Source organism: Tauraco erythrolophus, chromosome 9 (assembly GCF_009769465.1).
Source record: "Tauraco erythrolophus isolate bTauEry1 chromosome 9, bTauEry1.pri, whole genome shotgun sequence".
Classification (NCBI taxonomy): domain Eukaryota; kingdom Metazoa; phylum Chordata; class Aves; order Musophagiformes; family Musophagidae; genus Tauraco; species Tauraco erythrolophus.
In genome coordinates, this window is record NC_141473.1 from 2,775,817 (window position 1) to 2,847,905 (window position 72,089).

At 43.1% G+C, this 72,089-nt stretch overlaps 1 protein-coding gene across 2 annotated transcripts; it reads right to left on the bottom strand.

Annotated features, from left to right (window-relative positions):
* Positions 1-7,654: 7,654 nt before the first annotated feature.
* On the bottom strand, positions 7,655-48,235 carry PTPRE (protein tyrosine phosphatase receptor type E). 2 transcript variants are annotated; one of them, XM_086617037.1, is made up of 19 exons: positions 48,109-48,235; positions 39,637-39,739; positions 39,296-39,369; positions 37,447-37,583; positions 31,909-31,999; positions 30,645-30,721; positions 30,489-30,525; positions 29,772-29,869; positions 28,216-28,335; positions 26,470-26,630; positions 23,456-23,591; positions 22,893-23,042; positions 20,635-20,728; positions 19,709-19,785; positions 18,623-18,757; positions 17,787-17,912; positions 15,577-15,737; positions 9,171-9,306; positions 7,655-7,729 (listed from the first exon to the last, which is right to left on the bottom strand). In XM_086617037.1, the coding sequence occupies exons 1-19, from the start codon at positions 48,209-48,211 to the stop codon at positions 7,655-7,657; spliced, it is 2,091 nt and encodes a 696-aa protein (XP_086473163.1). In that variant the 5' UTR covers positions 48,212-48,235. The 2 variants fall into 2 exon arrangements, with proteins under 2 accessions (XP_086473163.1, XP_086473162.1); XM_086617036.1 differs by lacking the exons at positions 39,296-39,369; positions 39,637-39,739; positions 48,109-48,235 and having other exon boundaries at positions 15,577-15,728; positions 37,447-37,494.
* Positions 48,236-72,089: the final 23,854 nt, after the last annotated feature.

A 72,089-nucleotide genomic window follows, 5' to 3' on the forward strand; every position in this document is an offset into this window, starting at 1 on the left:
TTCTTTTTTGAATTCTCTCACATCTCCGGGGTTTAATGGCATAGATACGAACCCCACAGCAGGCTGGGCTCCCCCCATTGCTATTTCCCTTAAAGGAAACAGAAGTGCATCTGCTGTTTCCCTTTTAGCTTGACTCCTAGTGATCCTCCTCATTTCCTGAGGGGAATCTGGGGGTGAAGGAGTTGGAGAAGAATCTGGGTGTGGAGCAGTGGGTGCAGGGGCAGGAGGAGGGGGAACATAGGGAGGGGGAGATAAAAGGACCTCTTCATTCCTCCTATCTCTTTTTCTATTATTCTTTTCCTTCAGAGTAAAAATATGTGTACGGGTATCTGATCTAATCCATAAACTAACATATTCACTCTCCTCCTGACTGAAAGGCTCTTTACTGTTTACATAAAGATTCAGAGCCTGGCATATCCAGTCTTCGGAGGATCCAAAAACAGGCCAGTACAAATGGTCTCCTCTTATCTGTTGTCCACCCCAAACTTTCATACAATAATGTACCATTTTCTCTCTACTTTTCCCCTGCAGAGATGGCCAGTTGTCCCAATGAGCTATCATTAGGCCCAAAGGGCTATTTGGGGGAATATCTGGTAATCTAGCATTATAATTCTCAAAGGGGCTGGCAGCCTTAGTCTTTTTTTGTCCCATATTCCAAAGGTGCCTTCTTGCACACAATAACCTTTTGCTTCCCTCCGTTCGTGGCCCAGTCCCTCGCGGGCGATGGGAACCGCACTACTAGGAGGTCCACACTCGCTTCGTCCGGTGGACTTCTAAGTCCGGTGAACGTCTCAGACACACACACTCATTCGCACCTTGGTTCCGAATAAATCCGAGCAGAAACGCATTTACTTACCCTATTCCGTTTTTTTTTTTTCTTTTTTCGGTCCTGTGATTCGTTACCCGAAGTCGCCTTTCCTCACTTACTGAAAACCCTTTCCCTGATGATTCCTCGCAATCGTCCCGCGTCCAGTCGGTGTCAGGCCCTCTGCCTGGAGCTTCGGAGTTTCTTCCTAAACTCCTAATATCCAATGGTACTCCAACCAAATATTTTATCCGTATTCTCTTCCTGGAATACTGACGATTTATCGCAATCGTCCAGCGGCCAATCGGTATCAGACCCTCTGCCTGGAGCCTCGGAGTTTCTGCCTGAACTCCTAATACCGAATGGTACCCCAACCGAATATTTTACCAGTATTCTCTTCCTGGAATACCTGTATTCTCTTCCTGGAATACTCAATATCCGGTCTTTGTGCACAAATATTACGGGGTATATTGCCGGCTTTTCTCCTTTGCTTGCTTACCCTATATCGAGTTCGAATGTACAGGATTTGGCATTGAGGGACCCCACCCTGGGCCGTCTAGAGACGGGGGCGCCCTCCCAGAGAGGGGATCTCAAACCAAATTAACCTGCATCCGAGTCACGGCACCAAATTGTTATAGATTAGTTTCAATAGTTTGGCGAGAAAATGATTCTCAACAGCCAATAACTGTAAAATTAATAGTTAGAATTTATTTAGGGCAAGCAAGCAAACAGCGCTGGGTGCGCCGGGAGTCTCCGCTCCACCAAGACGCACACCTGCCGTGGCAGTTTTTCTTGTATTTATACAAACACACTCATAGCCCCCCCAAAAAGGTCAGTCTCTCCCAGGAAATCATTTCCATAGTCCCCGCCTCAGGATCCGCCTCAGGCTCCTCCTCCTGGTGGTCATGGGCAGGGGTCTTCAGGATGAAGGCTGGAGGTCTTCCTCACGTGGGCAGGGGTCTTCAGGATGAAGGCCGGAGGTCTTCCTCACTGTGCACTTTTCACCTCTTCCCTAAAATCCCTGATTTGGCTGAGCTTGCAGAGCCAAACTGGTTCCAGCCTGGTTTGTCCTTGAGTGGGCATCTGATCGCATTACCTGTCACTATCTGAAGACAAATGTTAGTTTTTTGTTAGTCCTTGTCTTTCCTTCATGGGCGAGTTTCTGTGCATCCCTTCCTCCCTGCAGAGGTGTGAGACGTGAGTCACAGCCTTGCCGGAGTCCGTCTTATCTGTCTTTTCTCACCATCCTCCTCCTGGGCAGCTTGTATTTTACAGCAGGGACTAGCACTTTACAACTTCTAACATTCTACAGCAATAATCCATACAACAGTTAATGTGACGGTTAGTATTTAAACAATAATTGGTTAGTATTTAATATTTCTATATCTTAGAAACTATACTGAGAGATGGTGGTTTCTATTTGATTGGCAAATTCTAATATATTACTTATTACAAAAGGGTGTTTTTTCCAAGCTGAGTTTCTAAAAACGTAACCGTCTTCTGCATCACAAGACGTAGAACGCAAGAACTCGATAAAGCAGCACAAGGTCTTTATGGTATTTCTTTGTAATGTTTAGAGGTAGGAAAAAAAACCATGCACGTTTCTCGTCAGATGAGCCATGAAAATTAATCGCTGGAGAAGCCCAAAATGATAAAATTTAGTTCTTAATCTGGATATAAACCCAAGATTGTTAAAGATACAGGTTTCATTCTTCCTGTAGAGTTGTAGGACTTCTGTATTCGAGCGAAGTCTTGGGATTCTTCCGTTTGTTACAGATTTGTCATTAAAATGGGATGTGGTAGAGAGCAGAGAACAACTGTTGTGAGAAAAACACTTCCACTTCTTGGATCTTAATGATACTGTCACCTTCTCACCGGAATCTCTTTTTTACAGGATGCCAGAAGCAAATATGAAAACTTTATTATCAATATAGTATCTAAACCAACCCAAATATAGCATCTAAACAGCCACATGTTAGCTGCTTTAAGGCGGTGAGGCTCGAGTGATCCCAAGTCCTTTCCACAACTTTAGATTTGTTTAACAAAACCCACTATGATTGGCTGGCTGTTAGCAAAGATGCTTTTTATTGTTGATCCTTAACACAGAAACAGACCCGCAGAAGCTCACCAAGATGAACACAGAGTCTTTCTTCATCTTGTAGCTTGAAATTCCCATTATTTAGCTTGAATCATCTGAAAATGGTGATATTGCTATACTTGTTACACTAGAAATTGTGTAGATCCGTAGTAATCACTATTTATGATTATCAATAATTATTCAAATTAAGCAATGATTAATTAGTAACTGATAACACTTGAGATGCTTCTGTTTTCTGAAACCACACAAAGGCATCTGTCTGTTCTCCCACAAAGTCAACCTTCAGTGGGCCCACCAGCTGTGCATCTTGATATCTGCTAAAAGTATACGATCCACTCACACAAAATATTTTATCGGATCATCTGGAGTTATTAAAAAAAATTAATAGCTTTTACATGGAGTGAAAAAGATTACTCTTAACTTGGTGCTATTTAGTATCGCAGTAGGAAACGGCAATATTTTCCCCAACACTAATTTCCTAAAGGCTCTTGTGTTTCCGTGCAGTGTACCCCTGTATTTCGAACTCAGCAGGCGAATCCTCGATTGTTAAATCTCCCTTTTCCATGAAGCAAAGACATCTCTTCAGGATGCACATGCTTCCTGCCTCCAGAAAGCAACACTGAAGCAAAGTTACTCCCGGCAAACACATTGCTGCAGTTATTCCTGGCTGGTTCAATTTGTGTGGAAAGCAGCGTGATTACCAAGTGCAAGTATTTAGATTTTAGAACGAGGCATCTGATAAACATCCGAAAATGAAGTGCTGTGACACGTTAACATACAGCACACGAGAAGTACATGCAAACTAAAAGTTCTTCCACACAAGTTTGGAAAAAGGAATCAGAAACCACCTACACTGGAAAAGGTTGTGCCGGGTGTTCCCATGAAACAGGGCTAAGGGGGTCAAACACACAAACATTGCTTCGGGAAATCACACGTGACAAATAACATTCATTCATAGATTCATTCATAGATTTCTAGGTTGGAAAAGACCTTAGAGATCATCGAGTCCAACCATTCCTAATCCCCATTAAACCATATCCTCAAGTAGATCATCCACCCTATTCTTAAACACATCCAGGGATGGGGACTCAACCACCTCCCTGGGCAGCCTTCAATCTTTCCAAATCCCAGTGACATCAGCTCGACATTAGGATTGTAAACTTTCAGCAGTTACTCCTGGTTGACCTAAACCTCCCCTGACGCTCCTTACAACAGGGGGCCATCAGGACTACTTTTGGCACGTGAGGTCCAATAAAAGCCTGTTGAAATTAAGGAAGAAATTGCTGTTAACAAGAGTGGGCTTTCAGTTAATGGTGGGTGACACAGTTGAAAGTTAAGCTCCTATTTTTATCTGTAGCATACCACTACTAAAACTGCCAGAGAAAACAACAGAAAAGCTTTGGCGTGCTGTGAGCGAGCTCTCTCCCCCCTCACCAACCTTCCCATTCCATGAAATCCCGTCTCCCTCCGAGACAGAAACCCGCTCCCACGTCCCGGGGATGCTACAACGCGAATCTGACTATCGCTTCCAAATAGCTGCAGATAAGCACTGAAAAATTATTTATCTAGATAGATAATGGCTTTCAACTCCTTTAGAATACTTCATTTAAATGAACGCACAGTACAGGAATGAAATTCAAAGATTTAAAGAAAGTAATGCAGTTTGAGAATAAAAACGAAGCTTTGTTCTTGCATCAGAATGTATTAGATCTTGCAATTTGCATATACAAATAATTCAGCAACGTTCACAGGCATTAAAAACACAGCAAGATCAAATTATAAATGTAATAAAAGAAAATAATGATAGCTGAAACCGTATAATACATACATATATTATAAAGATTTGACAAATTAAATACAATTTGGTTATACAGAAAAGTTTCCATAACTTTACATTAAAAATGGGAGGAGGGAAATGAGAACATTTCGAAATGCTGAACACAGGCGGTCAGGCTCATTTGAAAAGTTTAGAAAACTGAGAGGTAAAAATACCCTAGAAAACACCGGTAATTACAGTCTGCATTCTTCATTAAGGCCCAATTCAGCAAAGCACTTAAGGGATTGCTTCAGGAACAAAGAACCTGTGGTACTTGAATGTTTTGTGGAACAGGGATGTCGTTAAAGCCAATGCTTAAATGCTTGGGTGAACTGGAACCCATTTTAACACATGAAAACAGTCCAGTCACATAGTGACCAAAACCACAGACAGATCAGAATGTACGACTTCTAATCGACTATTTGGCTTTTTAAAGTAATTCCATGCAACAGAGGAAAATGTAACCAGAAAATTCAGATATATCTATACCAAACAGAGCTCCCCAGTTACTAGGCTGCTGCGACCAGCAGTCTGTGGACCAAACACAAGAACTGGAAAGCAAGCTTTGTAAATGATTTAAAAAAAAAAGTCATTATGTAGCTATATTTATGACTTCTGAAATATAGGTGTTTCTGTTTCCTCCTAGATATCTTAATAGAGTTAGCAACTAAAATCTGAGTACCCACTTAGGATTTGATTAACTCCACCTACTACTTGGAAGAGCTGCCTGTCCCCTGCAGAACGATCCGTGTAGTAAACCCCGCAGGCAGGTGGAGTTGTGCTTCACGAGGCAACTCTCCATCCAAGCTCTTCCTGAAGGGACCCAAAAGGCTGTCCCAACAGACAAATTATTTTTCAAATGTAGGCTAAATGTTTGGAAAGATCCTGACGTTGGGATCAAACGGGACCAAAAAAAACCATGCTGCTTTGGGAAACGGTGGGAATTTCTTGGCATTGTTTTCTATCATCGTTTAACCTCTCTGAGTCTCCTTGTGCTACGAATGATCATACTGAAAACCCCACTGTACAGCTTTCCACAGCGAATTTATTTGATGGCTTTTCAAAACTGGATCAAATTTTAGCATGCAGTAATAGTGTAAACTTCACTTGGCATTTGTTTTCGTTACTCAGTGCTTTCCGCGGCTTGAGTGTGTCTTCTCAGATCAACTCACAACACAGGTTCAGTCTTCAAACAATCTTTTTTAAGTGCATAATTTACTGTACAAATAAATACAGAAGTGCATCCATGGGAAGACAAGAAGCAGTAAATGGCAGTGTTCAGAACAGTGTGCTTAGGAATCTCTAAACTGCGCCTTTTCCATGCCGTAGGAGCCGAGAGGAGAGGTAGGGACACCTTCCCGTTTCCTTGCGTTGTCACAAAGTGGGATGCTGTTGGTTATCGGGAACGAAACACAGTCGTGGGAGAAAATAGTGCAAGAACGATCGTGAAATGATGAGTGGAAGTTGCGTGTTTTAAATAAGGCTTTTGTGTTTGCATTGAAGGAACCCAACCATCTGGACAAGACAGAGCTATTGCATATTAGTTACATAATTAAAGTACGTATTTGCATACTTTGTGCTCATTAATTCATATATGCCTTTTAGAGAGTGGAAAAGATATACTTTTTAATTATTCAACATTCCGATGCCCTGTGATTTTTGCATTTTCCAACCCCCAAGCGTATCCTGTACAGGGCTACGATAGAGACTTTTAAACTTTATTTCACCAATTATATTACCAGTAGTACTTTCATGAAAAATATATCTATCTACACAATCATATACCCCTTTTAGATAAAGGAATCATTCCTTTTTTGATAATATATATGGGAGGGGAAGAAGGTAGAGAAGCTTTTTGCTACAATGCTTAATGTTGCTAGCATCACACTGTTAGTAAAACATTTTTTTTGAAATTTTAGCAACTACTGTTAAGTATTCTGTTGAGTTGAATCAAGGAATGAGTTCATCTTCATCTCTTCCACCTGGCCTCGAAGAAGTGGGAAATTATGCACATGTATACAGAGAAGCTTTATATCAATTTCTGACAATGGTTATAAAGCCTCTACAAGTAGACAAATTCAGGTGCTGCAAAATATACTCTTCTGATATGCAAAATAGTCTCAAAATAGTGGTAAACTCACATTATTGTCTTTCTAAATTGATTTAAGCTGGTGTAACATTTAGGAAAGAACAAAATAAATGGACTTTGAAAGCTATATTAAATCAAAAATCAAAATCTGTATTTATACTGATTATATCTTATTGACAGTAAGACTCAAAAGAGAACTGCCATCAAGCTGGAGGTTCTTAAAAACAGACTTTAAAAGCAGCTATATTTTTCAGTAATAATTATATTATTACACATGAAGGGTCATATTCTGATACCTTTATCATTAATAGCACTTCACTCGAACAGTCTCCTTGCCTTCAGTGAGACTATCTGTGAAATAAATCACAAGTCAGCACGAGCAGGTTATCAGAATGTGTCCCCGAAATAAAACATCTATTTTCATAGTGAAGAAAGGTTTATGGCCAAAACATGGTTCATTTAAATATATGTACCACAATTCACTTTTTTTTTTTTTTTGGTATGAAATGAAAATCACCTGCGTAAAGTTTCAAGAATTGGGAGATAACGTTATTGATAAATATTTATAAGTGGAAAAATTCAAAGAAATAGACCCTCAAGAATTAATTTACTGTTATTTAGAATAAAGATTTCTATACCATCTCATAGTGATATACTGTATATGAACATTATACTTCGCTTTAGAAGATATTTATATTTAAGAAATAACTTTATACAGCAAATGCAACTTTCAGAGCAAACACAAGGTCGTATTTACAGTAAAGTCAACAATCAAAATGACATGGAATAAATTAACAGAATATACAACTATTTATAGAGACAAATTAAAAAATAAGGCAGGAATTTTCATTTGAAATTAGCATAATCCGAAAATATGTCGATGAAATCTTGTACCACTCTGTAGCAGAATTCATACTGTTCCTGAAAAACAATAAAAAAAGTTATCAAAATGTGTTTTGGTTGCCTTGTATAAATACATTGGAGAAAATCATACTTATGCAAATCCTGGTGGTAAATGCAACACGTTCCCACTTGGACCATTACCTGGACCAGTAGCTTAGGACTGCATTTTTATTTATGTATTTATTTTTTAGAAGAAAAGCGATGGTACCTTGTGGCTCATCAGTTACAATGATTTCTTTAAGCTTTCTAGGTGACAGTTCTTAAAACTAATCAATCCTTAGACCTGTCTTCTCATTTAAATTAAGCAGCTCATGGTACCTGGCTCACACTGAGGCAGTAACTCCTCCTGCACCTTCCCCAGGGAGCCCAGCTCTGGAACTGGGCTCCATCTCCTGAGCTCGGCACCACAAACAGACAATATACCCTCTGACTATGTCACTATCAATGTATAGAACATCAAAAACCCTCTACATTCATCTGTCTGGAACGGAGCTCCCCTTGCAGTGGCCGTCTGCAATGGATTTACCCACTGCCTACGTTAGCCCGCTGGCATCCCGAAGGTGGGACATATCCTGATCCTCCAGGCATGCTGATATGCCTTCAACAGGATTTACTGGATTACAAAATCTGTAACAACACTGATAATAAATGGAACTGGCATCCAAATTCACTCATGCTGGAAAGCAGAGTTTAGCAGAAGCCTTTCCGTGGGCTCAGCTGGGAATATCCATGGCAATTACACCCTTAACTAACGTTATTAAATCGCAGAGCCAGAACACCAAAAGAAATATTTCAGCCTTCTCTCAGCATGACTGTGGATAATCCAACTCTACTTCAACCCCTTTCTTCCTATCTGTACTATGGAGAAAACATCTACCTGAAAAAGGTGGTTTGAGGTAATTGTTTCCAAAGAAGTTTCAAATCACAGAGTGGCAGCTGCTATCAAAATACAAAATATCAGCATTTTTATATATTGTCCAAAAGCATATCTCTCAAAAAAATTTTTTTAATGCTTATCCAACAGGGAAAAGTGTCTGGACTAAGCTTCACACATTACTTGTAGATGACTTTACACAAGTTAAAGACATTTCTCCCTTTCAGTTATCAACTGCACGCCAATTTAAGCCCAGACATTTTAAAGTAAGAAAGAACAACAACTGATATATAACTTAAAAGGCATTTACTTCATATTTTGTCACCAGCAACACTCAAAAGATTTTAGTTTAACTGTCTCCACTTCCTAGAAGACACAGAATGTTTAGCCAGGTTATATTTTTAGAAATGCTATAAAAAAAAAATCGGTAAAAATATAGATTTCTGCTAATACTTTGTATGTACACAGCCACCATACATAATTTATTTCAACCTGCAAAAAAAAAAAAATCCTTTGTACTCCTCCCACGAGCGTATTTACAAACATCCATCCTTTGACAAGGACCTGGATTGTTAAATATCATACCAGTGTTTGCACCATATGTGGCCTTTGCAGTCTTAAGCTCTTCACAGCTTGAAATACATCTAAGAGCCCTTCAGCCTTCACTCGTTCCAGAATATTGCTGAGTGCTATGAACGTACCGGTTCTTCCAGCGCCAGCACTGCAACGGAAACACATCTGCTTAACATGGATAAAAGTGTTACAAGAGAATCAGAGAATCACAGAACGGTTTGGGTTGGAAGGGACCTCCAAGATCATCTAGTTTCAACCCCCCTGCCATGGGCAGGGACACCCTCCACTACACCAGGTTGCCCAAAGCCTCATCCAACCTGGCCTTGAACACTTCCAGGGATGGGGCAGCTACAACTTCTCTGGGCAACCTGTGCCAGTGCCTCAGCACCCTCAGAGTGGAAAATTTCTTCCTTATCTCTAATCTAAATCTCCCCTCTTTCAGTTTAAAGCCATCACCCCTTGTCCTATCACTACACGCCCTTGTAAAAAGCCCCTCTCCAGCTTTCCTGTAGGCCCTCTTTAGGCACTGGAAGGCTGCTGGAAGGTCTCCCCGGAGCCTTCTCTTCTCCAGGCTGAACAGCCCCAACTCTCTCAGCCTGTCTCCATAGCAGAGATGCTCCAGCCCTCAGATCATCTTCGTGGCCTCCTCTGGACTCGCTCCAGCAGCTCCATGTCCTTCCTGTGTTGGGGACCCCAGAGCTGAACGCAGTACTGCAGGTGGGGTCTCAGGAGAGCAAAATACTACTATTAGTCAACTTCTATTCAGGTTTTTTTTGGTGTTTGTTTTTTTTTTTTGTGGTGTTTTTTTTTTGTGTGCTTAGTTTGTCACCTCAGCCAGAGTGGATGGAATAACTCGGAGCCAGGCTGGAACCCACAAAGGCTCGTTACCGACAGCTTCTCCCACGCAACTGGGAGATCCTGAGCCGGCTGCGGCAGCACGTGGACGCCCTCCACCAAAGTCTGAGGCCCAAATAACGAACTGGCAAAGCTGCTACCTCAAACCTGCGTTCATCTTCAGCAAAGACAACTTTTGGTGCTCCCAGGTTTTACTCTTGATGGGGCAGAACACAACCTTCGGACTTTCAGTTGCAAAACTTGATTATAACGCAAAGAAGCGCTGGGCGATCAAACCCACGGTTTTCTATTAGGTTGGGATTTATACTTGTGCATGGTGGGCAGATACAAAAGCATTATTATAATTATTATTACTTCAAAACAATTTGATAGAAAATGTCCTATCCAACTGTAATGAGTTTAATGACTCTCACGATCTAAGCCATTTCTCAGACAGATCTACTGATGTGAGGACAAACTAAAGCAACGCGACACACGAGGCTATGCTACATACAAGAAACTAAAAAATTGACTGTTCTGCCTCTATCTTGACTACAAAAAACAAACTAACATACTCCCAAGTACCTGTAGTTTCTTTTGTTTCAGTACGTTTGACTCAATATTTGTCCTTGTATCTGTTTCAGATCATGATTCCGTGGAACCAAAAATATATTTCAGTAACTGCTACCTGATTTATTATGCCTAACTTCCAGAGCCAAAAAAAGAAACTTAAAAAAAGACTGCTTTCTCTCTCCTAATCACGTTAATTAAGGACTATTTGACACCAACAAAACAGTGGCTGTGCACTGGAACCCTGACAGCTTTGATAGGGAATAGTTACTAAAACCAGGATGGGATTGGGAAATTGGCAACGAACGGTACAACGGAGCGGAAAATTCACTGGATCACTGAATAAGCATAAACACAAAATACTTTATTACATTTTAAATTTTCATGTGTTTTAATCATAAGTAGCTGAACTGTAATCACATGTCATTGCTTCTACCTTATTTCTATCGAATAGAAAAAAAATCTATGATTCTATGAATATGAAAAATTCTATGAATTCTATGATTCTATCAAATACAAAAAAATCTGATAAGCATAAGCCTTATGAAAAGATTAAGTGCAAATGCATGTATCCTCAGCTGGGTGCATTAAAAGTCTCACTGGAGGAAACATGAACAGGTACGATGTATTAGATGTGTTGTTCCCTTTAGACATTTACTTTTATCGGATTAAAGACAAATCCAAAACCTAAAAGGGTTCAGATTTATTTGTAATTACTAATCTCCAGTAGCCATCTGTGGTTTCCAGAGCCATCCCTGAATAATGCATTTTGGAAGAGGTCTACAACTATCATAAGATGAGGACGTGAAGATCTAAAGTAAACCTGTACACACACATCATCACACGCGTTGCTTCTTCATTTATGCCTAGAAGAGGCAGATAATGCCAGACTCACTCTCTTCTGAAAACATGCTTTTAGCAAATCCTTAAAGCCAATATATTTATTTTTTTTTTAGATTAATTTAAGAATTTTTTAGTACAGATGCATGGAAATCTAAACTGCATTTAAAATGCAGGAGAAAATATGTATTTTCTCATGGGAACACAGCACTACTCTTTGCATACTCGCTTCTCTTTCTGCAATGCCCTTTAAAAAAAAAACTTAAGAAAGATAACTTTTAAATTTGACTCAAACTTTATTTCTTGAGACAGGGAGTTCAGGTTTCAAACAGATTGGCTTTGAATTCTGTTGGCAACTCAGAATTACTGTTGGCAACAGTTCTATTGGCAATCTTCTAAATTACTTAGGTTATGTCTTGATTCTACTTAATTATCTTTTTTAGCAGCTCCTTAAACTGTTCTTAAACAGTTGGAAAAAATGAGAAGTTTTCAAAAGTTCATGTGAACGCTCTGAAAAATCAGTCTTAGACTTGAAATGTGTTTACTTATTCATAAAGTTACATTCATTTACATTATTTGAAGACTCAAGTATGACTTCACAGAGAGGTTCAAGGAACTCAAAAGCTGTGATGTTCAGGCTGTCCAAGTAGGGGCAGGAGAGAATTATCAGCATTAAAAATCCTAGAATACATTGTGTGGTTTGGGTTTTATTTTCTTGTTTAATCATGCCAAATGATTAAGCTAAGGCTTCAGAGAGGCTGCAGGTCTAAAAGCCTGGAAAAGTCGAAGCAACAAATATCTCGGATAGTTCTTACGCATCTAATCTGTGCACATCAAAGACATCAGTTACTTTTACCTCTTATTTTATTGGCCAGAACTCCAGGCTATTTTACCCAAATTAATTGAAGAATCATAGAATGTTTGGGTTGGAAGGAACCTTCAAGATCATCCAGTTCCAAACCCCCTGCCATGGGCAGGAACACCCTCCACTACACCAGGATGCCCAAAGCCCCATCCAACCTGGCCTTGAACACTTCCAGGGATGGGGCAGCCACAGCTTCTCTGGGCAACCTGTGCCAGTGCCTCACCACCCTCAGAGGGAAGAATTTCTTCCTTAGGTCTAATCAAATATCTAATATCTTATCTAATCTAATATCTTCTATCTAATCAAATATATAATGATAATCTTATCAATCAGAATTTTAACTCCCCAGCAATAAAAAAAAAGGCGGTTGTTAAAATTGCAGAACCAAACACAAAATGTCATCATCGCCATCGCGTGCAGAACCCACAGTCCCCCTGGGGAAAATGTATGAATACAGCAAAGAGCAAAACAGTTCTGAAGCAAGGAGGAGAAAGTTTTAGCAAGCAATACGCATCGGTACAAGACCATGTCCCAAAACACGAATAAATCCCAGTCCTGGCTCAAGCTCCCTGGACCTCTGCTTCAACAGTGCATGAAAACGCAGGTGACACTGCAGACAGGCAGCCACAAACCATCATACTCAGACTGAGATGGCACCTTTGAAACTCAAACCACAGCAAAATAAAAGCCAGTGTACGCTGCAGAGAACCGCTGTATTACGCCCATTCCTATTTCTAACTCCAGTAGCAAGCAGACAGGTTCTCCTATCGAAACATTTCCAAATGGTCAGTGAGTCTACTTCCCTGTAGATGGTGCTGCAAGAACAATTTCAGTGTCACAAAAATAAATACAGTACTTTTTTTTTTTTTTTTTTCAGAAGAAAACATAACCAGGTACTCATTCAAACCCAGATGGATTATTCTTTGAAAGGTGGGAAAAATCCAGAAGCAGCATCGTGTTATCTAGCTCCCAGATAAAAGGCTGGAGCAGCTTATCCATGCCATAGGGAGTCATAGGGGGGTTGGTCACCGAGTGGGTGCCAAGCATTGCTCAGGACTGGGATCACAGACAGGTAGAGAAAATATCATAGTTAATCAACCAGATGTTTTTAGATATAGAGATGTCAGGAACCTGACCTCCATCTATTGCTAAAAGACAACCATGGTCCAGCAAAATTAGTTTATCTTGTACAACATGCCCAAGGGGGAAAGATTTAAAAAGCCAGTGTTTAGCATGAATTAAATAATTGATTTTGAGGGTAGAGAAGAAACAATTATTACTTTTTTATGTTGTGGTTGAGCCTGTGAGCTTCAACCACAAGAGAGACTACACTGTAGGAGCTCTTAGGTGGACACAGCAGAGATGTGGCCCCTGAAAACTCTCCTGCTGGGTAAGGAGCAGATGGGAGTTGGTCAGTGCATCGCCCAGAACAGGTCCAAGCTCTCCAAGCAGTAAAGAGGCTCATGGCAAAGGGTGACCTCTTCAGATTAATAACTTCTTACATAAAAAAAAAAACAGACCAAAACCTAAGAACTTCTCTTCTGAAGGCTCTGGAACCCTTCTGACCCTGTCCCTGTGTACTGTGAACTTGACTTTGTATTGACCAGAAGGCAGAAGAAGCTTTATTGATTTACAAAGATTAAAATACTTCAAAAGCAAAGTACGATTTATGAATTAGAAAAGGCAGAATACTAGTTTTTTAAAATCAGCAGATGTAGTACAGAAAGGAAAAAGACAAATTAAAAAGGCTGACAAAAAAAAAACATTCTCTGAAAAATATCATTTGAAAAAAGAGTGGAAAAGCCCAATATATACCTTTAAAAAAAAAAAAAAGCAATAAAAAAAGTACAGTTCAAAAAAAAACCCCAAAAAGTGAAAAACTGGCACAGGACAGATAGATTCTAGTTCTCACGTACCACGTCACACACAAGCTACCTCTCACCATTAACATAAACATCATTTTCCCTGTCCTCCCAGCTCTTGCATCTGCTTCCAAGGACAAGAATACATTTTGCCTTGTGCTTAGATCAGGGATGTATTTTATTCTCCTGATAGTTTGTGAAAGCCAACAGCATTTGGATCCCAGGAGAACACTGGAGCACCGTGTGGGTGGGGTGCATTACACACCACCCCAATAAACCTACAGCTTTGCTTCCCTGATCCCTGCGCTTCGCAAAACTCAGGTGCAAGGCTGCAACTCCACAAATTAGGAACACACACACACTTGTTTAATTCCAGCCATTAAGGATATCGTTAAGGCACTCACTTTGCTCACGTAGCAAAAGAGAAGCCATAAATCCTTAATGCAATCCTAGTGTTTTCTTTTTTTTTTTCTTCCATCTTTTTCTCCTATTTCTTAATTTCTATTTATTTTTTAAGTGATGTCGTCTACTCCCTTACAAAGAAAAACTGCTGTAAAAGCAACTAGAGCGGGGACCTCGACAGGCTGGAGAGATGGGCCTGTGAGAACCTCATGAAGTTCAACAAGGCCAAGTGCAAGGTCCTGCATGTGGGTCGGGGCAATCCCAAGAACAAGTACAGGCTGGGCAGAGAATGGATCAAGAGCAGCCCTGAGGAGAAGGACTTCGGGGTGCTGGTGGGTGAGAAGCTCAACATGAGCCGGCACCGTGCGCTGGCAGCCCAGAAAGCCACCCGTGTCCTGGGCTGCATCCAAAGCAGCGTGGGCAGCAGGGTGAGGGAGGGGATTCTGCCCCTCTGCTCTGATCTCCTGAGACCCCACCTGGAATACTGTGTTCTGCTCTGGAGTCTCCAACACAAGAAGGACGTGGAGCTGCTGGAGCGGGTCCAGAGGAGGCCACAAAAATGATCCGAGGGCTGGAGCACCTCTGCTCTGGAGACAGGCTGAGAGAGTTGGGGCTGTTCAGCCTGGAGAAGAGAAGGCTCCGGGAAGACCTTCCAGCAGCCTTCCAGTACTTAAAGGGGGCCTACAGGAAAGCTGGAGAGGGACTTTTTACAAGGGCATGGAGTGATAGGACAAGAGGCAATGGATTTAAACTGAAAGAGGGGAGGTTAAGATTAGATCTAAGGAAGAAATTTTTCCCTCTGAGGGTGGTGAGGCACTGGACCAGGTTGCCCAGAGAAGCTGTGGATGCCCCATCCCTGGCAGTGTTCAAGGCCAGGCTGGATGGGGCTTTGAGCAACCTGGTGTAGCGGAGGGTGTCCCTGCCCATGGCAGGGGGGTTGGAACTGGATGATCTTTGAGGTCCCTTCCAACCCAAAACAGTCTACGATTCTATAAAAAGCAAGCGGGTTCCTTAGCTAATGGTGGGGAGAAGAGGCAAGTCTTACCTGCAGTGCACCGTAATCGGGTGATTGCCTGTTTGCTGCTGCTGCTTTTGGACAGCTGCAATCAGGTCGATCATCCCTTTTCCTTCGGCAGGAATCCCAATTTCTGGCCACCCGTGGAAGTGGAACTGCCGAACGAGCCTGCTTTGCTTCTCCTGGTTACCCTGCGTGCAGGAAAACACCACGTTTATCCAGCTGTTACTTCAAAATCAAAACACACTTCTTACCTTAAACATTTCTAGCACAAATTTTGCACCGCTATAGTGGAGGGAGCTGTATGTATGTATATATGGGGGGCTAGCTCCCCATATATGCATATGTATATATGGGGGCTAGCTCATAATATATTGGAAATGTAGACTCAACAGCTTTGTTCTAAATTCCCCGACAATTATCCTGATAATTTACCCTCATAATTTTCCTTTTCATTTGCACAGCTGCTTCACCTGGGCAGTACTAAGGAGACACTTAGAGATTATTTGTCCTGAGCACCCCTGGGTGAAAGCTCCCAGCGTGCACGGGCCCCACGCAAAGTGCCACTGGAACAACTCAACTCATGAAACACACTCGGCTTTGCACAACACTACTTGGAAACTTAACCATTATTTGCCTTGCCTTGATGCTTGCTGATTAAAAGCACACCAAAAGTTCCAGTTAGCAGTTAGCTCTAGACTGGTTTAGGTCTCAAAAGGCTCTTTAACTAGCCTGAAATTTTGGGTTGCTGCTTCCCATGACTGCATTATAACAGCGTATGGATGCAACATTCATATTCTGGCAATATTATTACATATCAACTGATATGTAATATTACATATCATTAGTCTTCCAGTACATGAAGGGGGCCTACAGGAAAGCTGGTGAGGGACTTTTTACACGGGTGTGTGGTGACAGGACAAGGGGCGATGGCTTTAAACTGAAAGGGAGATTGAGATTGGATATAAGGAAGAAATTTTTTACTTTGAGGGTGGTGGGGCACTGGAACAGGTTGTCCAGAGAAGCTGTGGCTGCCCCATCCCTGGCAGTGTTCAAGGCCAGGTTGGATGGGGCTTTGAGCAACCTGGTGTAGTGGAGGGTGTCCCTGCCCATGGCAGGGGGTTTGGAACTAGATGATCTTTGAGGTTTCTTCCAAACTAAACCATTCTATGATTCTATGAACTCTTGCAAGCCATGGGTTGTTGAGAACACCAGGTCTCTGCTGATGCTAGGTGCTGTCAGCATGTCCCACCATAATGGACATCTGGTGAACAAGTTTGGTGGGAAGTCTCAAGACACTATTTTGTACTGGAAGCCTGGAAGATGTCAGAATTATGAGGAAAAAGGGTTGGTCAGTCCTTCCTCCCAGCTCTGCAGGAGATCTTTTAACATAATATTGCTTCAAATGTCATTGAGGTAGTGTAGCTGGACTCAGGCACAACACAAAAGTTAATCAGATTTCTTTGATCTGCAGCAGCAAACACTTCTAACAATCCTGGATCATACTGCAAAGCCATTGCTGTTTGGCTATCACCTACAATGTTGTTACTTGAGCTTTAAATACTTTTGCTTTGCATGTGTCAACTATCTAAGTGCATAAATTATATGCAATGTAGAAAGTAGTTAAAGGAATTATATTCTTAACTGCCAGGAATTTTTTTTTTTTCCAAAAAGAGCAATGCAAATCAGATCCTAAAGAAATGATGCAGTGAGGAGATGCATGCCCTAAAGATCAAAACTTGGTTTTGAGTAGATCATGCCTGTAGCAGGGCAACACAATGGAAGAGCTGCAGAGGTAAGTACATGTGCTGTTAAAATGCTTCACAGGATTTAAAAATATGGAACCAAATGTTCTTTTATAGATATGTGGGAGATGGGAGGAAATACAAGAATAACAGCAACAAAACATTAAAAAACTCCCAAAACAAACAAACAACCACCAAAAAAAACCCAAACCAAACCAACCAACCAAACAAAAAAACACAAAAAAACCCTAAAAAACTGCACACCCCACTTTGATCAAGGACATGTTTTACTGACCAGAATTTTCATGGGCTTTTAAGCAAAAATGTTTCATATAAGCTGTGACTTGACTGATACAATGCTGGATTCCGATTAACCACATTTATCTTTAGATAGAAATTCCAGCATTTAAGTTACACAATCATATTTGTAAATGCCTTTAAATAATAAAAAAAAAAAAAACAACAAAACCCTGTCATCTAATTTAAAACCATTACCTGATTGTATGTAACTACGAAGTCCCTTACGCTTATGGCATCTAAGAGACTGTCATTCTTTATTTCCACGGTAATCTCTCCGTGAGTCACGGAGCCCTCCGATGGCCAATACTGGCAGCACTTTTCCTGCAAAATTAAGAGAGAATTGTAAACGTTCCTTGAAATTTTTTCCAGTTATCTACATCGTCCTGAACCTCTGATCTAGGATATGACATACAATGTAATAAACGTGTTCTAAACACTTGGTAATGAAAAGGCTAATAACTAAGAATCCCGTAATAAAATAGTTCTGTAATATAAATCATGAAGATGAGAAGGGCTTTGGTGTCACAGATGGCAAATACTGTTTTAAAACAGATCGGAATAAAAGAACAATAACTCCTGGAAGCAATGCAGTGTTGTTAAAGAGACTCCCAAACCACTACCAAAAAAATAAAATAAAATTCACAGCACAAACATCCTGCCCCATCCCTGGAAGTGTTCAAGGCCAGGTTGGATGGGGCTTTAGGCAACCTGGAGTAGTGGAGGGTGTCCCTGCCCATGGCAGGGGGTTGGAACTAGGTGATCTTTGAGGTCCCTTCCAACCCAAACCATTCTGTGATTCTATAATTTTCAGTGGTTTTTTGGTGGGGTTTCTGACAATTCAAGCAAAAGCACCAACATTGTCCCACACCAAACACTGAAGCAAGTGCTCATTCTAGGAAAGGCAAAAAAAATCTCTCATCACTATAATTTGTAGGCAACAAATCATCTGTCTAATATGATTTGTTAATTATTAATTAATTATATTAACGCTCATGTTTCACAGCTGTTAACAGCAGCTGCGGGACACGTACCTGCTCCCGCTCCTGGACTTCTGTGAGCATCACGATGGTGTGGCACTTCCACTCCCACACCATCCGCCAGAAATCCTCCACCGTGTGCGGCAGCGGGCCCTGGGTGGCGATGAAGTAATCCTTCTGGCGATAGCCCTGCGGAGGGAGACCACGACCCGCTCATGTCGCGACACGTGAGTACAAGTGAGGGGGGGACAGAGAGGTCACCACTCAAACTGGTGCTTCCCGTCAGCCCCGCTGTGATGGGTACTGCAGATCTGGTGACACTGAGCCCACCCAAATTTTGCTCTTTGCCAGAAACGCAGGAAAAGATCCCCCAAATTCACAATCCTGAGTTGTATTTTAAGACTTTTTACAGCCGTGGCTGAAGGAATGAAATTGTGCAGGAACAGGTAACCGAAAGGATTTCCCGACGAGAGTATCACAGCTGCAGCTATTGGCTTTGCCACAGAAATAACATTTAACTCAGTTTGTGAGCTACAGTTCTATTTATGTACTGATGGATGTGGTCTTCACAGCTGCAGTATCCACAATCCTCCACCACTAATGGGGTTTTACTTCTTAAGGATCTAATTAATTCTCATATTTAAATAAAAACAAGACAGGGTGGAAGGTGTTGCCCAGATTCCAAGAGGAATCTGGGAACCAAGTTAGGAATTAATGCAGGTCTGGGTTTACCCAGGCTCCCAAACACTAAGACAGCTTTTCCTCATGCTAAATATGGACTTTTTTTTTCCCCCTTTCCTCAGAACAGCACATATTTACATCTGTTAACCTGAACGCAGATAATGAAACTGTTGGATGTTCTATAGCTAATTTGTTTCGCTGTCTCTTTTTCAGAATTCAATAAAACCCTGAGTTTATCAATCTAACAACAAGAAGAACGTTTAAATTGCACAACCATTTAAACTGAAATTGAAAACACCAGATAAGAAACGTATTTGGAAATTCTCATAAGCCAAATCCAAACAAAAAAAGCTAATATTCTTTGCAAGCCAAGTTGACTGTGTCTCTTTAAAAACACTTATCAGCAACAGCAAAATATTTGACTTGCAGTTTAAATACATGGAAAGTTTTTATACGTACATCTATGAAGGAGGCATTGATGTAGTCTGTGTACTCTTGCCCTCTTTTCATTGATAGAATCACTCTGTTAAAATCATCTGAAAAAAAAAAAAAGTCTAGTCTTACTTTTGCTAACTGTACCTTGACATTCTAACTGTACTATGACAGGAGTGAAAGACCAAAACCAACAAAATCTTTTATCTAAAAACCAAAGAGTGTCTCAAAGATCTTATCCAGGACTTAGTAAGTGCGTGGAGGAGGGTGCTGGTTTTTCCATTCACACAGGATATGGCCAGCAAGGTCTCAAAACTTTCATTTTCCGGTGCAGACATGACCATGCTGCTCCAGACTGTGCAAGGAATCACTCAGAAACTACGTTTGTTTAAGAGGTGAAACTGCCAAATCATTTCATTCAGCCCTGAAAAATATCTGATCGTAAGATATTTTACGTTGATGAAGCGAAAAACAATTCATTAAATTGTTTGCAGACACTTTACAAGGGCATTGCACTTTGTAAGGAGAGGATAGAGCTGTTTGTGTCAGTTTTCTGTTCTCTAGAATCTTCAGAGCAGACATGCCTGCAGAGAGGACAGCAAAACCAAGGGGACAGCTAACAGAAACACCAAAAAAAAAAAGTGTTGTAGCTAAAAATGAAGCAAAACCAAAAAATCCACCACTTTGGACAGCACATTTCAATTGAAAGCATTTCAATTTTACTAGCAGAGAAGTTAAAACTTCTTCTCTTTAAGAAATACGCAGTAACTATTTGCAGAATTCCTGTTTCCAAATCCAAGCAGGAGCTCTACTCTCCAGTTATCCCAACAGAGCTGTATCTGGTACGACCTGTGTTGTCACCAACACGTAGATACAGGGTGTACTCACAACAGCCTTAGGATAATTGGGGATTTCTAGCACTCGGTTCTATATGTGAGAAGTTGTTCTCTTACACGGGATGATCTGGATGACTCGAGCTTTCTTCATGTTTGCTGGGAGATTGCCAGTCCTCATGTTTTCTTTCATGATCCGAACGTTCGTTAACTTCTGTAATTAAACACACAAAGGAGGGTGAGAACTCACCAGAACAGAAGTGGTTCTCGCTCACCATATTTTGAGCCATATCCTCACCATTGCCTCTTCATCGGGTGCAAAACCGCAACGCGGCCAAAGCCAGACTGGCTTTTTGTCCTGGCTATAAAAACGAAGTAAGAATAAGAGTCATGGAGTTTTTTCATGCTGATAAATATCTAGAGAATCTGAACATGCTCCCAAGGTGCATCAGGAAAGTTTATGGGCTGCAAAACGACAGTCGATTTTAACATTTTGGGTCTGTTTGTTGTTCGGTTGCTTTTTTTTTTTTTTTAAGACGCTTTTGGGCAGTCTGAGCGTGGCTTTCCGAAGTACAGAGTACCCATTCCCCTTGAAAAGTTCTAAGTTTTTAAACTTTGACATATAGTTTCACAAAATTAGGCGCTTTTGAAAATACTTTGTAATAAAAAGGTCTGCGTACCATTTTATGGAATTAGTTTCATTTTTTTTCGTTCCAGCCTTTACGTAAGCAGCAGCAGACTGACCACCAGTTACCTCCAGCAGTAACAGGCTTTCATTTCCACATTGTTCTCAAATACTGAAAAAAAATCCTTTTTATAGAGAATATTAAAACTCTGGTCCTTTAGTCCTGGCCCGTGCTCTCCCTGCGGCACAGCACCCTGTCTCTGGCATAACAAGGCTGCACGAGTTTAGGGACGGTGCACCAAATCCTGCAACTTAGCTCTACACATTTTTGAGCTTTTGCTGGTGAAGGGACCAAAATTCTTTATAATTTATGCAGTTTGTGCTGACAGCATTCCCAGGACACAGAAGACAAACACTGCTCTTGCCTCAACAGTCTTTTTTATAATATAGATTACACATCTGCAAGATTGTGCAAGATAACTGTGCAACAATAACAGACTGCTTCTGCTGGGGTGGGACTTACCAGATAACTATCATTTCAGCAACTATTTAATATAAATTCAATTTAAATGAAAATTAATTTGATTTTTGAACTGCAAGCAGATTTCCAGGCATGTATTTGCCAGGTACTGAGTTTCAGGAGCATGTTTCAACTCCAGTAAAACCTCTAGTACCAGCAACAAACTACTGACAAGAAACCCCCACCTCTGAGAAATCCTTTTTCAGATGCTCTGTGACACTGGGTTCAGTAGACTTCATGCCAGAGACTCTCACACTGGCCACAACCTAACTCTACTCTGGTTTTGGGGTAGGTGGGCTCTGTGCTCCTGAGCCATCCAAACACTTTTCAGAAAACACGGCAGAACTAAACATTGCTCTCTGCACTTTAATGCAGTCTTGCTGGCACAGTGGAAAACTAACTTAGGCATTCTAGAAAAAGTAGAATACTCAGTGTTTTTACTTGGTTCCTTCCCTCAGACAGACCAATACTTTTGAATTTTGAACTTGTTGCTGTATCATCAGACTTATTTTTACGTCATTTTCTTTTCCCAGTACTCGATTTCTGATTAAATTAATCCTCTAAAGGAAAGAGAGAAGTCCAGTTAAGATGCATATGTCATTTAATGCTTTAGACCTATATACAGAATAAACATTTTAGCATAGCAAAAGTCAGAGAAAAGTCCTAACTATTTCTTCAGGACAATAAAGTCTTTTTTAAACAACAATCACAAACAGCCAGCGTGGCTGCTTTCTGCATTTGGGGTTTCTCCACTAAATAGAAATGGGTTTTTTTTTGTTGTTTTCTTTCCTGACAGGTCAGGATATTCAGCACAAGATGTAGAAATCCTCTGCAATTCTCTCTGCCCTCAGTCATCATCGAGTTAACAACCCTGTTGAGATGCAGATTAGGTGCCTGGAATCCAGCTCCCTCTTCCAGCATTATCTGATCTGGCATCTAGTACCAGACCAAAAGAATAATCCCGTTTTTCTTTTATAAGCAAACAGAAAGCATATAGGAAAAGGTCTGTAAAACGAGGTCGGCTTTGAATGAGCCTCTGCAGAACAGGATGTTGAGCAAAGCCCCACTCACCCACCCCGCAGGACCCATTCACAGCAAGCACCAAATAAAACAAGCTGTTCCGTTTTGATGGACCTTTTCTTTTAAGGTTACACTTTCCTGCTTCTGAAGTATCTTTTGGGCTTAAATGTTTCCATGCCTGGAAACCCTACAGCAAAGGACTTCCATACTTACTTTAAATTCTTCTTCTAGCCCTATTTTGACAAGGTTTGGCGCCGCGTTGTGTGACGTTTGTAGATGTTTTTCTAAGGATGACACATCTAGCTCCGTGTCACCGTAGAGGTAGTATTCAAGTAAGGCTTGATAAATGAAGGAGTATTGCATCTGGAACCAACAAAAACCAGCCATGTAAGTACACTGCAAAGCAAGGAAGTGGGACTGTGAATTCTGGTGCTTCCATCTATTTAATTTGGTCTACAATCTTTGGATTGTCAAAATATACCTTAAGCTAAAACAGAGTTTGCCTGTTACATCTCTTACATTCTCTAAAATTCCACTCTCTTGTGCATGGGGAAACATGGACATGGTACCTAAAGACAACGTGTTTACGGTGGTCTTCACATGCCTCTGTCTTCTTCCCCAACCCCATCCTTCTTACTGGGCTTTGTTCATTTTCCACTTATCCATGTGTGCAACAGAAAGAGACACACTGGGATGCACATCAGAGTGGAAATACAGAAACATACTCTTCTTGGACCATGAAAAGTTGCCATTTCAGCCCACTGAAGTTCACTTACGTCAGTCTGAACCATCTGCGGACGCTGATTCCGGATTCTTGAAACAAACTCAAAAACATCGACTTTCTGTTCCGCGTGCATCATGTCTATGATGGCATCTATAACGATGAACGTGCCTGTGCGACCCACACCAGCGCTGGAAAAGGAAACCAAACCAAACAAAAACCTCTATGGAATTACCAAGTCTGCAGGAATTGCTACAGCAATGACATGGGGAGAACTCGTGCTGTTTATACTGGACTGAAATGCTGTGAAAAACCAAATTTACTTACTTTTTTATTTTAGCAACGACAGCAACAAAAAGAGGTCTAAGTTTTTAATGTAAAAAGTCACCTCTTAACAGCTCGGAAATTATAAGATCAAAATTACATTAGAAAAGAACTTTGGAAAAAAATTCTGCTTGACCAGGTATAATAACTCAGTCTAAGATGAAATTGCAATTTTTTTTTTTTTCTTAATTTTTGCTCTTTTCTGCAGGGTTGCTGTCACATGCCGATCAGATTACAGTTACTTGTTACAAGTCAGGCCCTGAGCAACCTGATCTAGTTGGAGATATCCCTGTTCCTTGCAGGGGGGTTGGACTAGATGGCCTTTGAAGGTCCCTTCCAGCCCTAACCATTCTATGATTCTATGATTCTAAGTTTTACACTTCCCACCTGCCATCCCGAATTCCGTGGGGTTTTTTTATCTATATATCCTTCAACAGCCACGCGAGGGAGCACGAGCACCAGAAATTCCAGCACTCCCGCGATTTTCAGCTCTTCCTTTCAGAGGAAGAGGGCATGGCATCCTGTGCTGGGCAGCAATAGCTCTCCTTTAACCTTCTGTGAGCTTTTTTTCACCCAGCGACTGCTGTCGTGTCCACAAACACCTTCTGAAACACGACAAAACACTCTCCCCCCATCCGCCTGCGCCCAAAGATACAGAGCGATTTTCAGCCAGGAAATGTCAGACTTTAAAACCAAGAAAAAAAAAAAAAATATTGCATGCATAAATGGCTTAGTTCATACGCACACATACATACTTGTAACAGCAAACACCCCATGAAACCAAAGCCCCCAAGCCCTCCTATTCCAGAGGTCCGGAGTGATGACTGAGATGAGCAGACCCATGGGGTACCACGGCCCTCCACCAAAATTTCACACAACTTCTTCACGGCCAACGAGCCCACTATAACCTTCTGCCTCCAAATCCCTTTGCCTTTCATCGTGGGCTTGGCAGGCTCTCCTCGACCAGTCACATCCCACTCCAGCGCTCCCACCGCCGCTCCCCTCGGCCCCTCTGTGGCCACTGACCACCGGCCACCACAGCTTCCACCCCCACGGTGGCCAAGACTCCCTGCCCTCTGGCTTCCTCTCATTCAGGTTTGACCTTAACCTGCTCTAGAGTATCCCTTACTCAGCTATTCCTCAATGTAACTCCAAAAAAAAAATGTATTTCTGAAAACCTCTGGAAAAAAGAATTAGCAGAAAATCCTGCCTCCCCCCACACCTCGTTTTATCTGCTCTTCTTTACTTCCAAATGCTAAATCAGTGTTTTATTAGCAGTTTTTGAGCAGCTTTTGTCAGAATGACTGGGTGATACTTTTATAAAGGCTCACTAAAAACGGACCGTTACTCACTATCGATGAGTTTCCCTTTCCTTTTTTCAACAATTCGATAGTGTCATATCCTGAACCGTAACGGAAATTAAGTGTCACCTCTCTTGTTATTTATTTCTAACGCAGGCTGAAGTACTGCACTAGCCCCAGCACTGACACATAATGGTGTAACTGTGTTCAGTTGGACCATTATATTTAAATCCTTACAGATTTTTATTAATGTATTTTATATTTCCTTTATTTTGTCTCTACTTCTGCTGATTAAAGGAAGTACAGAATTTCCTGCTGGGGCAAAATAAAGCTCAAGCCCAGTACGAGTTTCCACAAACACACGGCAAAAGGCTACAAAAATAGGGGGTTTCTCAAAGGAAAGACTATGTGAGACTACTAAAATGTTCTTTTTCCAAATAACGCTTTTCCTTAGGCCTCTTCCGTTTGACACTTGGGAGAGAAGAAGAATCCCAGCAAGGCAAGATCCGGATGGAAATGAAGGAACTAAAAGGCTGCCTTGGTGAAGACAAACACACTCTTTTTCAATAGTACACACTTCAAGGACTCTGGGAGAGTATTCCTAGATGTCCAACACGAGCAAAAGAAAAAGAAACAAATACACAAATCCACAACCATTTCCTTAAAAACAACACTCGGAAAGACAAAGCCGCTATTCTTTTCTCTTTATTCTAACCTCGCTATGATAATTGCTCCTGAAAAGACACTTCTTGCTCAGCTGTGAGCTTACAGTTGCTATAGAGATTGCAATTACTCTTTTAAAACTGATCTGGAGTTTGTTTGCGCTTTCATTATCATCAGATTCCAAACAGTTTAGCAGGAGCCTTTAATAGCAGGAAGTTCACGTGTGCGTGACCGAAGGAGTGGGAATATGTTCAGTATTGGTATGGAGCACGTTTTTAAAATTGCAGCATTTAAGTCTCTTCAATGCAAGTCTGTATTCAGAATTTTCTAGGCGCTGAGTAGCTAATTTACGTAGCAAACTGCAATTTGATTGTGGGAGAAGTGGGGGATGAATTCTCCGAGGAGCGTTTAGTGGCAAAGGTTGCAGATTTGTATGACAAGTCTGTTTTTCTGACAAAGAACACATTTATCCCAAACACTGGGTATCACTCATGGATAAAAAAAAAAAAACAAAAAAACCAAACAAAAAACCCAAAACAACTTCTGTTTGAGTATTGAAGTGACAGCAAAGAGATCTTTTGAGATTGTTTCTTCCTTGGGCTTTCAAAGAGCTCAGCATATTATTGCCCTTTACACATATAAAAATGTAAGTAAATGTATACATACATACACACACAAAAAAACTTCATCGCCTATCAACAAAAGATGAACATTTACCCTTGATATTCTACGTGTAACTCCAGGCCAGGCTAAGAGGATGGCTCGAAGAGCACGTACATACCTACAGTGAACCACAATTGGTCCAGCATGGGCAGGATTCAACGTTTTGACTTTTTTCAGGAATTTCAGCATCCCGATAGGCGTGAAAGGCACCCCGAAATCAGGCCAGCTGGTAAAGTGAAGCTGCGTAACGAGCCTCGGAGCTTTGCAACCGTCATGAAGCTGCAAGGAATACACAGGCTCTGACATTTCATTTTTCATGCAAAGATTTATAAACAAACTGCTCTGGTTACTTATGACTTTAATTCCTGCAACACTCAGAGCCTGACTCAAGGATTTGAAGTTTACAGTGTACGTAAAATACAAACGCAGAGTAAAATTACTATATATTATTAAAAGGCACCTTTGCAGAGAAAACTGGAACAATCCCAGGATAGGACTGCGAAGAGTGAGACTCATAATTTATGTTAATAATGGATCAAATCCTAACTCCTTTTTCACTTACAAAAACTTCACACTTCTTTTAGCTGCCTCAGATGAAACACACAAAACTCAGCCCAAACATTCAGGATCTGTATCTCGGTGAGATGCCAAACACCAGCTTTTGCCAAGTCTTGTATGAATGATGAAAGAAGGGCTGCACCTCCAACGGCCAACCACTGAGAGGTTAATGAGCTGAACTACTCTTCAAGAATAAAGCAGAAGATACTACAGAGCTCAGCATCATCTCCTCTGCATCACCAACCACAACAGATCCTAAAGGTTAGAGCTTTGAGTCTGTTGTCTGTTTGTCTCATGAGTTTTGAGTCTCTTGGCCAGGGTCAAGGCCGTTTCTTCCAAACTGGAGAAAGCCAACTGGTTTCCTAAGGTTACCCAGTCTCCATCAACGGATAACCAAATCCTCCTAACACGTACTCAGCAGCCATCAACAAGTGAAAGGCAGCCGAGTCCGTTCACAAACTTTCCAACCCTTCAGCTTATCACCTCTGCACCATTACTCCTTTCTCGTTCTGCCTTCTGAGCAGAGTTTCTCTGAGCGTTCTTTATCAGCGATCGCTGGTCATCCCAAAGCGACCTGCACGCTCCACCAGCAGAGACTGCTCCACAGTTCAGGATCTGTAACCCACGCTGAATTAATCCACCCATCTTTGGAAGGGTTCTGAGCTCTCCATGTACTTCTACACAGCGATACGTGGTTTACCCCCTCTCACCAGCCCATATTGTCCTCAATCTGAATTCGACGGTCATCGCATTACAAACACAGCAGCCCTCCCCTTAGGGGTGAGGATCTCTACCAATTTGCTCCTGTACAAGGCTACACACTGTGGACAAGAGTAAAGTCATCCTCACCATCTCTCTGGTGATCTAGAGCTTTAACTTGTGCCAGAGGTCCCGGATAGAATAGAAATCAAGCTGATGCTGACGTTGGCCAACTCATAGCCACAGACTACCCCAAACACCCAAACATATCCAAATTCACTCATTTATTTCTCTATGCAATTTGTCCCCAAAAAGGTCAAGACACTGCTCCTGTGTTCCCTCCCTGACAGTCACAAGGAACGACTTTCTGTGGCCCTTGGCTACGGGCAAGAAGAAATCTAGCAGAACCCCTTGTGATCCATGAAACGGCAGCAGACACTGCGTGTGCCGAGCTCGGTCACCTGCCGGGGAGAGGTGCTGCACGTTCCTCGGTTTGCAAACACCTTTACCTAATAACCCAGATTTCTTTTAAGCCAATAGCTGACACTGCAACGATTTGCTTTCAAAATCAAAGCAAAAACCCAACGAGAGCATTATTGTAACTCACCGACTGCACGCAGAACTTGCGGATGGTGTAGTCCACCAGAACTATGCAGTCTTCCACTGACACGCGGATATTTCCGTAAGTCCAGCACCCTTGGTCGGGCCAATACTGGTAACATTTTTCCTGTACAAACGTACAGTCAGTTTTAGAACACTGAGTCTGTTTTCATTGTTGGTCACTCAGGAAGCAATGAAGTTATTTGAAAATCGCGTAACGCATATGAGCAAGCAAAGTTTCTCACCTGGCACGATACGGCTTTAACACTTTGCTAGTGCTATTGATGCTTAAATATATGCAGGGGAGGTGAGAAGAGCTTTGAAGTTGGTTTTTAACCCAGCCAGACCTGAACAGCTTTTGGTTTGGTTTGTTTTTTCTGTTAGGGGGTACCTAACTGCGGGGACTGGGATGTCTTGACTCAAACTTTAGGTGTAGTCAATGAGAAATGCAAGGCAGTCCTCCTTTGGAGTCATCAGGAACATCCAGATTTAACAGTTCTGGCTTCTCTTACTGGGAATGGGCTCTTCTTATGGACTGCCTTGGCTGTTGGAGCTTCATCAAGCAACACTACTATTGCAGTAAAATAATGCAGAAGTACCCCCATGAAGAGGCAGACAAGGAACGCTCGTTCCCGTAACCATGGTGAGCTGACAGTATCTGAATTATCTTTTCATTATTGTAAAAAAATGCACAAAATGAGCACGAAGGCCAACTTTCACACAGTGATACGGCACATCATGTGTCACAAGTGCGTCCTCATCTCCCTCCCAAGGCCAACTGTTGCTGCCTGTGCCCATATTTCCCCATTGGCAGGAGAGCTTGTCTTTAGGGGACAAGAAAAGTCCAGTTCTCCAGCAGTGGGTGGATTCTGCCTCCTCCCTCTCCTCACTCCCACAGCCCCTGAGGAAACAAGGTTTTTACCTAGGGCATACATTTTTGAGGACTTTACGAAGAGGAATAGGGAGACAGGAAGGAACAGCATCGCTTTCATGAGAAAGAAGTGTTGTTTTTTTAGTTGTTATGTGCATGTGCCAGAAAGAATTCTGAAACCCAACTCTCAGAAAAATGAATAAAGTTTTTATCTTCATTTCTAACCAAACCCACCCACAAGCGCAGCCTTACGCTGCAATAAAAACACAGGCACGAGAATTGGCCTTTGGCTGTGGGCTGCACAGGACAAAATCATAGAATCACGGAATGGTTTGGGTTGGAAGGGACCTCAAAGATCATCCAGTTCCAACCCCCGTGCCACAGGCAGGGACACCCTCCCCTACACCAGGTTGCCCAAAGCCCCATCCAACCTGGCCTTGAACACTGCCAGGGATGAGGTAGCCACTAATCACTAACCATCCACAAACCAGCTATCAGATTTTTTCCCTTGAGATCTGCGCACGTAACTTTATTTTGGAAATTAAAACTACCTTTATGAGCAGAAACGCAGATGTGCAAAGAGGGAGTGGAGAAGGAAGTGGTCGAAAAGGACTGGCCAGAGGCTGAGCAGCCACAACTGCTTTTGAAGCACGCTCTCAGAGACATCCCAGAGCAAACTGAAAGCTCTTTACCTCTTTTCTCTCTTTCAGGTTGGTTAACATGACGATAACGGCCGACTTCTGCTCCCATATCATCCTCCAGAAATCATTAACTGTCTCTTGCTTCGGTCCTGCACACAGAACACAGCTCTGCTCGAGAGGGGTGATGGAGACCAGCACAGACACCCCCTGCACGCTGGGTGCCCACCCACACCCATGTTTACTACAGACTGCTCAGGTTTTGACAATAACACATATTTCTTAAAAAAAAAAAAAAAAAAAAATCCTATTTTACACAATCATGTGCACTCAGATCTACATTTCCAGCAGATACCTCCTCTCTTGGAATATTATTAATGCTCTTTTAAGCAGGCTATGGCAGGAGCATCGTTCAGGATTTGTGCTTTGCAGCTCTCCCCCGTGCCAAGCTATTTTCTGTAGTGGGATGGCTTAGATGGGATGGATTGTCAGGAAACATCATTTTTCAAATGCCCAGGAAGTTGATGAAAAAAGAGAGAAGCGAAGCGGAGGTGGAGGGGGGAAGGCGAGTCTCCTCGCCCCGAGCGGTGTCTGTGGATCTAAAGGCAGTGGGTTACCCCACACTCACTTTAATTGCATTTAAACTGTCACCTCTCAATCCCACCTCACATTTGGCCACAATCTGCAGCAGAAAATAACCTTTAAAACACGCCTAAAATTAAATACGTTCAGCCATAAGATGCACAGAATAGAGAAGTGAGAATAAATTACCTTGTGCTGCTATGAATTTATTCTTTTCTTTATAACCCTACGGAAATAAATATCATGGCAGTTAGAAGATGAAATGGCAATGCATGCTAGCAGAAAAATAATTTTTTTTTTCACAAAGTTAGCAGTTTGGCTAAGAGTGGACAAGTGTCAACTTACATCTATATATGACGCATTAATGTAGTCCGAAGGTGGGACTCCATCGATTTGGGTCAAAATCACTCTGGAATGATCATCTGGAAGAAAACACATTACAAGCACATTTGCATGTTAGTCAATCTGAAATATGATACTTCCTCGCAAGCGGGAGGCCAGGCTAAGCGTACACTGCCCCAACCAGCCATCTCCCATATGGAGTCACAGAATGGTTTGGGTTGGAAGGGACCTCAAAGATCACCTCGCTCCAACTCCCCTGCCATGGGCAGGGACACCCTCCACTACACCAGGTTGCCGAAAGCCTCATCCAACCTGGCCTTGAACACTTCCAGGGATGGAGCAGCCACAACTTCTCTGGGCAACCTGTTCCAGTACCTCACCACCCTCAATGTAAAGAATTTCTTTCTTATATCTAACCTAAACCTGCCCTCTTTCAGTTTAAATCCATTGCCCCTTGTCCTGTCACTACACGCCCTTGTAAAAAGTCCTTCTCCAGCTTTCCTGTAGCCCCTTTAGGTACTGGAAGGCTGCAATAAGATCACCCCAGAGCCTTCTCTTCTCCAGGCTGAAGAGCCCCAACTCTCTCAGCCTGTCTCCATAGCAGAGGTGCTCCAGCCCTCGGATCATCTTCGTGGCCTCCTCTGGACAGCAGCTCCATGTCCTTCTGATGTTGGGGACCCCAGAGCTGAACTCAGCACTGCACAGGGGAGTCTCACCCGAGCAGAGGGGCAGAATTCCCTTCCTCGACCTGCTGCCCACGCTGCTTTGAATGCAGCCCAGGTCACTGTTGGCTTTCTGGGCTGAAAGCTCCTAGCTCCTAGTTCTCATCCAGAAGCCTCCTCCACAAATGTCTTGCTTTGCTCTCATACCTGCAGGTCACCAGGACTGCAGCTCTACAAAACTGGAAGCCCAAAATTTGCCATGTTTGATTGCCCAAAACTAAGCTGAGACACTGACATATCCACTTGCCACAGTGTAATTTGGTAGAACCCCATGAGAGCCAATGCTTTATAGCGCAGCAACTCATAACTGCCACAGAAAAACCTACCAGGAGAAGATCAATACTCAAGACACACCACCGAACAGACAGGTTTTGCACATACAATGTATGAAAAAAATTTGCGACCAGCGAAATTATATCACTTGAGTAATAATATAATTATAATTATTATATAATTAAAGTAATTACTTAATTAACGAACACTGCTACCAGCGTGCTCAGTGCCGGAGTTAATTGTCTGATTTAAAAGAAAAGGTGATGTCTTACATGGCAGGATGTTAGGATATCTGTTTTTGTCCCTGTTTTCTTCCTTATTTGCCATTTCAAATGTTCCTTGCACATATCCAGGTGTTAATGACTGAAAAAAAGAAAAGAAGATACAAAAGTCAATGTGTTAGAAAACAGCTAAGTCTTGATTGCACGTGGCTCGGGGAAAATCTGCATTTACACATATTGCCTTGCATCCAACAGAAGGAAACATTTTTTATTTTTTTTTGCAATAACTTTCATTACTCTAAAACAGGAAACCACGTCCTGGCAGATTTCACTACGGCGAACGAGTTCAGCAGTTTTGGAAAAATAAGTAATTTTTCCACCAGAGATGGCAGTTATTTAGAAATTCGTTCGACTCCGAGCCGCTGCCATAAGGCACCATCTGCCGCGGCGATTCACGGCGCCGTGACCCGGCTCCGCATCCGCGCCGCTCCCTCCGGCTCCGCTCCTGCAGCTACTTTTAGCAATACCAGTTGGTCCAACAACATAAACAGAGTTTGATTGGTAATAGCTCACTGCTAAGAACCCTAAACATCAAGTGTCTCGCCACAGGTGAGGGCCCAACGCTTGGCAGAAAGGGAGGAAGGAACAAAAAATAAATCCTCGTTTTTCTTCTGCTGAAAGTCGCTGTACGAGCGCAAGTCGAATTCTGCTAGGAATCAGCAAGATCTCAGATGGCAGATAAATTTAGTCAAGGTTAAAGAGAAAAAAAAGCACTTTTGCAGAGCAATCAAATGAAAGGAAAAAATGGAAAGGAAGAGGGTGAAGATAAGGAGGTGCCCGAGGTGGAGCCCATGGCAGAAGCTGCTAAGATGCCACCATGGGGGCCAAGTGGCCAAAGAGCCCGGGGCAGCGGGAGAGTTGGAAAAGGCTCAACAAGAGACACAGCTCGAGGCTCCTTCCCTGCAAATGGTGCAAAAAAGAGCAGAGTTTCATTAAGTTTCTTGTATTGAACTCCTAAAAAACCCAGAGTCAGCACGTTGAATCCCATCAACGTAAAATCTCAGCGGTTTGGGAACACACAACCACCTTCTCCCACCCTTCTTCTGCCCTCCACCTCCCACCACCCAGTCTGAATCACGTAGGGAAAGGGGAAAAATATGGTCAACAACCATACAGCTTAAAGCAACTATCCTCACTCGCCTGGCAGAGAGCAGGGCTTGGAACTTCCCCTAAAAACCAGCAATTTGTCTTGTCAGGGTGACACAGGATAAAGGGGGGAGGGGTGCAAGGAGGACTTCACCACCACCACAACGGAAACAGCAATGTGCATTTGTGGGTTTGGTTTTTTTTCTTTTTATCACCTAAACTTGTGAATACAATTAAAAGAAAGGAGAGAGAAGGTTAAAAAAGAGTTGAAAAAGAAAGCTTTTAGAACACTGCTTAATTCCTTATTCGAATGAAGCTCATGTTTATCCTAATTATATCAACTTACATATATATAATATAAATTTACAATTTATAAAACACAGAAGCTTAATTTATATTTTGCATTAAAATAAATAATTAGCACTTCAAACATGATTTCTTCAAACTTCATCAGGCAACAAATTCCCAATAAACAGTCATATAAGCTATAGAATCACTGAACAGTTTGGGTTGGAAGGGACCTCACAGACCATCCAGTTCCAACCCCCCTGCCATGGGCAGGGACACCCTCCGCTACACCAGGTTGCTCAAAGCCCCATCCAGCCTGGCCTTGAACACTTCCAGGGATGGGGCAGCCACAGCTTCTCTGGGCAACCTGTTCCAGTGCCTCACCACCCTCAGAGTAAAAAATTTCTTCCTTACATCTCCTCTAAATCTCCCCTCTTTCAGTTTAAAGCCATTGCCCCTTGTCCTGTCACTACACGCCCTTGTAAAAAGTCCCTCTCCAGCTTTCCTGTAGCCCCTTTAGGCACTGGAAAGCTGCTATAAGATCACCCCGGAGCCTTCTCTTCTCCAGGCTGAACAGCCCCAACTCTCTCAGCCTGTCTCCAGAGCAGAGGTGCTCCAACCTTCGGATCATCTTCGTGGCCTCCTCTGGCCCTGCTCCAACAGCTCCATGTCCTTCTTGTGTTGGAGACCCCAGAGCTGAACGCAGCACTGCAGGGGGGTCTCAGGAGATCAGAGCAGAGGGGCAGAATCCCCTCCCTCGCCCTGCTGCCCACGCTGCTTTGGATGTAGCCCAGGACACAGTTGGCTTTCTGGGCTGCCAGCGCACAGTGCCGGCTCATGTTGAACTTCTCATCCACCAGCACCCCCAAGTCCTTCTCCTCAGGACTGCTGTCAATCCATTCTCCACCCAGCAGGACCTTGCACTTGGCCTTGTTGAACTTCATGAGGTTCACATGGGCCCTCTCAGGTCTCTCAAGGTCCCTCTGGATGGCATTCCCTCCAGCATTGGCTAAACCACAGAGCTTGGTGTCATCACCAAACTTGCTGAGGGTGCACTCGATCCCACTGTCTATGTCACCAGTCCCAATACTGACCCCTGAGGAATGCCACTCATCACTGGTTTCCACTTGAAACATTGACTGTTGAACTGTTCCACTGACATTGAACTGTTCACCACAACTCTTTGAGTGCGACCATCCAGCCAATTCCTTATCCACTGAGTGGTCCATCCATCAAACCCATGTCCCTCCAACTGGGAGACAAGGATATCATGTGGGACAGTATTCTGGATCTTCACATGAAAAAAGCTCGACAAGTAATTATCTCTGGCAAAACAATCTTTCCATTCCCTGATCCTTATTCCTGCAAGGCCCTGACATCTCCCCGGAAACTTCCTAATGTCTCGCTGCACGGCTTCTAGCGGGTGTCGAACCCCGGTGCAAGGGCACAGCCCGTTCCACTGCTCCCACCCGTCCTCAGAGGGGAGGATGTGATTCATCGAGGATGCATTTCCTCACATCCTCTCCACCACCCCACGGATCACGAGGAGGAGATGAGTCTTGGTAGCACTGGGTCACCCGCTGCCACCGCAGTCTTATCTGCTCCCACCTAGCAGGAATTCTAAAATCTCTCTGAAGCTTCCAAGGGGCTCGACCTACCCTGCCATCAGTGTGTTTTCTCCTTTTTTTCACTGAATAAACTGCAGGGACATCTTAAGCAAGTTAAAATTAAAATTTCAAAAGCAGCTTCTTACAGGAAGGTTTTCAGGCATTAATCCGGAAATCAAGGCAATGAGCTGGTCAGCATAAACTTCAACCATCCAGCTCATCTTGTGTTACGGATGATAAATAGAGGTAAAACTTGTTTGAAGGGACCATACAGAAAGGAATATTGGGGGTTTTAAAATTATTTTTTTTTTTTTTTTTACTGTGAAGAAAGAACACAGTCTTCCCAATGGTCTATGCTCACAAAGAAATCAAACAATAAAAAATGAAGCAACTCAGGGTAGGAGGAGCCTCTGCTATTTCGGTAAGGGCAACAAGTGCAAGTTACTTTTTAAGGGTAATTTAGGCTTTAAGGATAAAATCAAAAGTATTGAAGAACGCTATTAGGCAGAAAAATCTAAGAGAACTGTCCTCAAAAATCCTTCCCATCATTGCGTGTCTTCATCTATCAGCACTTGCTTTTTTTTCTCTTTTCACCAGAAAAATCACTTGGGACCTCACTCCTTTGGCTGGCCCACGTGCCTGACCACCGCTGGCTCACAGAACTCACCGTCCTCAGCCTAAATCTCTTTCAAATTCACAACGGAGACCTTGGAGCTGTGTTCCCGGAGATGTCTGACCCCTGAGGTGTTAGACCAGGCTGTGGGAAGCAAACACCACAGTGGGCAGAGATTCCCTGTCGCATCCCCGTCAGCCCCGGGCTGCCCTCAGGGTCCACCGTGGCTCAGCAGCTCCCAACCAACAGCTTGGACAAAGGGGATGGCTTGGGACCCACCCAAAACCTGCAGGATTGGGCAGCTACAGCTTCGAGGGGCAGGTACAGGTGTGAGTCGCAGCTGGTGGGAGGATGGAGATGAGTTCAGGGCTTCTGTGTGCTGGGGATGCTCTGAAGGAGAGGTCTTACATAGATGTCTGTGCTGAAGGGTCTTGATTTCTCAACCCCTTTCCTTCCAGTGCTGCAATAACCCACTTCTGTCCATCAGCTTTCCTGGTTTAAGCTACAATATGGATCACTTTGATTTTTTCAGCCGTCTTTCACCCTTTCTTCCCCTCTCAGGCTTGAACCAACAGCTCATATACCCACACGAGCAGTCACAGGAGATACAGGGGGGGAAAAAAATCCCACATAAAGCATCAAGTGGACTTTCTGCACCACCACCCTCCATCACTGCTCTGCCTGCTCATTTACGGGGACCGGATCCCAGTTTTTTAAGACTCAGTGCTTGTGTGCAGACAAACTCACACCCTCACAGCATGGTGGGGAGAACGATCCAAGCAAAGCAGGTTTTCAAAATAAAAATAGACGGCTTGCTTGGCTCCCAACCACGGAACGAATTAATCGGGAGAGTCGGAATTCACGAGCGCGCATCTTGTCAAATTAGTTTTCACACTCGTTTTGCCAGCTCTGATAAACATCCCCGCAACGCTCCCTCTCTGATAAGGCAAAGAAATGATGTGTTTTAAATATACCATCAAACCAACTGCAGACGTAAATGTGCCACCAATTAAGAAGGCAACGTAACAGACTGCCTAATCAACGCGTGCAGATCCGCTTCGACAACTCCGTGTCTGACATTTAAGCTACTGCTCTGTGCAACTTGCTTCTGCTGTGAAGGGAAGTGAAAAGAAATAATAAAAAATTATGGAAAAGGCCCCCCCCCCCCCGAACGCAGACGTGCGGGAGCAGACTCATCGCGCCGCGTTTCTCCATAGAAACCGGCTCGGCAGCAGCGTGCCATGGGCTCCGGTGGAGACTCATCTACACAACCCCACGTGACTCAAGCTCGGCTCACGGGCAGGAAATACAATCAGCTTCCTGACCAAGGCAATGCTTTAAAGAAAATCCCTTCAAGTTGAGCTACTTCACAGAAACGTATCTGCTGGGGCACAGGGTGCTGCAAAAAGGGAAGCGATGGGATGATAACAGAGAGCAAAAGGCCAAATTACCCAAAAAAATAATAATAAAAAAAACCAAGCCAGACCTCAGTAGGGTAATATTAAAGGCCACACTGTGTCTTCTCCTCTAAGTACTTCCCATAGAGGTGAGACACTCAGACTCCTAAAAACCCCTTTGTTACCACCAAGAAAATCAATGCTAAAGAGATTCATATCCAATTTTCCTCTCTGCCAGCCTTCAGGAAAACACTAAAGACTTTTGTTAAATATTCGAAGTGTCAAGTAGTTTATATATTACCCATTTGGCCTCACCATATCATAACACAGTTAACTTTTCAGATTTTGTCCTGAAAAAGGGCTACCACGCAGGACACAGCACAAACCAACAGCACGTTCCCACGACGAGTGCTGCAGCTCCGAGACGCCGGCATCACGCTCCGGACGTTTTGAAAAGAATTGTTAAATATTTGCAGCTGTTTTGATTCACACCCCACTTTTCCCCACGCCGCCGTCCGCTCCACACGTGAGGACTTACATTAAACTCCTCTCGGAAGAGTTTCCCTTCATCCGCTGATCGCATCCGTATTTCCTCTTCGAGATTTTCTACCGGAATAGGGAAATACTTCTTTGGGCCCGAGGGAGACCTACTGAGCAGCATCACCCGTTGCTGTTCTGTCAGTACAAGGAAAGTACGTGTTAAAGGCATGTCCAGAGCAGCAGATAACAAGCTAATTCCAACTACAAATTAATTTTTGTGCTGCAAGATGCCAAAACGTACTTCTCACATGAGACTCCAATCGGTGATAAAGCTGATTTAAATGAAATAAAAAATGAAAACCACAAGCCAAGTAGCTTCTTTGAGAACATAATAAATTCAAGTAGAATTAATGGTTGCTGTATTTACACCGCAATAAAATGTGACCAAGTTTTATTTAGAAAAGGAGAAGGCTCCTTCTGCTGATGAAGACTGTACCAACCCAGAGCTGCTCTGCCACAGGGACAGCTTTTACCACCCATCCCTGAAGAGTTACGCTAGATTATTTCACTTGTGAAGGGGAAATAACGATAATAATTAAAAAAAAAATCTTGAACTTGGCAGACACCAGAAACTCTGCACCGAGCTGAGCTCCTGCTTTTGCTCCCAGTTACCACAGCCCAGCACCAGCCCAGCCCTGGCACGCGATGGCTCCGCGGCAGCGCGGCTCGGTACGGCGACCGCTGCGGGTGCTTCCTGCTCCCTTAGACCTCGGCTCGCATAGGGAAATAAAGCCCCAGGACACCTTCACCCGCTGCCTTCACAGCCCTTCAGGAACACCACTGGCCACCTGGAAATGGACAGGAGCATCCCCACGGGCTGCCTGGCAGGAGGGCTGGAAGAAGCGGCAGGATTAAGCCCCGCTGTTTGGTGAAGACAAGTTTTATTTACAACCAAAAGGCAAGCAGAAGGGCAGACCACTCCTCTACACGCCGGTAACAATGACGATTTCCAGTTGCAAACCAGAACTCACTGGTGGCTGCATTAACCATTCAGCGCCCAAGGGCACCGCCCGCTGCCGGGCCACCGCGGGGATCTCCAAATGGCGCTTGCCAGGGTTCCTGTGCACCAGCACCGACCCAGCAGGAAGCTGACGGGTATATTTAGAGGTTTGACTTTCTCTCTGGCTGCCACCGCCTCTGCCAACCCGCTCTGCAGCTCACACGTAGCGATGTGCAACCGCCACAAACACGTAATTCTTTTCGGCGCCGAGTTTCTCTCTTTGTTACGGCTAAAATAATTTATCGGCGAGAAACGCACGGCTCCTCCGTGTTTGCTAGGTTTGAACTGAGCCCCAGAGAACAACCCACCCAAAGGGCTCCCCGCTGGAAAAACCCAGCACACTGGAAAAGCCAAGGGAAAACATTTTTAATTCCTGAGTGTGTTTTATTTCACAAAACCGTCCTGTCCCATCCCCTTGCTTGTTTCTCGCTACGTTCAGGAACCAGCCTGTAATCTCACAAAGAGTTAAGGACCAGTTTTTTCATCCCCTTTTAAGAAGAAATATTGCAATTCTGTCTCTAAATACAGAGATCACGGTGCCAGAAACCTGGCTCTCAGCTGGCGTCCTAATAAAGCATATATAAAGAGAACAAGAAACATTTACAAAGAAACATTTGCTTTATCCCAAATTCAAGTATTTAAAACCAATACCTAAAAGTTAAGATTATATATACACATACTCAAAGCTTTTTTCTTAAAAAACTACTTTCTCTTTAAGAACAATCCTGTAACTTTTATTATAAATAAAAAGCAAATATAATTGAATAACGGAATTCTTAATCAGCGAACAAGCATGTGCGTACACAGACAGAGTTCACTGTGAGAAGGAAAGCAAATCTCTCCATACCTTGTTCTTCTAAGATCCCATTTGGCATTTTTTTGTCCCCAGAGTTCACAACAGCTTTCCTGTGTCTTCTGAACCTGAAATACACACACCACATCAATCCGAGGAACTGTGCTGAAAGGTAACAAGCGTTTTTCCAAGCTGGTCTTTACCAACCATGTCATTCTGGAGAAACTCTTTGCGTTCATCTTCTCAGCGAGAGCCACCAGTGAGAGCTGCAGCAGCCTCCTCTATGCTGTGATGGAGGCTCCTGCCTCCCCATAAGTACGCATTTCATTTCCTTGTTAGATCATATCGAAACAAAACCGAGCTAGCTCTGCACGCAGAGCTTCACTCAGACCTACCTGAAAAAATAGCCAGCCAACAGAAAGAAAATGATGAAGACCAGGAGCAGAATCAGCATGGAGGTCAGCAGGTCCTTGTGTAAGCTGTTCTCCTCTGTAGAGTCTGTGGATTGAACACGGCCATCATGAAACTTTATAAAAGGTACAGATTGCCTAATCTGCTCCAGAAACTGCACTTGGTGTATCAAAAACCTGTGGTTCTACACAAGAATCTGCTTGTGCTTACTAAAAGCATCACAAATTATTTAATATATGCAAAGCTGAAACTGAAAGTTCAATTTTAAAATTTTTTTTCTTTCTTTCTTTCAAAAGCACAACCAAACTACCTGCTGCTGAGAATATCAAGGACATTTTTTGGAATGACTGCTTAAGCAAAGAATTTACTTCTCGTTAGAGTAGGTTTGATGAGCACAAGTCCAAAACACTGCTGCTAGCTGTGCTACGCTCTAATGCATGTGCTGAGCTGGATGGAAGGGGGAAGGCAGGAGAGGACAGTGCCAACTGAAACATCTTCTATGGCTCATATTATATATATATATAAAATACATATATAATATATAAATATAAGTGAGAAAAATGAGACTTTTTACAAATAATGAGAATGGAGATTGAAAAAATAAATCTTTGTTATATCTAGTATAAATTCTGAGTCTCATCCTTCTGTTAATAGCATTTGTAGGTATGAGACTCTACATTTCAGTCTCATTATGCTTCTGCAACCTTTTAATTCCACTGAACAATTCCATATCTAACACATTAAAATAATTTAAAAAACATGTTTTATATAAGCAAGCAAAACTCTCAGCCTTAACCCCCAGCAAGTGAAATATAACCCTGCTACCTGCTCCTCTTCCCAACCTGATGAATCAATCCGGGTTACTGTAACAGCAGTGGGAGAGACCTCACTCAGTGGGAAGGATGAGGCCTTCACACCTGGAATTTATTGCCTGTGCCACAGGACACAGGAAGAGGCTGATCTTTCCTCCATCACAGGCAGCAGCCCACACTTAGGGCATCCTCTGGGATGGATGCCTGGGGGTCCGGACCCTCCGGGTTCTCCATCATTACACCCACCTTCCTCAGCCTCCTTCATTTGCACTTTTTATAAATCTTCTTACCAATGCACACTCTTCCAAACCAAGGCAATTTTTGTTGCTGCTGGTGCTTTTTTCCCCTCTTTTTAAACTACATTCACACACTTTTAACCAGTTCTTCGCCATTCCGACAGCAGTCTTTGAGAACTGCAGTAGGAATTCTCCTAACACCTCTTGCATTCACACTTCCCTAAACTCTTTATTTTTGCTTGCTTGCAGCAAAGGCTTTTTGTAGAGACCTTGCCATAAGCCTTGACATAAAATATCATGAAAGCACAAGATTACAATAACTATATAAGACTACATAACACCTGCAATATTAAACAAAAGAGCTCATATGGATAAACTGACTGTTCGGAAGTGATCCTGGAAACCCATTTGAGTGTTGGTTTGTATCTCGTGAGCAGCTGGAAACTCTCTGGATGCTCAAACTGGGGTTCAGGGTATGGAAAAGCTTCTTCAAATGCATAGGTGCACTAGAGGCATTCAAGGAAAGACAGTATCTCAAGTCAATGTAACAGTACAAAGAAAGGGAAGGCAATAAAATGCAAGAAACTTGACATTTAAGTGGTGTATCAAGATAAAAGTGACAAGCGTGACAAAACTGTAATCAGAAACCATCACTTGACAGCGTTTCAGAAAAATCACTGTTGGAAGAAGCATCTGGATCAACGCGCATCACCAGAAACAGCTTAACAATTTCTGTGTGGTACTTAACAATACTGCACTACAAACCAAGGTCTGACAAAGATACAACCCAAAAAACTATATATATTTGCCCCTTACAGGCCAAAAGGAGCCACTTTAGCCCGTTTTTGAAGTTTAGAAGTTTCAGACTGAATACCTCAGAATCCTCCAGGATTTGGGGGTTTTGTGTTAGTTCTCATCATCAGCTCTGTGTCAAAACCCGTGACACAAGGGGGGAAAAACAACAAGTCTGAGTCATGAGGGAATTAAAATTTCCCTCAGTTCGTTACACAATACAAAATCCCCCGTCTCTTCCATGTACCTCACACCACATTTCTGAGTGTCTTTGGAAAACCGATTCCCAGACAAACACAGAAAGCCTCAATCCAACCCAGGAGAAGCGAAGTTCAACCTCCTGCCTCACTGCTGTCTGCATTTCTTTAGCTAAGGACAGCTGCAATTCTCCACATCGAGATCTCCCCTTTCCTCCAACCATCCCCAAGGAAATCCCCAAGGTCAAACCCCACAAGCAGACCCTTCTTCCTTGTACATGGCACATCTGTTTTCGACGCCTTGCAGCGACACACCAACAGCTTCACCTCTGCAGAGCCTCTGTGTAAGGCACGATGTGGTTTTTAAACAGTTCTACTTATCACCTGTATTTTCTTCAATATCTGCGTCGGTAATTTTATAAACGTAGCCCAAAAATTGTAAGAGGAAATTACAATCGGGCTTAGGCCATTGTAGACTCAGAGGTTGAAAGATCTTTGCCCAACACAACTGTCTATGTAGTAAGTGGGATTTTAAGGGGACACTGAAAGATAGACCTGAAATATTTTTTTAATTAGTGCTGCTTCAAAAACTGACAAACATATGAGCAGATGTGCGCAGAAGAGGCAGACGTCCTCTAAAGCAGATCTCTACTGCAGCCACTGCCAGGGAAAACTTCCCACTGCTCCAACATGATGAGAGCTGTGGTCCAGAACCACAGGGTTTTCTGTCTGCAGCCACACAAAAAAAAAGATGATCCCGAGGGTATTTTTCAGAAACTCAGTGAAATAGTGACTTGACTTTCATCTTGCCAAAAGAGAAGGATTATTGCCAGGAGGATGGTGGCAATCCCTCGTGCTTCCCCTGCCACCCACCGAGGCTGACTCATGGGTTCTTCCAGGCTTCATTCCCTGTGCTGCTGGCCAGGCGCCTGAACGGCTCTTTCTGGAAAAGTATCACTATTTCCTTCAGGGTTATGATGCTCCCACTTTCCGTATGTGTCAAAACCAAAACCACCCACAAGAAAAAAGGGAACTAACAGCAGTGTATGCACATCAGTAAGTGTCCTGCGACCTTCCCTCCACACTGTCTCCCAAACTTTGCTTTCCTTCATCCCCAGATGGGTTCCTTTGCATGTAGGACCTGAACAGTAAAGCGGCCCACGAATAAAAGTGTGATTAAACCACTTTTTTCTCCCTCCACAAAAGCAAGCTAACAAGGCAAGGCACGTGGCTTGCCCTGGATTAGCCAGCCAGGCACCTGACGTTATTCCGGTGCTTGACAAAGAACAGACAAGATATTGTTTAGCTGAGCACAGGAGAAATCCCACCACAGACTCCATTTATTCACAGGTCTGAACTTCTTTTCAAACCACAGAGAACTTAACCCTCCACCTCCCCAAAACTGAACCTCAACTGCTCTCACCCATTATTTGGGTTAGATTTCAAGTGGGGCTTTTTCAGGGCGCATCCTTCATCTCTGCTGTCCCTTCAGCAGAAACACAAGTGTCCTTTAAGCAGAGCTCTGCCAAACCTGACCACAGAGGCTTTTGGGCAGTGAGATGTGCCTCCGTTTTGGGTCAGAACTGTTGCTTCAGACATCCAGCCCTGCAAAGGACCCTGACCTCCTCTGACATTTATTTTACATGAAAAGCGACTGTCACGACATCTTGACACAGACCTTCTCCAACACATGGCAAAGACAGTGCACACAGTCTTCAGCAGTGCCATGTTATAAAAGATATGATTATTTATTCTGGTCAAATTTTAATAGAGGTGTTTTGTCACTTGCAGGCACAAAACCTAATGCTTCCCAGTTTACCACAACGTTGGTACCTACACAAAGCTTCTATCAGAGTAACGCATCCCATGTGTGGATACAGGAGCTCTTAGACATGTCTCTGCTGAAAAGCTCAGGTCAGCTTGTGTCACCTTCTGCAGCCAGCTTGCCTGGTGCCCATGCAGGACCTCACAAATTAATTGAGGGGATACTTCAAACCAGATAACCTATCACACATGAGAGTGTTGAGTATCTTCTGTATTACTGCTTCACCTGTTGATGTTCCAAAGGGCAATGAAGCATCTCCAGTTTTTACCGTAGTCTTTCCATGCTCCTCATATGTCCCACAAAGCACACAATTCTAAAAATTCAATGAGAACAACCACAGGGAGTTGCAGAGGTCACCACAGCACACACAGCCATGGGACAGAAACCCCTTCATGTCACCTCGTTGCTGGGGGTACCAGGATGCTACTCGCAGCACGGATGCAGGTGCGGTACAGGCTGTCCTCATGCCATCAGCTGGACTGATGCTAAGGTGAAGACATGCTCAAGTGACATGTTTTGGGTAGTCCTTAGTATTTTTGTGGACATAGGCATTTTTGAAACATCTGGAATGGGTGAGTAGCAGAGTATTTAAGTTATTTGTTGTTCTAAAAACTTCTCCAAGTGCTTAACTTCTGTTTGCTGAACTTTCTGTTCAGATTTAACAGTGACTGATTTATTATAATTAAGCCTCTTGCACACATAGAAAGTGGGCTTTCTACACACTGAAAACCTACAAGTTAACTCAATAAAAGGAGAACTCTCCTCCTTTCTGCATTTTCATTGAGCCACCCTGTCTCCTTGAGGTCTGGCTGAACTTGTGCTGTGATGACTGGGCAGGAGAAGTCCACCCACACCAATGAGGATATCACAAAGTCCAGGCTAAGCCCTCTGATGCTATTTTTGGAAGAGAAAACCCCAAACCTGCAGAGAATTGCTGTGCTTCACTGTGCCTTGGCTGCGGAGACAAAGCAGATACGCAGCTGATAACCAGGAGACGCCTTTGGTACATGTGAAAAATAAAGTCAAATTAAAAAAAAAAAAAAATTAAGGAAGGGCAAAGGAAAAAGATGGGTAGAGAAGACAAATCAGTGTCCATAGCCTGCAGAATGCAAGAAGGCAAGCAGCAAAGGAAAGAATTATGCCTGCGTTTGCCATCCCAGAGCCCAACGCCGCACAGCTGGACTGAGCACAGCCCCACCTGCCACCACAATCACAGAATCACAGAATCGTTTGGGTTGGAAGGGACCTTGAAAGGCCATCTAGTCCAACTCCCAATGCAAACCCACCTATTTCTGAAACTGCTTTTCAAGCTAATTCTTGAAATTGAGTATCTACCAGCAAAGCTCTTAAATACTACGTAAAACGAGCCAGCCTCCTTCTCCAAAACTCAATTTTCTGATGATGCCTCATTTTCTACGTGAAAGAAGCACCACAAGCTTAGTGTGAAAGTGCCCATCCCTGGGTCCTGTTCTGGCTACCGTACAGCACGACTTCATTCTTTCCATCCATTGCTTCAGTTACCCTCAAAGACACCCATCAACTTCTTGAAAGTTCAAACCAGTAATAAACAGGGTGTGAAAAGCTGCACCATTCGCTGCCTTTCAACCTCCCACTCGTCTGATAAATTCGTTACCTCAGCATGTTGATATACCAGTAGTGGAAAGAAATTGTAAAAATGGACATGAAACCCATAAAATATTCAGGGAGTAAAGGCTAAAGAAATGTAAACATTTGGGAAGGACTTAGAAGCTTTAGTACTGCAACTCCCAGGCTGTTTTCACATCGAAACTAAATAACAAGTAAAAATACAAGAGGAAGTAAAAGAATCCTGACTATGACTAACAGTAGATAACTAATTAATATTTGAATAACCAGGAATTATTTCAATGCTATGGACAGTACTGTGTACAAATAGTCTGTCACACATATTTGATAGCATAAAGTTGTATCTACTTGAAACATAAATTTATTTATGTAAATCCAAATAAATTTAATCCAATAAATTTAACATAAATATAAACACTGGTTTATATTTATATAATACACTTGAATATTCTAAGTAAACGGCAGTGCAACTTCTCCAGTGGAATAAACCCCAGAATATTCTGATTTTATGAAAGGGAAATTTCATGGCAGCAATGTCACGGTGTTCTTGTAGGAAGCAAAATGGCAGCAGTGCTGAAAAACTGAGCGATACAGACTAGGTACTCATGTTTAAAATAAGAATAAAACCAACATTTTAATTCAACAAATGTTTTAAAAATCAAGTCAACTAAAATAATGACATGCAATGAATTACAACTACTCCTTTCAAAATCAAAAGCATCTTATCTTTTTGGATCATTCATCAAATTATCATGAGATAGGAAAGCTGGATTTTTTGTTTCTAGTATCCTTCAGTTCTTTCCATGTTCTTTTCAATGGAGTTTTTTTAATATTTCAATCAAAAAAATCTTTATTTTTGTATTAAAAGGTATTGTATTACTTCAATGGCTATCAAATGTATTAGATAATCCTATTATCTTGGAATTTTCTCATGGCAATATATTTTCAGTGTGCACGTACTTGTCTATCAGAAAAAATTCTTCGCCTCTCGCTGCAAAGTAATGAACGCTTTGATATTTAGGAAAAAAACAGTTTAGTCGTACTAATCATTTCTAAATCGCATCACTGAAATTAAGATTTAATTAAAACACAGATGATAAGATTACTCTTATCCATATTATCACATTTAAATCCAACACATTTTGAATTAAGCTTTGAAGACGAACGGCATCTATGGAGAAACTCCCTTTTTACTAATTTTATTAAAATTCTGGGAAGTGATACAACTAACAAGTTACTTCTCTTTCCCAATTCCCATATTCTTACATATTCAGACCAATATTAGTAACTTGTGCTTCTACTGCTCCGGGTGCCAGACAAGAAGCAGGGCACTTGACAATATTTCAGTAAAGCCATTTATTAGCAATTTTATATGTAGCTAAATTATTTAAATTAGTAAATTACTTATTTTGAGAACCCTAAGCAAAGCAACTTTTTACAAGGGCGTGTAGTGATAGGACAAGGGGTGATGGCTTTAAACTGGAAGAGGGGAGATTTTGCTTAGATATAAGGAAGAAATTCTTCCCTCTGAGGGTGGTGAGGCAGTGGCACAGGTTGCCCAGAGAAGTTGTGGCTGCCCCATCCCTGGCAGTGTTCAAGGCCAGGTTGGATGGGGCTTTGGGCAACCTGGTGTAGTGGAGGGTGTCCCTGCCCATGGCAGGGGGGTTGGAACGAGGTGATCTTTGAGGTCCCTTCCAACCCAAACCATTCTCTGATTCCATGATTGTCATCACTAATGGTAGAGCCCGTTGCTCCCCTAACCCCTTGTTTCCCTGGCGCAGGTCTGCCAGTGCTCAGGCAAAGCAGGATTCAGTTGCACCTCCACTGTTCTCCAGCCTCAGATTTTGGTGAAAGCAAACACCCAACACCTAAATTACTCCAACTGAGGACCAAAACAATCAAAGTGGCCATCAGTCACGCCTGCTATTTGATTTTTGCTTGGCTCTCCTTCCATACAGGTGTAGAGTTCACAGGCAGGGTAAAAACAAACCAACCAAACCACAAACACACCCTCTGATACAGACTGAGTGTCAACAACAGCCATCTGAAAACTTATCAGGATTTCACCACACTGTTTATATGGAACATCATCAGATTAATTTCCCTTCCACCAAGTCGACAGAGCAGCTATCCCGTCAGAAATCCCCCTCTGATGTCTCACCACCCAAACAGAGAACCACTGCCTGACAAACACCACTCACCAGCACAGGGATTTCAAAGCTATCTAGCTAGGATTATGAAGGATAAGGACAATATGCAAGTAAAATATATCATCCCATCACAGAACATAAGAGTAGAATCAGTATCTTAAATAAAAAACCCCAACAAACCCTCATCTGACTTGAACGAGCCCCTCTCCAGGACTGTGATGTGTTAGGACATAGTTGCACGAGGGCTTGAAGCAAGAGGAAGAAATTCTGAAAATAAAAATGAGGATGAATAAAAGATGTTGTGGTGGACCGGTGAGTAGAAGATTGATCTCTGATTCTATTTTTCACCTGACCTAATCTTACGCAGGGCACCTGCACTATTATCCATCTCCTCGAGTCTTGCCTTAGACAGGTTGTACCACTAGAAAACACAGAACACATAGAAAGATCACAGTTCCTCATGATGTTTAAATATGTTTATCTTGTTGTCTAATCAATAATTTCTTTATTTCGTATTATCTGGGTCCAGGTCCCATCACGTTGGAGATCCACAGTGACAGCTCCTGGGGAATGAAGAGCTTGCAGCCCAGACAGGAGGAGACATCCTGTGCTTCTCCATGTCTCCCAAATGTGCATCTCGCATACATGGGAAAGCGAAAGTGAAGTGTACAGCACCAGTCATATCGAGATCAAATACAGAAGTCATCGGACAAGATTAAAAGCACGTTAGCGGGGTTAAAGTCCTGGAAAAACATCCAGGACTACGTCACCAGGGGGACCTCTCCAGAAGTCCCTTTCCACAGCCACTCCCATCCCCGCGGATAGAGCAATGTTCTTACTCGTTGTTGCTGTTGGCTTTGGCAATTCGGTTCCATTGGGTGGCAAAGCTTCCGCAAAGAGAAAACTAACACCGAGCAGCAGGAGCGAGCAGGAATGTTCCATCCTGGACCTAAAAGAAAACGAAAGCAAAAGATAACTTTTCAGGTCAAATGGCTATTAGATTTTGTCCTCACGTCAGACAAAGCTAAAAGAAAACACAACGTTTACTTTAGATGAGGAAGTTTCAAAACTTGTTTTATACTCTCCCATTGCCTTATCACTGAACTTTCAGTTTTGAGGCAGAGGGAAAGGAAAATACCAGTTGGGTGCACAAGGAATTAATATAGAATGGTCTAAATCCAAGAAGAGGATGATAACACTCAGCCATCATTCAAAGACGACGACAAAAATCAGGCTGGAAAAGTTACTCTATATCAGTAAAACTCAGCAGCTGAGGACACTGAGGCAAGGAGTCTGGAAGTCATTTCCACAGATAAGAAGAAAACTCATAAAGACCAGCAGCTGGAATCTTCAGAATAAATGCAAATCTTGAGAACAGATGCCAAAATCACGGATGGTGGCTCCTGCCATAACAACATGTATTATACCTTCTGAAAAGGGCATGAGTAGGAGCAGCATGGGCTGCAGGGAGGGGAAAGTGGCACAAAACCCAGCGTGGCCAAACCCTGTCTTAATGGTCCAAGTGACTTTCTTCCACAAGACCAATACTTCTATGCTAGATAGACGAATACTTCTAGAAGATCAAGTCAATGAAGCAGGACCTCCCTTTCATAAACCCATACTGACTGAGCCTGATCACCTGGTTCTCCTGAACGTGTCGCATGATGGCACTCCAGATGATCTGCTCCATAACCTTCCCTGGCACTGAGGTCAGGCTGACAGACCTGTAGTTCCCTGGATCCTCCTTCCAGCCATCACGTTTGCCAATCTCCAGTCAACTGGCACCTCCTCAGTTAGCCAGGACTGCTGACAAATGGTGGAAAGTGGCTTGGTGAGCACTTCCACCAGCTCTCTCAGTACCCTTGAGAGCTTTCAGGTTTTGTGAGACCCGAAAATAATGTCCAATGCAGAGAAGGTTAGAGAAAAGGTGTGATGAGAACGCGCTGCTGCTTTGAAGACTATAGAGAAATTTAGGGAAATTAATAGTTGTAGAGAAATAAACTGGTCTAAAAATACTCTAGTCTCTCTAAATCGAGGTTTATGTGTGAAAAATAAATGTTATTAATTTGCTGTACGTTTATCCAGTCCCTAATGATTGTATTAATTATAAGAGGCTGCCATCTCAGCCATTAGCCAGTCGTGCTTGATTTAAAAGTATTTTCTTTGGCGTAACACACAAACATGACTTTCTGTATTTCGCAAATGACAGAACACACCCAGATGGTGGCTCTACATCCATTGCTAAAATTGTAACCATCGTAATACTGCACAACAAAGCTCCCCGATGTTTCAGTATAATATATTTAATATTACAATTTTCATAGGATATTATATAGTACTGCCTAATAACAGACAAAAAAATCCAGGAACTTGGCAGTTCTTGCAGTTCAGAAGCTCAATAGATCTAGATCATTTTTTTTCTCTAACGTAACAAGCGAAGAAAGAATAATAACAAGTATTATTAGCATCAAACTTTATTTTCTTAAACAACTTTTCTTTTTTTTTTTTTTCCTCCCAGTCCAGCTTCCTACTGACAGATCTACTCAGTCAATTGCTTCTACTACCGTTTATAATTTAAGCAGACTAGATGTCTTACCCTAACAGACTCGGACAACAGTAACAGTTGTCCGAAAACAACAGTTTTCCTTGCAGGGGGGTTGGACTAGATGACCTTTGAAGGTCCCTTCCAGCCCTAACCATTCTAACAGCCAGGTTAATCCTGAACTAGTCATTCCTGGCATTAGATAAATAATTAGGTCCGACAGCTTACTGCAAACTACCACATTGCATTTAGCGTTATACAGGGCCTTCCAAAATTTAACCATTCCTCATTATAAAGCAATAGTATGCTGGAAGCACAAAACATGCAGCAGCAGTTTATCTAAACTGAAGGGAGGGGAAAGGAAGGAAGAGGATTTGCAAATGTGGAATAAAGCCCAAATAAAAGCGGAATCAATAGGGAAAGTCCTGGCAGTTGCACCAGCCGCTCTGCTCAATGCTTTTCCAGCGCAGCGCTGAGCTCGCCGTTAGAACGCATCCAGCTCTTTGAAAAAAAAACACAAATAATTGGAGTTGCTGGCAGGTTTCCAAAAGACTGGAAAGCGTAAGGAACGGCAACATTTCCCACAAAATTGCCATTACGGGGGTTTTACAGGTACAAAAAATGCCCCGCGATTTATCAGAAATAAACACATCCACAAAGGTTATGCAAGTCCTGGGGGGTCATTTTTCTCTGAAGCACTTTGTATTTCTGCTTGCTAAGGAAAGAAGGATTAAGACTTATAGCAAATTTAGGTGCCGCAGCACGGAGGCAGATGGAAGAGACCGAGCTTAGCACGAGCAAGCCCTACATACGACCAAGTAGAAGGTACTCCTCTTCAGGCTGGGGTGCGTGGGGAGGTGAGCAAGTTGCAATCACATAAAAACACTGTAAGCTTCACTGTATACAGATATTTAAGTACTTCACATACAGGACCACAACAACGTAGTTTTTTGAACCAGAAAACCCCACCACCATAGACACAGCAGCATTTTCCATCCTCATAATGTCATGATACAGTGACATGGTATTTTATTAAAAAAAAAAAAAAAGAAATAATAACAACTTTCCAGAGAGAACAGGCAGGTAGAAAAGCACTGCTGAACAAGAAAGGACAACCACATACTACAAAAGAAGCCTCTTGCTGATAAACTCAGAAAGGAAAAGATCCGGGTAAAGACATACACTGTCATTATTTCATGGCTTTGCTGTCAGGACACAGCTGCCTCATCTGGAAAAAGAAACAGGAATGACCTTCATAACTGCATGGGGATACAATGCATTTCTATCTACTTACATCCTACTATCTCCAGCCTTTATTTCATGGATACGAGTGGGTAATGGCTCAGGCACTTTAAGTCCATGGAATAGTATTTTTTGTACTGAAGGCTTCTTAGCTATTTCTGATGATCCGAAGCCTTAAAAAGGTGTCAGAGATTCTGTTACAACCACAATTTTATAAGTCTGCATTGTTCTAGATAAATGCTTCTGTGTCCAGCAGAGAATGTGATACCATGACCAAAAAAAAAAACAACAAATAAATCACTGTAAAATTGCACAGCTAACTCAAACCCTGCCAAGGAGGCAGAGCACTTCAAATCCCAACGCAATCCAAGAAGGATGGGCTCAGGAACAAGGGAGGGCATGCAGGCTGTGCACAGCTCTGCCCAGCACTGGGGTCACTGCCACCACTTCTCAAGTGGCCCAAGGAGACACCTCGGGGAATGGTCCAGCTCCCCAAAACGTGAGAAAACAGCACTGTTTTCAGGGATTAATGCACTAGTACACACGCTTAATTTCTATTTTGGCTGCAGAACAGAATCCTCATCTGACCTGACAGCTCAAGAATAAACTGTGGGTTTTAAGATAACCCCCTTGTCATCGTGCGTGGCATCGCTACAGATGTGGGACATTTTTCCTGGAGCTGGATAGCACAAGCTACGTCAGAGCAGGATGAAGAGATACTAATTCCCTGCATCCTCCTAAAACAGGGATAAACCAGTGAAATTTCCTATCTAACACACAGGATGGTGGAGGAACTGTTGGGTTTTGCTTTTTCCCCCAGGCTTTAGTATCATGCACCTCAGGTCATGCCCTGATTTTTAGTGCTAAAAAAGTAATAATCTCAAGGATATGCACCATCAATTCAGAAAATCTAATTAAAAATAAGAGAAATGAAAGCACGGTCACTGCAGGTTGTCAAACGCGTTGGCACCCGGGATGTTGGCAACACCAAGAGCAAGCACCTACCCAGAAAGATTATCATAGAATCATAGAACGGTTTGGGTTGGAAGGGACCTTCAAGATCATCTAGTTCTAACAGGAACACCTTCCACTACACCAGGTTGCCCAAAGCCTCATCCAATCTGGCCTTGAACACCTCCAGGGATGGGGCAGCCACAGCTTTTCTGGGCAACCTGTTCCACTGCCTCACCACCCTCAGTGTAAAAAAATTCTTCCTTGCATCTAATCTAAATCTCCCCTCTTTCAGTTTAAAGCCATTGCTCCTTGTCCTATCCCTCCATGCCCTTGTCCAAAGCCCCTCTCCAGCTTTCTTGTAGCCCCTTTAGGCACTGGAAGGCTGCTGGAAGGTCTCCCTGGAGCCTTCTCTTCTCCAGGTTGAACACATCCAGCCCTCTCAGCCTCTCATCATAGGAGAGAGATTGATAGTTTAAAAAAAAAAAATACTCCAAAAAGGGATGGGGGAAAAGCCACCCTCTTTCCTTGCTCTGTCTTTTCTCCTTTTGCTTTTCCTGCATTTCACCCGTGAACCCCCAAACACAGCTGGTTCTTCTGAAGAGTCTTAAGCCTCAGTGCCTGTTTCGTACAGCTGGCTGGGGTTGCCCTCCCTCGGGCAGGTGATCTGGTGCGGCGACATCTCCCCCTGGCTGTGAACCTCGGCACCAGGAGCAGCTCTCATCTCCAGTTGGGCTGACAGCAGCTACTTTTTCCTCTTTCCAGAAGCCCTGGCATTCCCACTGCGTCTCTGCCGACCCACCTGAGCACAGCAGGCAGCACCGAGTTAGAGTTTAACTGGAAGAGCTCTTGTGCGACTTCATTTTTGGTTAGGACTTCATTGCTTGTCATAAGGCGGGTAAGAAAGCACCACTGCAGCACTTCAAAGAAAATTATTCATTTGAATTAGGGTTTTACAAAATAACCAGGACAAGAAGTGCTCCTTTCTGTTCCCAAAGGAACAGGTGGAAAGCAAGGGCTCGCATGAAGATGAATTCAAGACACGTGGCTTCAAGATAACTCAACGAACAGTGGAGGGTAGTACTGAGTGCCAGCAGACCCCTCTGGCCAGGTTCTCCACTGCCGTCCCCACCTTGGGCAGTTGGCATCAAAGAAAGCCCGTGGAGCAGCAGGACCTCAGGCTCCTGCACTCAGCTCTGCAGGCAAGCACATCCCACCACTCCCTGGGGCATCAGCTGGAAACTGCTTTTCAGTATTCCTCTAGTTTGGGGTAACCATTGAATAACAATTTGTTAGTTGGAGTTAGACATTAAAGCCCCAAATCAAATTTCCAGAAGTTCAGTAAAAGCCCCATGTTTTGACTTGCATTAAAATTTAGGAGCTTTAGAAAAAATGAATATATCAGGTATCTTTCCCTTTTCTTTTTTTTTTTGAATTCCTGTAATTCTGCCTTGGAGACTTCGGATGTCCTAAAATTCAAAGAAAAAAAAAAAAAAAAGGACTTGAGGTACTTGTGGAGATGACTGCACATGGGTTCAGTATAGCCCAACAAGCAGCAAGAAACTCAAGCAGGGATCCCTCTGCTTGGAAAACATTTCTCGGAATTCAGCTGCACGGTCTGCTGCATGGTTGTTCTTCAGAGGCAAACATCCCATGATGAAAAGTTTAAATTTAATCATAAAAACATGTTTTTAATGAGACTGTCTACAGCTCACTCACTGTTGGGTTTTTTTGTACCTATAAATACAAGCTTTGTTTCTGACCTCTTCAGGAATAGCAAGAGAACTTAAGGGATAAATATCTAATATTTAAAATCATGTATAATTTAATATAACCGCTCATAAAATTATACCTGACACTAACAATTCATCATGTATTCTATACGAATACCTGCAATAAAGATCATTTAAAGGGGATGGAAATAATTAGATTTCAAAAATACAAATTAGAATAATCACTTACACGTAAGAGACTGAGTGAGGCAAAGCTCCAATTAACCAAATAAAATGAATTCCCATTTAGAATAATCAGGCTTGATAGGCTGTCTTACTTGCTTAGTCACTTTGCCTCTAATTCAGGCAGACAAATTATTCCATTTGCTTTCATTTTCGTGTAAGAGGTCGAGATATGCAGCAGAGAGTGTGTGTGTGACAAAAAGTTACAGCAGTGTTGAGAAGTGAGGATTTCTGATCTGGCAATCTGCACGGCACACGTGTTCACGGACTACACACAGATTAGAATCATGGAATGGTTTGGGTTGGAAGGGACCTCAAAGATCATCCAGTTCCAACCCCCCTGCCATGGGCAGGGACACCCTCCACTACACCAGGTTGCCCAAAGCCTCATCCAGCCTGGCCTTGAACACTGCCAGGGATGGGGCAGCCACAACTTCTCCGGGCAACCTGTGCCAGTGCCTCACCACCCTCATTGTAAAAAAATTTCTTCCTTCCTTCCATCTCCACGAGTCCAATGTGACTTTAAACCCAACTAGGGTAAGCCGGTCCACACTAACCAGAATAAATGAAATATAATTAATCAGGATGAAGCCAGCAAACAAATCACAACTTATAAAATACTCCCCCTCTCGCTGCTACAGTGACTAACACTATTAGTAGATGCAGCATTATTTTCAGAAGTGATGGGTATCCTTAGGGACGTCTGTCTGTCAAGCCCAGACTGACATAATCAGGAGATATAGTTCCAAAGTCAATGCACTGAGGACATTATTTCACACTTTCTTACCTCATGTAGGGAAAAGGGTTTAAATATCCCTGAAAATTGAAACAAAATTCTTCTGGTTCCTTCCATTACAAAAACACCCCAAACACAAATACCTATGTCAATCAAAAAATCCCCTAATAATGTTTTTAAAAGACTCATATCTGTTACGTCATGAAATGAGGCTTTAATCATTAAAGGAGGAAGTTAAAATAACTCCTGGCTAAAGCTAAGTGTAAAGTCTCATGATTTCAGTGCAAGTAATTGAACGAGTCATGTTTTATTTAGGTGTTAACACAACTGCAAGAGGATTAATTCTAAATACAACCAATAGTGCTGTGAAGTGCTCAAGAATATGGCAGAGCAAAAAGAACCTTCCTTGGGAAAGGTCCTCAACAAGTCACCAAGGCCATTCCCTCACCACGGGCTGGACCGACTGCACCTACCTGGATCATGACATGCTGGTCTGAAGTGTGCATCCACATCTCCAGTTCTTCAGCATCCCTCACCTCTGTATTCGAGTCCTTCATTTTTTAAATATTTTTATTTATTTATTTATTTTTCCTGTTAGAGTCAGCCCACTGCTCCTTCTCCTCACACCCGAAGGGACAGATTACGAACTATTCCCATTTGAGCTTCCAATGCTTGAAGACAGGCATCTCCCTTTAATCATCTCTTCTGCACACTCCTTAGCAGCAATTCTTTCAGCCTCTCCAAACACATCACTTCTAAACTCCAGTAATTCACATTTCTGTCTTCTGGATTCTCTCAGCCCAGTGTCCTTCCCAAAGCCCTGCTGCTCCTCAGCAGCCCAAAACACAGGTACGATCTGGTCACGGTCTCAGAGGTTCAGATATTTGACGTATGGTGGCATGGGAAGGGTGAGGAAGGTCCTTCCCTAAGTTCTCCTATGGAGGCAAACCACTCCAGCAACTTGCACGGGGCAGCTGACAACTCTGGCTTCAGACTTTGCAACTGCTCTGCACCCGCGTGCCACCCTCGCCACAGCGGTCCCTAATTAGCCACGATTGCCCTGAATGCCATTAATGCACCAGTTCCCACGCAAGCCAAGCCAGTAATAGACACAACACATCATAACTCCCAGGCTGCTGTGAAGGCCACTCACCTGCACTCTTCAGGGCAGAGATTTTTCCAATTAATAGCTGCTCCAAAGGCATCGGTCTCATCTCATCCATCTTTTCCTAACGTGCTTTGGAGAAAGCATCGTCTCTTTGAGACAAGGTTGAAACCCCACTATGTCATCTACAGCTGCTGCTGAAATCCATAGGGTATGTTACACTGTCCCGGGAAAAAGCCCGATGTGACAGGACAGGTCACTCCTCACACATCTTTCCAACAGTTTCCAGCACTGATATTTAATTGTTTCCATATTTTTCCTGGAAATGGAGCTAAGCTGTGAAACCTCTGGCTCCTCCTCATCTCCTTCCCAAAGCAGATTCACACGATGCCCTCTGCCCGCTCACACAACATCTCCTGACCCTTGTGAGCTCCCAAACACAAACCTGGAAATCGCTCCAGCCTGTTCTCAGATGAGAATTCCACACAGGCCACCGAATTCCAAACCACCTAACTTCACCTGAATGTGAATTTGCCCTTCCCTTGTCGCAGCCCGAGCTCCCATCCCCACGCCTGGTGGCTTTGGTTGCCAGTTCCCTGCTCGTCCCCCGGCCGGGGGGAGCCTGATGCGTGGAGCATCCTCTGCCGAGGAGGAGAGCTGATCCACCACCCTTCCATACGTTCTTTCACCTACCTTCAGCGTTCACATCTGCAGCCCCGGAAGGACCATTTCCTTCAGTGACACCCAAGCCCAACCACCCTCAGACATCTCGTGAAGGTACAGCTGTGGAGGAGCAGAATGACATCAGCTCTGCAAAACCAGAAGTCTTTTCAGAAACCAAAAAATTCACGAGAAGTTGATTCTTCTCTTTTTGGTCCCAGGGAGAGATGCTAACTGCAACGCCCAAGTCCTGCCCCCAAACAGCAAACCACAGCTCTTGGAGAGGGCTCCTGGCTGCAGTCACAACCTGGACCTGAAATGCCAGGTCTGAGCCCAAACTCCATCGCGCGACAGCTTCAGCTGGAGCGGAAGAGGCAGAAACTGAAAACCAGAAAGGCAAATCCTGGAGCTCGATGCCACCATCACCTCACCTGTACGCATCCCAGCGTCAGCACCCCGACAGCCTCCCCTCACCCACTGTCCATACTGTGCCACGCCAGCCCCTGGCAGGTGATTCTCACCCAACTGCTCCCATGCAAAGCCCAAAAGCTGCTGTAAAAGTATTTCTCGAGCCAAAAGCAGGAGCTGGACTAGTTGTCTGCAGAATTTAAACTGCAACATTTCTGCAGGCGCTGCAGATAACGCTGTAACGTCAGTCTCCGTTGCATGACTTCTTTTGCAGGAAGAACAAACTCTCTTCAGTTTTTTTTTCTGTTTTCTTACTTCTACCGTGCAGTTGGGCTTGGCTTTATTCCCTTTTTTTTATGACCACTTTCACCATTTCCTTTTTGCTAACGTGCCCAGTTGCAGCAGCAGTTTCTGCAGCGCGGGGCTGCCTGCGTGGAAATTAAGACCTGCACCTTGCCCTCGGTCAATTAGTGAAACGACCTATGGAAAGCAAGCAATGTATGCTTTAACCACTGCTGACTGCTGAATTTATGAAAGAGTTAACAGAACATTGCATATTACTGCTGTCATGAACCAGTCACACAATTTTATATATAGAAAAGTTTAGAACCACCGAGGAGCCAGCCCTCCCCTGGCCCCCGTTCCCCGGCACAGGAGAGCCTTGTATCAGCCTTTGGATGAACATTTGAATAGCTCCAGCTTTTGGAGCGAACAAAGAGGACACAATCTATTCAAAAACAGTGTTGGAGAAAAGGCCTCATCTTATTTTTGGCAGAGGAGGTTTGTAAATTGCCTGAGCTCTCCACTGCTGACCTCGACTTGCCCCATCAATCCCTTTCCTACCCCAAATCACTAGAAATTCTAGACAGAAATCCTAAAAGGCACTTTAAACTTTAGAGACAGATATGCAGCACAAAAGAAATTACCTCCAGATAATGAGTTACAACTTTAAAGCACAGAAAATTATTATGGTGAAAATGAAAGAAACAACATTGGATTATTTTAAAAGTACATGTTGTCTACTGTTAGGTCAATGCCACAGCCATTTTACGTTGTTATTTCACATCCAAATATGTCTCTCGCTGCATAAATACTCATTGTCTGTCCTTCTTGGTCTCATTTTAGATAAAGATCTCCGCAGCAAGGCTCTATTTTGAATTATTTACTATTTTACCTGCGAGCTCACTAAAGAAGTGAGTTCATTAACACATGGAGAAAGAAAAGAGACTTTTCAGACTAGTATTTTCAGGGCACTAATCAAACAATTCAACATTGGCCAACAAAGAAGTTCCAGGACATCCTTACAGGAACAAACACTTCAGGAAAAACACTTGGACTAATTTTAAAATCTCATTAATATCTTCTAAACAACTGCTACCCAAACATCACGGTTTAACCATACCCCAAATTAATTACGTTTTACTGAATCCTTATGGAGAACCTTTCAAGCAAACACAAAAATTTGCATTTACATTTTTGCAAGTTTCCAGCATCCCCTTCTCCCGACAGGCCTGTGCTGGAGACCAGAGCCACAAATTAGGGTCACCTTTCCCCGTGCGCCGTCAGCAAATCAATCAATCTGCGACGCCTTTCACTGGGGCTCCTACATAAATTAGGGAGCCTGCAATGGATCCGCAGGAGAAACCCTCGAGCAGCGGAGCGGAACACCAATAAAATCTTACAATTAACTTGAGAAGTTGCTTTCTGTTCCGTCCCAGTGGTCCTTTTATTCTTCAGTTGCAGAAAACACATCATCGTACAGATGCTCCCTCGTAATACATCTATATGAATATTTAAAATTGCTTCTTGAAAATGGAAGCTAATTATATAGGATGGAAAATACATACAGCAGAATTAAATGCTGCAAAACAGCCAGATTAAACGCTTGTGTTTCAGCAGGAAAGTATTTCATTTTGGGAGGGAGGACTGGAAATACAAAAGGAAAAGGGTGTGCTCTGCCTACGGATGCAGACACAGCAGAAAAGGAGAACGCGACATCTGGATGTTGAGAATTCATTCGTAACACGTCACGGAGGTGTCATGCACAAAGGGAAGCAGCAGCGTCTAGTCTAGAAATCCAAACCCAAACCATGCCCCTGCCTCGAGCTCCCAAATTAAAACTTGGATTTCATGGTGTGTCCAGCCACGGGGAACTGGGACACCGCTTTAGTCTCGAACACAACGCACCAACAGCGTACTTCCTCACCGCTGATCCTTCTTCTGCTTCTCTAACTCCACCACAACCTGAGCTCCCCCCACGCCAGGTCCTCGGAGCTCGGTGGCCGAGAGCCCCACGTCCCACTGTGCACCCCATGGCCTCTCCGGGTGGGAGGCAGCACCAGCAGCAGCCTTCAGAGCTGATCTGGTAAAGCAGTTGTTATCCGTGAAGAAAAGGAAAGCAGCCAAGCCTTGGGTGTATTATCTGGGGTCAACGCCATCACTTGGCAAAATTTAGAGATAGAAGTATTTTTTCAAAGCTGACGATTGAAATGGACACTGTCAACATTAAAGGTTGTCCTTGGCTGGTGTGGGAGGTGAGCTCGCTGGTGAGACAGGCCAGGAGGTCCAGCCCCACCACAAAGGCGGATGGCTCAAGAGAGCTCAGAACTGCTCTTTCCCCTCATTTACAGCTGCAGATGGCTCCAGAGCTGCTCAGACCAGCTGCTTCAGGTAACCTGCTCGTCCTCCTCTCCTCTTCCCTGCTCAGTGTCCTCCATGGGATTCCCTCTCTCTGCAGTTACCATGTCTGATGAGTACTTTGATAGAATAAGTTCTTGGTTGTAAGCCTCTATCGGCTTCCCACATAGAGCAATATAATTTTTTTTTTGTGTAACTGGAGAAATAGCAATGTTACCAATGTGTTTCAAGACTAATTATAATCACTCTCACCAGCTCTGCACCACACCTGCACGTGGCTGACACCCTCCTTCAGCAGGTTCACTGGGGCATGGAGCTGCCAAGACTGAAAGGAAGAACATTTTTTTTTACGATGAGGGTGGTGAAACACTGGCACAGGTTGCCCAGAGAGGTGGTAGATGCCCCATTCCTGGAAACATTCAAGGTCAGGCTGGATCGGGCTCTGAGCAGCCTGATCTAGTTGAAGATGTCCCTGCTCATTGCAGGGGGGGTTGGACTAGATGACCTTTAAAGGTCCCTTCCAACCCAAACCATTCTGTGATCCTATGAAACCTCCTCCTCCCAGCACACACAGGCACAGCTCGGAGGCAATGCCAGAGGGGCTGGATCAGCTCCTGCCCTGAAATACAAAGGGTTTGCCAGCACGAGGCTTTACACCTTTTGTCTTCCCACCTCCCCGCTTGTTCCTACTTACGCCAACACAACCACACATCACACTGCCAACGGATCAGTCTGACACGAGGGGGAGGAGGAGAAAAAGCTTATTTTTTTTTTTCTTAAATCTGAATCAGTTTAATGATCAAACTCACAAATGGAGCCCAACCAACGTCTGAGCCAGTGAAACCAAGGTGTCCACGCACTGCAACGCGGGCACCGGCAAGGGACTGCAGAGCAGCACCAGTGAGCACGGGGCAGGGCACCACGGACGGGGAATGGGGTCTGACCTAGCCTGGTCTGGAGAAGCTTGGCAATCCCTGCAGAGGGGTTTCCACGACTGTTCGCTGGCAAGGACTGCTGCTTTGCTGCCCCCTTGGCATAGCTTCACAGCTCTGCACCCTGCTGATGTCCTACAGACAGACAGGTCCCTGCTCTTGGAGCTGAAATAATGCCTTAACAGCCCTTATTCCCCAAGGCCCTCAGCTCTCCCCTTTCCTTAAGCACAGGCTATATTCTATAGAATCATAGAATGGTTAGAGTTGGAAGGGACCTCAAAGATCATCCAGTTCCAACCCCCTGCCATGGGCAGAGACACAGTTCACTATACCAGGTTGCCCAAAGCCTCATCCAACCTGGCCTTGAACACTGCCAGGGATGGGGCAGCTACAACTTCTCTGGGCAACCTGTGCCAGTGCCTCACCACCCTCTGAGTGAAAAATTTCTTCCTTATATCAAATCTAAATCTGCCCTCTTTCAGTTTAAAGCCATTGCCCCTTGTCCTATCACTACACGCCCTTGTAAAAACCATGCTCAACCCTCTTCTCAACCCCTGTGCTGACCACGTCCACATCTCCAACCTGGCCAACGCGCACGCCCATGTCAGCAGCGAGGATGCACCATCCCCACCCCACGCTGCCAGCCAGGCAAGAGCGACAGCCACTGGCATTCCCCACGGCCAGGAACCCAAAATGTCCCTGGAAAACCCTCTCCACGGGGGTGTTTGGATACAGCTTCCTCACCCTGAGCCAGCAGTATCCCAACACTGACAAGCGTGAACCAGAATCTTTAAAAATACAACAGAGCAACGCAATAAATGTCACTTTGGGGATTATTTTTAAAGCTAAAGCAACAGGAGCTCTCACTGTTCCAACCAAGCTGCTCGTGGCGCGAGGCGGGCAGAGCACCATCCCAGGGGCTCCCAGAAAGCATCAGCTTCGGAACAGCATCCTCTGCAGGCTACAGCAGCCAAAAATCCATATGCTCTGGAGCCTTTTTTCCCCTGCAGTTTCCACTTAGGAAATGTGTGTGTTTGTGTGTCTATATAGAAAACAATATAAATATGCAATCTTTATATATATATATAATATACAAATATGTAACATCTGTATTTTTATCTAGAAATATACAAATATATAATACTTACATATTTTATCTATAAATATTTATGCAATTTACATCTTTATATATCATAATTATGTATTTTTATTTATACATACATCAATACATATATCGACCTTTCTCTCTCTCTCTCCAATTTTTGACAAAGAAGCACTAAAACTTGAACAACTAAAAGTTACCCCATAATATTTATCCTTCATACAATCTCACAGCCTCCCGAGGCTGACAGCAGTCACAACACGGCAGCCAAACCCGAGGCCAACGGAAGAAGTGGCCACGTGCTACTTGTGAAATCCTGCAGCTTCCAACCAAAGGCACTTCCCGTTGACCAGCCCAGCTCCGTGGCAAATTAATTGCGTTGAGAAACAATTACAAAATTAATGAAGTGAGCTATGCCAGATGTTGGACTTACGCCCCAGATAATTTTGTGCAGCACCTGTTTTGTGACTGGTGTCACATCGTAAGAACAAGAGCGCGGAAACGTGCAGAGATTCAAGGGTAACATCTGGTTTTATACTTAGCTGCTTGCTGAGCATTCATCAAAATCCTGATACTCCAATTATTTATTAGAAAGACATCAGTGTCTTGGGGACAGACGGCAGCTCTCTGCTCTTCCAGCGCCCCTGCGCTAAGAACTAAAGCAATAGCTGGGTCTGTGTTACATATATATTGTATACATCACATACATATTGTAGCATCTGGCACCAGTGCTCAGTATTTCTCTTTTCCTGCGACATTCAGGAAGTTTGCAGACATATTTACTCTATATAACTACATTTATGGTATCAACAGCAGCAGCTTTAATTCGAAAAAAAGCTTTGGGACATGAAATGCATCTGATTTTCTCATCCATTATTAACTTCTAGGCCTGCTAATAAGCCATTTATCTCAAAAAAACATTGTTACCAATGCAAATTTCCAAGGATAGTAAAGTTCTTTACAGCCTAGAGTCTCAAGAAAGAAACTGAAGCATTTAATTTAAAATTAAACTAGCAAGCCTCTCGAGTTATTAGAAATCTAAAATCCAAGCCCGCACGCAGCCTGGTTTGTGCAGGCAGCTCTCGGAGCCCGTGTTGAGCCCCAGGGATGCAGGCATTCCAGCCTGTCCACAGAAACCACAGGCAGCATCCCTGGGATGCTGACTGCCTGCATCCCGGGGACCCCCGGGCACAGCTTCAGCATCGCCACAAACAGCACTGAAAGAGTTAACACACGCTGTTCTTCCACCCTGAGAAAAAAATCAAATCCCTCCAGAATAAGTTATCTGCAACTTTTCACGGCGTAACAGAAGATTAAGGTTTCTTGGTGAGGGGGAAGAAGGTTTATCTTTGCTCAAGTCTGAAAAAGAAGAATTAGTATTATAGAAAGAGGAACAACGACTAGGGGAAAAAAAAAAGTTAACCCCAAGAGGAAAATGCTGATGCAGGATGGAAAAGCCACCGGATAGAAAAAAAAAAAAAAAAAAAGACATTAGTAACAAGCTCTGCGACTCTCCGTGCTCTGCAGGAGTTGGGGAGGTTAAATGCAGCACAACTCCTACCTCCTGCCTGTAATACCATCAGCAAAACACTGATGCTACACCGTGAAGACGATTCACCACTGAAACCACCTCTGCAGCAATGCAGGGAGTTTTCCCTCATTTCAGCTCAAACCAGCATTGGACTGGGAAAATACAAGAAAACAGCACTGGGCTGAGCTAAGCCCCTGGAGCATCTTTCAGAGTCTGAAGCCTTCTTGAACTTTAAGCTTGCCCTGGGTTTGGAGAAATGGAAATATACTGGAAGAGATGAAAACAGAAAATGAAATTATTTTCATCTCTTTGGAAAGAAGTCCTCCCTGACCTGTGTGATGCTCAGAGCCCCGGCACTCGCTCTTCACCAGCACTCTGCCAAAAATTAATCTTTTTCATAAAATGAGAGAAATGAGGGAGTAAAGGACAAAGCAGGAAGGTGCAGTTTAAATATTTGAATCTCCAATTAAAACAGCTGCATATCATTCAGGATTATTAACGGTAGCCACATACTCTTAAAAAAAAAACCATCACTAAGTGGGAGCTCAGAGAATATTTTCCAAGTTCAGATCATTGGACACAAATGATTCAACTCTGTTTTAAAAGGAAATAAAAAATAAAACCCATTAAGACAAAAAAAGAAAACAGTCTGATAAAGTACTTCAACATCTCTGCAGGGCAGCACGTTGCCTGCAGCTGCTTATATTAACATAAATCATTCCTAGGAGTCAGGAGTCAAAATTCTGCTTTTTAATGTAGCATTATACCTTGAAAAAATATTAAAAAAAAATCTATTGATCACTTCAAAGAAAAGAATGAGTAAGAAATCCTCAAAGCAAAAGATGATCTCTGTCCAGGCAGCAAGTGAGGAGCAGAGAGGGCTTTGTTGAGCCCCGCAGGAACCAGCCCAGCCAAGGCAGAACGCGGAGCTTCCCCCTGCGACGTGGCCACAAAATCCCACCGAACTGCCAGGAACGGGCCAGATTATCTCAGTTTTGTACAGGTCATCTAAAAAGCACAGTTCGAGCACTGCACAATGGCAGCACGCTTCCTGAAAAAGGCATTTAAAAAAATAAAAGGAGTTTTTATTTTATTTTTTGTTTTAGAATTAACGTAAGACAACGGAATGAGAGCCTGGAGTTGTGTTGTAACGAGCCCAACTTAGTGGCCAACTAAGCTGGCCAACCTGGGCTGGATTCAGACAAATGACTGAAATCACTTGCCCTTTTCCTGCAGATTACAATTTACCCCCAGTGCTCTGGAATTCCACATGTCAATTGTTTTGCTGTATTATCCAATTGGCTTTAAAATCATAGAATCAAACAATGGTTTGGGTTGGAAGGGACCTCAAAGATCATCCAGTTCCAATCCCCCTGCCATGGGCAGGGACACCCTCCACTACACCAGGCTACCCAAAGCCTCATCCAACCTGGCCTTGAACACTTCCAGGGATGGGGCATCTACAACTTCTCTGGGCAAAATACTTTTGAATTAATGAAAAGGCACTCTATTAGCGAAGTCTTCTTGCAATGGGACCAAGAAAAAGATAGCTTGGAGAAGGTGAAGTACTGATGAGAAAGTAATGGGTGAGATTTTGGGTCTAGAAACGTCCTGCACTGTTGTATATTGATTTCTCCATACTCACTAATTACTAAAGAACACAGGCACTCCTTAGTACAAGGTGCACGACATATATAGTAAACTTTACATTAAGCTTAGAAAAAAAAGGATAAAGCTTTGTACAAGTTTTTCTTCTCACCACTACTTGCACAGCTGAGCTTCCAAATTGAGCTGTTATTTAGTATACGCTTAAAAATGATGCCAGATAACACCTTCAAATTGCACGGCAGCTGAAGGCTTGTTTGAGATAAATGACTCTGAAATCAAAGATAGAGAGTGTTGGGGTAAAATGTACCGAGAAAGATGATGATCTCTGATGGCTGCACTGATAACAGCCGTAGAGCTGCATGAACTATCGACAGCTCCACGGCTGCAGACGTCCTTTCTGTGAGCCCAACTCACCTCCCATTCATCATCATCACCCTCATCAGCTCACTTTTACAGCCCTACAAATTGATGGATTCACAGTAGTTCCTCTGGGCAATGACATTCCCATCACAAAGCCAGGCTCTTGATGAGCTATAAAAGACGATTTGTCGCCCCTTCAAATTCTAGCTGGCAGGGTGGACTCTTCTCCACCGGTACCACCACGGGTGTCTCAGGGGTGAATGCAAAAGTACAAGCATCTCTCAGGCCAGGCCACTCTGCTCATTCTCCTGGTTGGTGGGCACTGCCCACGAGAAAGCGGATTGAGCCTCAGCTTGAGGATGCTCTGATCAAACGGTAAGAATTCACATGGAGGGAAAAAAAAAAAAAGTTTAAAAAAGAATAAAAAAACCCAGCCTCCAACTCAACAAGCCAGTTAACCATCTCCCTTGTTCTTGGTGTTTGAGTCACACTTTGGGACTGCGTACAAACAATCTACACAGAAATAAAATCAATAAGAGTAGTGAAATGTCCAATATACAAAGTGAAAGTGAAACAGTCTGAGAAATATGTTAAAAGAACACCAAAAGAAGTTTTTTAAAAAAAAATAATTAGAAAATTACTGCTGCCACTGCTCCCTACTGCCCCACTGAGTTACCTGTTCTTTTTTTTTGGCTCCCCTGCAAACCTTCTCATCCTGCCACCGATCCACCTACCCAGCCGTGCTCTCCAAACCTCTAGTCTTGCACCGAAACAGCGTTCTCAGAAACACTCTTCCCAGTTTCATGCAATTTTTTTATTCTAAGACAGGACACAGCTCAAAACAAAACTGAAGGTTTCCAACTTTTTTTGCTTCATTCGCCACCAATCACACCACTGCTTTGGCTGAGTACCAGTTGTCATAATACTGGTCAGAAGCTGCTAAACCACTGTAAGATTGCCTTTTTTTTTCTATTAAAAAATCACTACAATTTTGTACTTGTATTTGATACAGAGATAAGACAGACACTCAGTTCTTTTTAGGAATCCAAGCAGTTACTGGAGCAATAGTGTGTTGAGCCACCTGACAGCAGTGCACCGAACAAAATCCTCTAACTTCCATGTCGAGGACCCTGCTGAGGAAGCTGATGTTGCACATCTGTTCCCAGCAGAGGTACAGCAATCTTCCTCAAAGACTAGGTTGGGGAAAACGTGAATTTGTCTTCAGAATAAACACTGTGATGGTATTTCCATTATTCTGTTAGCTGTCACTAAAAGCAGGATCATAGCATCAACACCATGAAACACATGCAGAACCACATTTTACACTGAGGCCTTAAGCATATTTAAGGTGTTATCAAAATAAAAAAATACTAACCCAAACCTATTTTCCTGGTAATTCAGAAAAGCTGGTACAGGCCAATGCTTTTGTGCTACTATTTCCTAACTGCCCAATAAATATCAACTTCGAGCATTTTACCCGTCTTTTAAAAACGTATTTTTAGGGAAAATAAACATCAAATATACTCTGTGTTTCTGGCCTATGAGGTGCTAGATAGGAGGAACCATAAGCAAGGAACCCATACGAGTAAGGCTTCTCCCATGTGCAGAAAGTCACTGTGTAACAACATCCCTGCCCATTACAGGAGCACCTGGACAGCGAGTATCTTAAGTGAAGTCTGGAAACCTTAAACTCTGTTAATTAGAAAAATTATTTATGTTTTCAAGTGTAATTCAAAACATATGGACAAACTCAGAAAAATCCATTTGCCTTCTATAATTAAATTGTCCCAAAGCTGTGCCCTTCAGGCAGAAAGCTTAAGGCTGAAGCCTTCATGCATCAAGCAGCACACGGATAATTCTTCTTCTGTAAATTCTTCTGTCTAACGTTGGATGGCTTCTAATTTTTTCTTCTGAATGAAAACATAAATTTCATTACTGGAACATTATTAAACATTTTTCCCTGCCTGAAAAAAAACCACTATCATTGTCTGAACATCCCAGCTGTCAATGACAACAGCCTTAAGCTCTGATCTGCAAGAACTTAACCACTTAGCAATTAATCAGAAACAAAGCTAAGTAGTAAAACATAAGCTATATAGTGTGCTATAGTTGTTATATTTGCAAAAATTAGGGTTGTGACTCCTATTATCTGTGAGCAGCTCCGTGTTTGCACTACAGAGCACAGCCTAAGCTCACGATTTCTTATGCAAGTCAACAGTCAAGGCTTTCCTTAAATACAGGCTGATGGCTGCAGCATTTTTCCTTTTCTCCTTGAAGTGACATGACAAAACCTCTGTCCCCAAATAAATACCTCTGCTCCAGACATCTGCAAGAAGACAGGATGCCTTGTGACAGTCAAAGTTTCTGCCTTACAAAGTCCCCTGCTCCTTTCAACTCACTTCGTGCTTAAAGGAAAAAAAAAAAAAGTTATTCTGCCTCTAAGATAACTCTCTTCATCCTTGGTGGCTGAAAAAGACTTTACAAGCTGTACAATTTGCTGCAATTATTATTTAATACGATCATCTCCACATATATTTTACTAACAGCATCCTACAGCAGCAGCCTCTACCACAAACGGTTCTTCGTGCTCAGGGAAGGAGCAGGCAGTGACGGAATCTCCAGCTGGTATTCTAATTTTTGGATATTATCATTTTGCAGAAGAAACAAGGCCTTTACAAATGTACCCACAGCAGCTCTGCCTCCTTCGTTCCAGCCTCTCCCACCTCCCCAATCACCACGACTTCTCCAAACCATAAGCCCGTATCCCAGGAAGGGCAGGGTACAGAGGGGGGCTCAAGGTGGAAGAAAAAAAAAAAATGCACACCAGAGGGTACGTTTGCAGCCTCTTTAGTGTGTTAGAGATGCCACTTACAAATGTGAGAACATCAGGGGGAAAAAAAAATAAAAAGAATCACTGCTCATGGCATATAGACATTATTGACATAAAAATGTTTCTCTACCTAGTGCTTCTGAGCCTTAAAGACATTTGAACTGTTACAACCAGAAAACCATCTCCTCTGAAATATCCATTCAAAAAATTAATGAAAATCGGGTATAACATTCAGCCTAACATGGTACACTTTAAATCTGTTCCATACCTCCAGTTAAATTCACATTACTAATATATGAACATCCAAGACAATGATAAACGACAAGATTATTAAAGAAACTGCGTAATAAACACAGAATAATGCAAAAAAAAAAAAAAGTCCATCTGAATTTATTAGGTCCTGTAACCTTAAAAATCTCCAAATCCCTACTGCTTTAGAGGACTAAGATTAAAATCACTTTCAATTAAAAATCTCCCTGCAATGGAATAGTTCTCAGATAAACACAAATTTAGGTCAGCGACTTCCCCACCTTCTTCAAAAACTGTGCTACTTACCTAAAATACAGGAATCTCTCTGTGCTGGAGCTGCTGCATCTTTTGAGAAAACGTATCATTAGATCAGGCAACCAAGGTCATATTATTCATTTTGTTCTGATGGCTCCGCTAAATAATTCCATCAGTATTTTTTTCTCTTTGATCCCACCTAAACATAAATAGCAACCTCCACTACAGAAACGGGTTTTCTGGTCAACTGTGATATTTATTGTGAACTAATAAACACTGCAATTTCTGTAGCAAGGTTCTCCTTGAAAACTTCAAGGAAAACAATCCGTGTTACTCATTGCTGCTTAAAACAACGCATGTGTGCCACAAATTTGGTGTTTGTGAGATGTGATTAGGTGCCAGAGACCTCACGGCTACGGAAGCCCCACCGTACGGTGCTTTAGCAAGGGCAGGCCATCCTCTCATAAATACATAAGATAACTGGATTGTCTGAGTATTTGGAAAAACACACACTTCCTCTACTTTAGAATTCCAAAATACTGATTGCAATGTTATCTCTTACTTTTGCCTATTCAGTGTTTCGGCCTACTACGCTATGCATCCATAAAGGACAATCCATTCGGCATCCATATGCATCCATAAAGGATCCATCCATCCAACAGGCTGAGAGAGTTGGGGCTGTTCAGCCTGGAAAAGAGAAGGCTTCAGGGTGATCTTATAGGATCAGGGGGCCTACAGGAAAGCTGGAGAGGGACTTTTTACAAGGGCATGGAGTGACAGGACAAGGGGCGATGGCTTTAAGCTGAAAGAGGGGAGATTTCGATTAGATCTAAGGAAGAAATTCTTCCCTCTGAGGGTGGTGAGGCACTGGAACAGGTTGCCCAGAGAAGCTGTGGATGCCCCATCCCTGGAAGCGTTCAAGGCCAGGTTGGATGGGGCTTTGAGCAACCTGGTGTAGGGGAGGATGTCCCATGGCAGGGTGGTTGGAACTAGATGATCTTTGAGGTCCCTTCCAACCCAAACCATTCTATGATTCTATGACAAAAATCACACCAATGGGTGCAAACTGTCTGAAAAGCAGGGATCTATTAACAAGAAAGCTGGGAAGGGCAGTCTTAAGCATTGACAGCACAGCCAACTACAGCACTTATGGACATTTCAACATTTACGTTCATCTCCGTGCGACTGCCATCCTCCAGCCCCGCCGGACCTCTCAGCCCCAGAGAGGTCACGAAAACAAACGTTGTTGGCTGGGGGATGCAGGTGGTTCCCCCTGGACAACAGCAGACCTTGTGCCTTATAACCACCGACCTTCCCACAGGTTTTACTTCCAACTCAAACACAAAAGCGGTGCACTGCTCACGTGTGTTCTGCTTGCAGGTTTTAAACACCACCGAAAAATCACAACCTGATTTATTCAAAACAAGAGAAGTCATTAAGCCACAATGAATATTTGCATGCACACGGCCAAACTTTCAATGCCAGCTGTTTTTGCAAGAGCCCCTGTTTAAAAAACTAGTTTGAAAAAGCTAATGCACAACAGAGGGCTAAAGCCAAGGATGGATAATGTTAGGCCACCAAAGGGCAGCTTTGATTTAAATACACAGCAGCATTTCTCCAGCTGCCTTCCTGCAGGCAGGATTCCTCCCCAGGAGCAGGACCTGGCATGTCTCTGTTGAGCTTCACCAGGTTCCTGCTGGTCCCTGTCTCCAGCAAGTCGAGGTCCCTCTGGTCAACAGCACAGCCATGGGATCCACCAGCCACCCTTCCAGTTGGGTGCTGTTTGCAAACAGGGCAAGAGTGTGCCCTGCCCCACTGCCCAGCCTCGGAACCACCCAGCACCTCTGCTCTGGAGACAGGCTGAGAGAGTTGGGGTTCTTCAGCCTGGAGAAGAGAAGGCTCCGGGGAGACCTTCCAGCAGCCTTCCAGTACCTAAAGGGGCTACAAGAAAGCTGGAGAGGGGCTTTGGACAAGGGCATGGAGTGATACAACACAGGGCAATGGCTTCAAACTGAAAGACGGAAGATTTTGATGAGATCTAAGGAAGAAATTCTTCCCGCTACAGGTGGTGAAACAGGTTGCCCAGAGATGTTGTGGCTGCCCCATCCCTGGAAGCGTTCAAGGCCAGGTTGGATGAGGCTTTGGGCAACCTGATGTAGTGGAGGGTGTCCCTGCCTATGGCAGGGGGGCTGGAACTAGATGATCTTTGAGGTCCCTTCCAACTCAAACCATTCTGTGATTCTATAATTTTAGTAGGGTAGGAGAACAGCATATAAAATGTATGTATAGCCTCCATGTCTACAAATGACTTCCAGTTCTGCCTACACACGCAGTAGTCATGTTCACCAACTCAAACTTGAGCAAGAGATTGAGCTTTTCTTGCCCCAAAGAGCAAGAGAGAATTATCAATTAAATATCATCACTATATTTAGAAAACAAGCTCTCTTTCCACTGCAGTTACAATTATGCAAGTGTCATAACATTTTGAGTTTCCTTGGATAAATATTATCTGCAGAAAAAAACCCAAACATTTAACATGGCACATTCTCACCTACATCAACGGTTGTATCAAAGAGTATATCTTAAAAAAAACCTTCCCAGGAAAATCTGGCATAAGAATCCAGCGTCAGTCACTGCTCTCGCCCCTGGGCTGTACCACCCCTGCATCCCTGACATTCCTCAATCCACGCATTCCCTAACTCCCACCTTTTACTATTCCTAGCCTCAGTAAATTCAGAGACTTTGCTTTGGTTGGTTGGTTTGTAAGAAAATAAAGAAAAATTATGAATTTATTATTATGAAAGAAAATAAAAATACGTTTTTCTCATGAGAGATTAGCAGAACGAAGGCTGGAAGATGCTGGATGACCTCCTTTGATGTGAGAGGTTTACACTTGACCTTCTGTTTTCCTTCCTGGATATTTATATCCTGCTGGCTCAGAAAACTGAACACCAGTAGGATATGCATAATGACCTGCTAAAGGCAAGCTTAGATCCTTCTCCTAAAAGTGTGTCTATGGCACTTGGCACTAACATTTTTTCTTCAACAGTAACTACAGTGATAAACCATAAATCTTCAGTTTAGTTCTCTTGGCATTTGAGCTAGCTAAATAGATGACTCCAAGCAAAATTTATCACTTGAATAATTGTAAGATACTGCCTCAAAAGGCAAGGATTAGTATTTCAAATGCAGAAATAAAATTAATCCCCAAGAAATTACAGACCCTGAAACATGAATCTAGCACACCAGTGTTCTGAACTGCAACATGCTTGGCTCAACTTCGCTTGTGACCTCTGTAAAAGGAGAATGTTCACACGTCATTTCTAAAATGCTTTTATGGATCTGAAAGTACAGCTTCATGGCCCATTTCTTCATCAAAACAAAAACTATTTGCAAAACACTAAGTCTTTACACATAAATAACTGTCAAATACTTTCATGATGCATGAACACTCATTTCTAAGACACTTTCAGGATTTTTTTGTCTTTATATACCTATAATCTTTAATTCCTTTTAATCAACATGAAATATATTATCTGAAAGTAAGCCAAGTTTTATTGGGTAATAAGGCAGCATCGTATGTATGAGAAAAGCAAGGCACCAAAGAAATTTGGGGGAAAAAGTAAAGGATTACATTTTAAATGAGGCCAAAAACTTTGATGCAGGCAATCTGTTGCATTTCAAGGAAGGGGAATGTACGTGGCTCTCCGTAGGTAG

Bases quoted from the DNA above. Each gene is read 5' to 3' on its own strand.
- PTPRE (XM_086617037.1), bottom strand. From the start codon at position 48,211: ATGGAACATTCCTGCTCGCTCCTGCTGCTCGGTGTTAGTTTTCTCTTT. The intron at 32,000-37,446 runs GTAAGTCCTCAC...TCTTTTTTTCAG, and splicing joins TCTTCCGAGAGGAGTTTAAT to TCATTAACACCTGGATATGT. The intron at 26,631-28,215 runs GTGAGTTACAAT...TATTCCTTGCAG, and splicing joins GCAAGTTCTGCGTGCAGTCG to CTTCATGACGGTTGCAAAGC.